This window comes from Pieris brassicae, chromosome 1, assembly GCF_905147105.1.
Source record: "Pieris brassicae chromosome 1, ilPieBrab1.1, whole genome shotgun sequence".
NCBI lineage: Eukaryota > Metazoa > Arthropoda > Insecta > Lepidoptera > Pieridae > Pieris > Pieris brassicae.
This window is the reverse complement of record NC_059665.1, coordinates 6,553,270-6,616,209: the sequence shown is the minus strand read 5'-3', so window position 1 is coordinate 6,616,209 and position 62,940 is coordinate 6,553,270. Positions and strand designations below refer to the sequence as shown.

The following is a 62,940-nucleotide window of genomic DNA, read 5'->3' as shown; positions in this document are numbered from 1 at the left end:
TTACCTCGTAAAGAAAATTATTGTTGTTTAGAGTTGTGTATAAAATTTACTCTTCATCATCTTCTTCTCTTTATCTGTGCCGGTATCGCATCATCTTACTTTCGTCGGCGCATTTAGTGGTTATGGTCATCCTAAAAGGATAGATTTAATATTACACATTAACTAAATGCAAATATTTGCAAAGTCATCTCGAAAATCGTGCTTGACTCGAAAACTTCTATTTGTTCGGATATTGTCTCTATTGAAATTTCCCAAAATATCAAAACACATCGTTACCTCGTTACGAAAATTATTGTTGTTTAGAGTTGTGTATAAAATTTACTCTTCATCATCTTCTTCTCTTTATCTCTGCCGGTATCGCATCATCTTACTTTCGTCGGCGCATTTAGTTGTAATGGTCATCCTAAAAGGATAGATTTAATATTACACATTAACTAAATGCAAATATTTGCAAAGTCATCTCGAAAATCGTGCTTGACTCGAAAACTTCTATTTGTTCGGAAATTGTCTCTATTGAAATTTCCCAAAATATCAAAACACATCGTTACCTCGTTACGAAAATTATTGTTGTTTAGAGTTGTGTATAAAATTTACTCTTCATCAACATCATCTCTTTATCTCTGCCGGTATCGCATCATCTTACTTTCGTCGGCGCATTTAGTTGTTATGGTCATCCTAAAAGGATAGATTTAATATTACACATTAACTAAATGCAAATATTTGCAAAGTCATCTCGAAAATCGTGCTTGACTCGAAAACTTCTATTTGTTCGGATATTGTCTCTATTGAAATTTCCCAAATTATCAAAACACATCGTTACCTCGTTAAGAAAATTATTGTTGTTTAGAGTTGTGTATAAAATTTACTCTTCATCAACATCATCTCTTTATCTCTGCCGGTATCGCATCATCTTACTTTCGTCAGCGCATTTAGTTGTTATGGTCATCCTAAAAGAATAGATTTAATATTACACATTAACTAAATGCAAATATTTGCAAAGTCATCTCGAAAATCGTGCTTGACTCGAAAACTTCTATTTGTTCGGATATTGTCTCTATTGAAATTTCCCAAAATATCAAAACACATCGTTACCTCGTTACGAAAATTATTGTTGTTTAGAGTTGTGTATAAAATTTACTCTTCATCATCTTCTTCTCTTTATCTCTGCCGGTATCGCATCATCTTACTTTCGTCAGCGCATTTAGTTGTTATGGTCATCCTAAAAGGATAGATTTAATATTACACATTAACTAAATGCAAATATTTGCAAAGTCATCTCGAAAATCGTGCTTGACTCGAACACTTCTATTTGTTCGGATATTGTCTCTATTGAAATTTCCCAAAATATCAAAACACATCGTTACCTCGTTAAGAAAATTATTGTTGTTAAGAGTTGTGTATAAAATTTACTCTTCATCAACATCATCTCTTTATCTCTGCCGGTATCGCATCATCTTACTTTCGTCGGCGCATTTAGTTGTTATGGTCACCCTAAAAGGATAGATTTAATATTACACATTAACTAAATGCAAATATTTGCAAAGTCATCTCGAAAATCGTGCTTGTCTCGAAAACTTCTATTTGTTCGGATATTGTCTCTATTGAAATTTCCCAAAATATCAAAACACATCGTTACCTCGTTACGAAAATTATTGTTGTTTAGAGTTGTGTATAAAATTTACTCTTCATCATCTTCTTCCCTTTGTCTCTGCCGGTATCGCATAATCTTAGTTTCATCGGGGCATTAAGTTGTTATGGTCATCCTAAAAGGATAGATTTAATATTACACATTAACTAAATGCAAATATTTGCAAAGGCATCTCGAAAATCGTGCTTGACTCGAAAACTTCTATTTGTTCGGATATTGTCTCTATTGAAATTTCCCAAAATATCAAAACACATCGTTACCTCGTTACGAAAATTATTGTTGTTTAGAGTTGTGTATAAAATTTACTCTTCATCATCTTCTTCCCTTTGTCTCTGCCGGTATCGCATAATCTTAGTTTCATCGGGGCATTAAGTTGTTATGGTCATCCTAAAAGGATAGATTTAATATTACACATTAACTAAATGCAAATATTTGCAAAGTCATCTCGAAAATCGTGCTTGACTCGAAAACTTCTATTTGTTCGGATATTGTCTCTATTGAAATTTCCCAAAATATCAAAACACATCGTTACCTCGTTACGAAAATTATTGTTGTTTAGAGTTGTGTATAAAATTTACTCTTCATCATCTTCTTCTCTTTATCTCTGCCGGTATCGCATCATCTTACTTTCGTCGGCGCATTTAGTTGTAATGGTCATCCTAAAAGGATAGATTTAATATTACACATTAACTAAATGCAAATATTTGCAAAGTCATCTCGAAAATCGTGCTTGACTCGAAAACTTCTATTTGTTCGGAAATTGTCTCTATTGAAATTTCCCAAAATATCAAAACACATCGTTACCTCGTTACGAAAATTATTGTTGTTTAGAGTTGTGTATAAAATTTACTCTTCATCAACATCATCTCTTTATCTCTGCCGGTATCGCATCATCTTACTTTCGTCGGCGCATTTAGTTGTTATGGTCATCCTAAAAGGATAGATTTAATATTACACATTAACTAAATGCAAATATTTGCAAAGTCATCTCGAAAATCGTGCTTGACTCGAAAACTTCTATTTGTTCGGATATTGTCTCTATTGAAATTTCCCAAATTATCAAAACACATCGTTACCTCGTTAAGAAAATTATTGTTGTTTAGAGTTGTGTATAAAATTTACTCTTCATCAACATCATCTCTTTATCTCTGCCGGTATCGCATCATCTTACTTTCGTCAGCGCATTTAGTTGTTATGGTCATCCTAAAAGAATAGATTTAATATTACACATTAACTAAATGCAAATATTTGCAAAGTCATCTCGAAAATCGTGCTTGACTCGAAAACTTCTATTTGTTCGGATATTGTCTCTATTGAAATTTCCCAAAATATCAAAACACATCGTTACCTCGTTACGAAAATTATTGTTGTTTAGAGTTGTGTATAAAATTTACTCTTCATCATCTTCTTCTCTTTATCTCTGCCGGTATCGCATCATCTTACTTTCGTCAGCGCATTTAGTTGTTATGGTCATCCTAAAAGGATAGATTTAATATTACACATTAACTAAATGCAAATATTTGCAAAGTCATCTCGAAAATCGTGCTTGACTCGAACACTTCTATTTGTTCGGATATTGTCTCTATTGAAATTTCCCAAAATATCAAAACACATCGTTACCTCGTTAAGAAAATTATTGTTGTTAAGAGTTGTGTATAAAATTTACTCTTCATCAACATCATCTCTTTATCTCTGCCGGTATCGCATCATCTTACTTTCGTCGGCGCATTTAGTTGTTATGGTCACCCTAAAAGGATAGATTTAATATTACACATTAACTAAATGCAAATATTTGCAAAGTCATCTCGAAAATCGTGCTTGTCTCGAAAACTTCTATTTGTTCGGATATTGTCTCTATTGAAATTTCCCAAAATATCAAAACACATCGTTACCTCGTTACGAAAATTATTGTTGTTTAGAGTTGTGTATAAAATTTACTCTTCATCATCTTCTTCCCTTTGTCTCTGCCGGTATCGCATAATCTTAGTTTCATCGGGGCATTAAGTTGTTATGGTCATCCTAAAAGGATAGATTTAATATTACACATTAACTAAATGCAAATATTTGCAAAGGCATCTCGAAAATCGTGCTTGACTCGAAAACTTCTATTTGTTCGGATATTGTCTCTATTGAAATTTCCCAAAATATCAAAACACATCGTTACCTCGTTAAGAAAATTATTGTTGTTTAGAGTTGTGTATAAAATTTACTCTTCATCAACATCATCTCTTTATCTCTGCCGGTATCGCATCATCTTAGTTTCGTCAGCGCATTTAGTTGTTATGGTCATCCTAAAAGGATAGATTTAATATTTCACATTAACATGAAGTTTGGAGAAATTTGAGGATCTCCCTGCCTGACGCCTCTTCTTATTTTAAACTCTGCTCCTCGGGTTTCTCATTCAATTCTGCTAGTGAATTTCACGTATATTTTCTGAAGTAACTTAATGTATTTTGCGAGTTTTGCTTCGTTTCTTAGCTTCCCAGATTAATACGGGGCTTACAGTGTGGTATGCGTTGCTGATCTCCACATATTTGGCAATAACCTGTTCTAATGTGTAAAGGTGTTCTCTTATCCTGACACCGATTGTTTGTCATTATGTGATAAAAAAATTTAAGAGCTTATACATATATACTAAGTAATAAGTTGACTGTAATTGATCATGAAAATTCCTTTTTATGTCAATTTTTATTTAATAGCATCCTTTCTTCGTCCTTCCATATGTCGTTAAGTTCTACGTTAGAATTTCTCTTCTGTGGATCATAATACTCCTTTCTTATTGCATTGTTTGTTTTTTTAAATTGTTTACTTGGCTCGATCCTTATATCTTTATTAATAGTTCACATGTTTAAAAATTATCTATTGTTAATTAGCTTTCCGATTCCTTCCGTAAATTTTCGCACTTCCTTAGAGTTGTTTCACTAGCTTTTATTTTACGGTAACAATAGTTTACTTCAAGAAATACGTTATAAACTTTTTATATTTTTAAGTTTTATTAGTGAACAATCCTTAACAATAATGCATTCTGGATCGTCTCTTAGAATTAGCTAAGCACGTGAACAATAATACGTGATTAGTTGGCATCCATCTACGACTTCCCTTATTCTTAATATAAAGTCTGCTCAATGGTGCAGTTTTGTTACTGTCCTTCCTCTTCTATACTTATATTCCTAATTTAATAAACAAATTGGCGCTGAAGGAGCACCACTCTCTCTGCCACATCTGAAAAGTTGATTTTATTTCTTGTAATACCAAACTAAAACCTTTTTTTATGTAGCCTATACCAGGGCTTAGGGATCAGGCTTTGCCATGCCATAAAATATGATCACAGTATTTACGAATGTTGCAACCTGTTCTTCGAACCTTTGAGAAACCTAATTTATCCCATAAGATATTTCTGATAGCATAGTTGACCTATATCCAGATATCTTTCGATTGAGAACAATTGAAAGTGAAGATGTTTATTTTTTGGGTTTTTTTTGCTTAGGGCTTAAGAAATTCGTAATATAATTTAAATTCAAGATACTAATATTGTACAACGTTCAATTTATCCTAAAGAAATTAAGAAACGAAAAAGTACTTACAAAGGAAGCGAAACGAAGGACATTGATTGTCCGTTTCTCAGTTTCCAAACGGTTCAGGACCCAATATTGATCCACTTTTCCGCGATAACCATTTCTGTAAAAAGGATAAAGTACACTGAAAATCTCTTCTACTACTTTTACTATGCCATGTGGATATAATTGTTATAACATTGAAGCATACGAATGCCTCAATACAAATTATTTGCCAAGTGTACATTTGGATAAAATTTTATAATTTTGTTTTAAACCTGGCCTTAGAGGGGCCTGCCATAGCGTACCCAAAATTGTATCGCACCTTCTCAGACATTTGGAAATATGTATATTTCAAATGTGAGCATGGGACTGTATATTCTTAACAAAAGAATGATTTAAAAAATGTTCATATATAAGTGTACTTTAATTGAATAGCATAACAATAACATCGACTTTACATACCTTTAGGTGGAAAGGGGATTTTCGATCCCTGTTGCTGTATATGGCTTGTACGAATAAGATTTCCATACTTAGCAGAGGCATGTTTCTACAAATAATAGTTTGTAATAAATCTCTATTCAACAGAATAATAAAAAAATCATAAAATTTTACAGTCAACTATTTCTTAGCTTATTTTTAATGTTGGTTAACATTAAACTGTTTTTGACCGGGCTGTCGATTTATTAGCCACGTTAGTAAATACTTCAAAGTTCTCTCAGCACAGATTTTGTTTGCTCGCAAAGTACAGAGACGAGTAGCTCGGGTTTATTAAAGTCATCTCGAAAATCGTGCTTGACTCGAAAACTTCTATTTGTTCGGATATTGTCTCTATTGAAATTTCCCAAAATATCAAAACACATCGTTACCTCGCTAAGAAATTATTGTTGTTTAGAGTTGTGTTTAAAATTTCAACATCAACTCTTTATCTCTTCCGGTATCGCATCATCTTACTCTCGTCAGCGCATTTAGTGGTTATGGTCATCCTAAATGGATAGATTTAATATTACACATTAATTAAATGCAAATATTTGCATGTTAATATTGACGGCGACAATAATATAAAGAAAAGTATTGATGCCTGATAATGTTACTTTGTGTTTTAATAGAGAAAATAGATAAGTTATTTTACTTTCTATAATAAATAAATTATCAACAAAGAATCTAACGATTGTAAAGTAAATGAAATACACTTCTTATTTAAAACGTTTTGGCTATTAAAAGTCAGTTACAAATAACTAAGCGAGTGTCTGCTATACTATTACACATATTAGAGATGATAACAATTGCGCTTCCATGATTGAAATATTTACCTTACTTTATTTTCCGCTACGCCACATTTGGCCATAACGGTTTTAATAATATCGCTAATGACATTTGGGTCCAACTTCGCCTTTGCTGGTTTGTTGGGAAATGCTGGAGATGGTTTCCCTGACATAGAGTGCGTTGCCAGAACTCTGGAATAAAAAGCAACGGTTACCTATAGGAAAATTATTAAAAAAACTTATCCCTTAATATACCACAGACGATAGGATTAGTTCTTTTTAAAATTCGACCCTTTCCAAATCGCTTTTTTAAGACCTACCTATATAATCATAACTATATAGGTATTTAGATCACTGTTACTTACTGTTAGAGGTCGCAGGTTCGACCAATGGATTTTCTTTCTATGTGCGCATTTAACATTAACCCGAACGGTGAAGGAAAACATCGTGAGGAAACCGGCTTGCCTTAGACACAAAAAGTCGACGGCGTGTGTCAGGCACAGAAAGCTGATCACCTACTTGTCTATTCAATTAACAAATGATCATGAAACAGATACAGAAATCTGAGGCCCAGACCTAAAAAGGTTGTAGCGCCATTGATTATTATTATTATTATATAATCATAATAATATTAGAAATGCGAAAAAAATCCAGGCTTGTGTTATAATTACCTTACGTAATAGCTAAAAAGTACTCACTCGCGAGGAAAAACAGCTGTTAGTAGTTTTCTTGTTGCGTTTTTATATGATTACCACTTAATATTCGCTAGGACATCCTTAGGGACCATGGCATATCCCTCTCCTAATCGAACCTATAACGATACATTGAACATAGATAAATGGAACTTAAAATAATTGGATTTGTCATTTTATGCATCTGGGTGAATTAACAGACATTGACTTTAATTCATTAAAAAATAAAGCTAATTTAAAAAAACTAAAACAATATATATTTAGCATATTCAAGACGCAATAGAAAAATAGTTACTTACCATATTATTTCCACACCTATTCTTTGATTGTGGATTAGTCGAACGGCCGCAGCGTCTGTTTGATTCCTGTTGAAAAGAGATTTTATAATATATCATACATCATCCAGTGGTTGCCTGGAAGAGATCGCTCGTAAGCGATAAGGCCGCCAGTTGCCCTCCTTTTGATTTAATAATGTTCAATTTTTAATATTATAGTGTAACGAAGTGTAAATAAATAAAAATAAATAAATAAATTATACTGTTAAATCCCAATTTTAAGTACTATATATACAAAGCAATAAATGAGTTGGTTGCTTGTATTTCTTGAAACCCAGAAAGTATAAAATCAATATTGGTATAATGGCTACACATAAATCTACCAAACAAAGCTAGTATAAGATATTTACTGGGGTGCTTGTGCGAGATCTTCTCCGTTTCGTCGTGCGTCTCTCCATAGTAGAACGTCGTCCTTTCGATGCAACTACAGTAGATGGCCCAGTCGACATTTTAAGCTCCTCATTGCTTTCCATATTTGGCATCTCAGTTTTAACTGATGTACTGACATTTTGAATCTCAATCAGGGGAGTCCGATGTGATGAAGAGCCAGATTCAACATCTGTTATTACGTCCATATCATTGGGTATGTTGATAGATTGCTCTTCAATGATGTGGCCATCAGCTGAAAATTCTTAATATAAATAAAAATTAACCACAAATAATATCGTACATTGTATTCGGCTATAGACATAAAGAAACGAAAAGATGCTGTACTCACAATTCTCTGAAGGATTGTTGGACGCCCTAAGATTCAATAACGCTTCAGCGGCCAATACTTCCGCTATATCCATTTCTGCAATAAGGATAAAGTACACGTAATAACGTATTATAAATGTTTGTATTAGATTCTACTACTTTTACTAGGCAATGATATAACTATACAAACGTAGCTGCTTACGAAAGCATATTTACCGAGTGTAGGTAGAATGTGGGTAAAATTGTATTGTTTTAAACAATTGATAACCCCGACAAGCAGAGGCGTGCACAAATAAAATGTTTCTGCATATAATTTTACAAACCGTCGTGAATATAAATGTTTGCCTTCTCAAACAGAATAGGAATACATTTATTTTAAATGGGAATTTCAGATTGTATATATTATTTCTAATGTTGTTTTCTTATTACAATTATTGTAATAAATGTTTATGAAGTTATGGAGGAGGCTTTTACCCTAAAATGGCCAATACAAAAAAGAATTGTAACTTAAATTTTTTAAAACTTATACTACCACTAATACTAATATTAAGGAATGTAAACTAACCACTTGTTGTATGGATTAATTAATAAAGCTTTAATAATAATAAATGTTTATAAATATGTACGTTATATAGAACATCAACTTTACATACCACTGGGTGGAAAAGGGATTTAATATTACACATTAACTAAATGCAAATATTTGCAAAGTCATCTCGAAAATCGTGCTTGACTCGAAAACTTCTATTTGTTCGGATATTGTCTCTATTGAAATTTCCCAAAATATCAAACACATCGTTACCTGGTTAAGAAAATTATTGTTGTTTAGAGTTGTGTATAAAATTTACTCTTCATCAACATCATCTCTTTATCTCTGCCGGTATTGCATCATCTTACTCTCGTCAGCGCATTTAGTGGTTATGGTCATCCTAAAAGGATAGATTTAATATTACACATTAATTAAATGCAAATATTTGCATGTTAATATTGACGGCGACAATAATATAAAGAAAAGTATTGATGCCTGATAATGTTACTTTGTGTTTTAATAGAGAAAATAGATAAATTATTTTACTTACTATAATAAATAAATTATCAACAAAGAATCTAACGATTGTAAACTAAATGAAATACACTTCTTATTTAAAACGTTTTGGCTATTAAAAGTCAGTTACAAATAACTAAGCGAGTGTCTGCTATACTATTACACATATTAGAGATGATAACAATTGCGCTTCCATGATTGAAATATTTACCTCACTATATTTTCCGCTACGCCACATTTGGCCATAACGGTTTTAATAATATCGCTAATGACATTTGGGTCCAACTTCGCCTTTGCTGGTTTGTTGGGAAATGCTGGAGATGGTTTCCCTGACATAGAGTGCGTTGCCAGAACTCTGGAATAAAAAGCAACGGTTACCTATAGGAAAATTATTAAAAAAACTTATCTCTTAATATACCGCAGACGATAGGATTAGTTCTTTTTAAAATTCGACCCTTTCCAAATCGCTTTTTTAAGACCTACCTATATAATCATAACTATATAGGTATTTAGATCACTGTTACTTACTGTTAGAGGTCGCAGGTTCGACCAATGGATTTTCTTTCTATGTGCGCATTTAACATTAACCCGAACGGTGAAGGAAAACATCGTGAGGAAACCGGCTTGCCTTAGACACAAAAAGTCTACGGCGTGTGTCAGGCACAGAAGGCTGATCACCTACTTGTCTATTCAATTAACAAATGATCATGAAACAGATACAGAAATCTGAGGCCCAGACCTAAAAAGGTTGTAGCGCCATTGATTATTATTATTATTATATAATCATAATAATATTAGAAATGCGAAAAAAATCCAGGCTTGTGTTATAATTACCTTACGTAATAGCTAAAAAGTACTCACTCGCGAGGAAAAACAGCTGTTAGTAGTTTTCTTGTTGCGTTTTTATATGATTCCCACTTAATATTCGCTAGGACATCCTTAGGGACCATGGCATATCCCTCTCCTAATCGAAGCTATAACGATACATTGAACATAGATAAATGGAACTTAAAACAATTGGATTGGTCATTTTATGCATCTGGGTGAATTAACAGACATTGACTTTAATTCATTAAAAAATAAAGCTAATTTAAAAAAACTAAAACAATATATATTTAGCATATTCAAGACGCAATAGAAAAATAGTTACTTACCATATTATTTCCACACCTATTATTTGATTGTGGATTAGTCGAATGGCCGCAGCGTCTGTTTGATTCCTGTTGAAAAGAGATTTTATAATATATCATACATCATCCAGTGGTTGCCTGGAAGAGATCGCTCGTAAGCGATAAGGCCGCCAGTTGCCCTCCTTTTGATTTAATAATGTTCAATTTTTTTCATATTGTAGTGTAACGAAGTGTAAATAAATAAAAATAAATAAATTATACTGTTAAATCCCAATTTTAAGTACTATATATACAAAGCAATAAATGAGTTGGTTGCTTGTATTTCTTGAAACCCAGAAAGTATAAAATCAATATTGGTATAATGGCTACACATAAATCTACCAAACAAAGGTAGTATAAGATATTTACTGGGGTGCTTGTGCGAGATCTTCTCCGTTTCGTCGTGCGTCTCTCCGTAGTAGAACGTCGTCCTTTCGATGCAACTACAGTAGAAGGCCCAGTCGACATTTCAAGCTCCTCATTGCTTTCCATATTTGGCATCTCAGTTTTAACTGATGTACTGACTTTTTGAATCTCAATCAGGGGAGTCCGATGTGATGACGAGTCAGATTCACCATCTGTTATTACGTCCATATCATTGGGTATGTTGATAGATTGCTCTTCAATGATGTGGCCATCAGCTGAAAATTCTTAATATAAATAAAAACTAACCACAAATAACATCGTACATTGTAGTCGGCTATAGATATAAAGAAACGAAAAGATGCTGTACTCACAATTCTCTGAAGGATTGTTGGACGCCCTAAGATTCAATAACGCTTCAGCGGCCAATACTTCCGCTATATCCATTTCTGCAATAAGGATACAGCACACGTAATAACGTATTATAAATGTTTGTATTAGATTCTACTACTTTTACTAGGCAATGATATAACTATACAAACGTAGCTGCTTACGAAAGCATATTTACCGAGTGTAGGTAGAATGTGGGTAAAATTGTATTGTTTTAAACAATTGATAACCCCGACAAGCAGAGGCGTGCACAAACAAAATGTTTCTGCATATAATTTTACAAACCGTCGTGAATATAAATGTTTGCCTTCTCTAACAGAATAGGAATACATTTATTTTAAATGGGAATTTCAGATTGTATATACTATTTCTAATGTTGTTTTCTTATTACAATTATTGTAATAAATGTTTATGAAGTTATGGAGGAGGCTTTTACCCTAAAATGGCCAATACAAAAAAGAATTGTAACTTAAATTTTTTAAAACTTATACTACCACTAATACTAATATTAAGGAATGTAAACTAACCACTTGTTGTATGGATTAATTAATAAAGCTTTAATAATAATAAATGTTTATAAATATGTACGTTATATAGAACATCAACTTTACATACCACTGGGCGGAAAAGGGATTTAATTTAATTACACATTAACTAAATGCAAATATTTGCAAAGTCATCTCGAAAATTATGCTTGACTCGAAAACTTCTATTTGTTCGGATATTGTCTCTATTAAAATTTCCCAAAATATCAAAACACATCGTTACCTCGTTAAGAAATTATTGTTGTTTAGAGTTGTGTATAAAATTTACTCTTCATCAACATCATCTCTTTATCTCTGCCGGTATCGCATCATCTTAGTTTCGTCAGCGCATTTAGTTGTTATGGTCATCCTAAAAGGATACATTTAATATTACACATTAACTAAATGCAAATATTTGCAAAGTCATCTCGAAAATCGTGCTTGACTCGAAAACTTCTATTTGTTCGGAAATTGTCTCTATTGAAATTTCCCAAAATATCAAAACATATCGTTACCTCGTTAAGAAATTATTGTTGTTTAGAGTTGTGTATAAAATTTACTCTTCATCATCTTCTTCTCTTTGTCTCTGCCGGTATCGCATCATCTTAGTTTCATCGGGGCATTAAGTTGTTATGGTCATCCTAAAAGGATAGATTTAATATTTCACATTAACATGAAGTTTGGAGAAATTTGAGGATCTCCCTGCCTGACGCCTCTTCTTATTTTAAACTCTGCTCCTCGGGTTTCTCATTCAATTCTGCTAGTGAATTTCACGTATATTTTCTGAAGTAACTTCATGTATTTTGCGAGTTTTGCTTTGTTTCTTAGCTTCCCAGATTAATACGGGGCTTACAGTGTGGTATGCGTTGCTGATCTCCACATATTTGGCAATAACCTGTTCTAATGTGTAAAGGTGTTCTCTTATCCTGACACCGATTGTTTGTCATTATGTGATAAAAAAATTAAAGAGCTTATACATATATACTAAGTAATAAGTTGACTGTAATTGATCATGAAAATTCCTTTTTATGTCAATTTTTATTGAATAGCATCCTTTCTTCGTCCTTCCATATGTCGTTAAGTTCTACGTTAGAATTTCTCTTCTGTGGATCATAATACTCCTTTCTTATTGCATTGTTTGTTTTTTTAAATTGTTTACTTGGCTCGATCCTTATATCTTTATTAATAGTTTACATGTTTAAAAATTATCTATTGTTAATTAGCTTTCCGATTCCTTCCGTAAATTTTCGCACTTCCTTAGAGTTGTTTCACTAGCTTTTATTTTACGGTAACAATAGTTTACTTCAAGAAATACGTTATTAACTTTTTATATTTTTAAGTTTTATTAGTGAACAATCCTTAACAATAATGCTTTCTGGAGCGTCTCTCAGAATTAGCTAAGCACGTGAACAATAACACGTGATTAGTTGGCATCCATCTACGACTTCCCTTATTCTTAATATAAAGTCTGCTCAATGGTGCAGTTTTGTTACTGTCCTTCCTCTTCTATACTTATATTCCTAATTTAATAAACAAATTGGCGCTGAAGGAGCACCACTCTCTCTGCCACATCTGAAAAGTTGATTTTATTTCTTGTAATACCAAACTAAAACCTTTTTTTATGTAGCCTATACCAGGGCTTAGGGATCAGGCTTTGCCATGCCATAAAATATGATCACAGTATTTACGAATGTTGCAACCTGTTCTTCGAACCTTTGAGAAACCTAATTTATCCCATAAGATATTTCTGATAGCATAGTTGACCTATATCCAGATATCTTTCGATTGAGAACAATTGAAAGTGAAGATGTTTATTTTTTGGGTTTTTTTTGCTTAGGGCTTAAGAAATTCGTAATATAATTTAAATTCAAGATACTAATATTGTACAACGTTCAATTTAGGCTAAAGAAATTAAGAAACGAAAAAGTACTTACAAAGGAAGCGAAACGAAGGACATTGATTGTCCGTTTCTCAGTTTCCAAACGGTTCAGGACCCAATATTGATCCATTTTTCCGCGATAACCATTTCTGTAAAAAGGATAAAGTACACTGAAAATCTCTTCTACTACTTTTACTATGCCATGTGGATATAATTGTTATAACATTGAAGCATACGAATGCCTCAATACAAATTATTTGCCAAGTGTACATTTGGATAAAATTTTATAATTTTGTTTTAAACCTGGCCTTAGAGGGGCCTGCCATAGCGTACCCAAAATTGTATCGCACCTTCTCAGACATTTGGAAATATGTATATTTCAAATGTGAGCATGGGACTGTATATTCTTAACAAAAGAATGATTTAAAAAATGTTCATATATAAGTGTACTTTAATTGAATAGCATAACAATAACATCGACTTTACATACCTTTAGGTGGAAAGGGGATTTTCGATCCCTGTTGCTGTATATGGCTTGTACGAATAAGATTTCCATACTTAGCAGAGGCATGTTTCTACAAATAATAGTTTGTAATAAATCTCTATTCAACAGAATAATAAAAAAATCATAAAATTTTACAGTCAACTATTTCTTAGCTTATTTTTAATGTTGGTTAACATTAAACTGTTTTTGACCGGGCTGTCGATTTATTAGCCACGTTAGTAAATACTTCAAAGTTCTCTCAGCACAGATTTTGTTTGCTCGCAAAGTACAGAGACGAGTAGCACGGGTTTATTAAAGTCATCTCGAAAATCGTGCTTGACTCGAAAACTTCTATTTGTTCGGATACTGTCTGTATTGAAATTTCCCAAAATATCAAAACACATCGTTACCTCGTTAAGAAATTATTGTTGTTTAGAGTTGTGTTTAAAATTTCAACATCAACTCTTTATCTCTTCCGGTATCGCATCATCTTACTCTCGTCAGCGCATTTAGTGGTTATGGTCATCCTAAATGGATAGATTTAATATTACACATTAATTAAATGCAAATATTTGCATGTTAATATTGACGGCGACAATAATATAAAGAAAAGTATTGATGCCTGATAATGTTACTTTGTGTTTTAATAGAGAAAATAGATAAATTATTTTACTTACTATAATAAATAAATTATCAACAAAGAATCTAACGATTGTAAAGTAAATGAAATACACTTCTTATTTAAAACGTTTTGGCTATTAAAAGTCAGTTACAAATAACTAAGCGAGTGTCTGCTATACTATTACACATATTAGAGATGATAACAATTGCGCTTCCATGATTGAAATATTTACCTCACTATATTTTCCGCTACGCCACATTTGGCCATAACGGTTTTAATAATATCGCTAATGACATTTGGGTCCAACTTCGCCTTTGCTGGTTTGTTGGGAAATGCTGGAGATGGTTTCCCTGACATAGAGTGCGTTGCCAGAACTCTGGAATAAAAAGCAACGGTTACCTATAGGAAAATTATTAAAAAAACTTATCTCTTAATATACCACAGACGATAGGATTAGTTCTTTTTAAAATTCGACCCTTTCCAAATCGCTTTTTTAATACCTACCTATATAATCATAACTATATAGGTATTTAGATCACTGTTACTTACTGTTAGAGGTCGCAGGTTCGACCAATGGATTTTCTTTCTATGTGCACATTTAACATTAGCCCGAACGGTGAAGGAAAACATCGTGAGGAAACCGGCTTGCCTTAGACACAAAAAGTCGACGGCGTGTGTCAGGCACAGAAGGCTGATCACCTACTTGTCTATTCAATTAACAAATGATCATGAAACACATACAGAAATCTGAGGCCCAGACCTAAAAAGGTTGTAGCGCCATTGATTATTATTATTATTATATAATCATAATAATATTAGAAATGCGAAAAAAAACCAGGCTTGTCTTATAATTACCTTACGTAAGAGCTAAAAAGTACTCACTCGCGAGGAAAAACAGCTGTTAGTAGTTTTCTTGTTGCGTTTTTATATGATTCCCACTTAATATTCGCTAGGACATCCTTAGGGACCATGGCATATCCCTCTCCTAATCGAACCTATAACGATACATTGAACATAGATAAATGGAACTTAAAATAATTGGATTTGTCATTTTATGCATCTGGGTGAATAAACATACATTGACTTTAATTCATTAAAAAATAAAGCTAATTTAAAAAAACTAAAACAATATATATTTAGCATATTCAAGACGCAATAGAAAAATAGTTACTTACCATATTATTTCCACACCTATTATTTGATTGTGGATTAGTCGAACGGCCGCAGCGTCTGTTTGATTCCTGTTGAAAAGAGATTTTTATAATATATCATACATCATCCAGTGGTTGCCTGGAAGAGATCGCTCGTAAGCGATAAGGCCGCCAGTTGCCCTCCTTTTGATTTAATAATGTTCAATTTTTTTAATATTGTAGTGTAACGAAGTGTAAATAAATAAAAATAAATAAATAAATTATACTGTTAAATCCCAATTTTAAGTACTATATATACAAAGCAATAAATGAGTTGGTTGCTTGTATTTCTTGAAACCCAGAAAGTATAAAATCAATATTGGTATAATGGCTACACATAAATCTACCAAACAAAGCTAGTATAAGATATTTACTGGGGTGCTTGTGCGAGATCTTCTCCGTTTCGTCGTGCGTCTCTCCGTAGTAGAACGTCGTCCTTTGGATGCAACTACAGTAGAAGGCCCAGTCGACATTTCAAGCTCCTCATTGCTTTCCATATTTGGCATCTCAGTTTTAACTGATGTACTGACATTTTGAATCTCAATCAGGGGAGTCCGATGTGATGACGAGTCAGATTCACCATCTGTTATTACGTCCATATCATTGGGTATGTTGATAGATTGCTCGTCAATGATGTGGCCATCAGCTGAAAATTCTTAATATAAATAAAAACTAACCACAAATAACATCGTACATTGTAGTCGGCTATAGATATAAAGAAACGAAAAGATGCTGTACTCACAATTCTCTGAAAAATTGTTGGACGCCCTAAGATTCAATAACGCTTCAGCGGCCAATACTTCCGCTATATCCATTTCTGCAATAAGGATAAAGTACACGTAATAACGTATTATAAATGTTTGTATTAGATTCTACTACTTTTACTAGGCAATGATATAACTATACAAACGTAGCTGCTTACGAAAGCATATTTACCGAGTGTAGGTAGAATGTGGGTAAAATTGCATTGTTTTAAACAATTGATAATCCCGACAAGCAGAGGCGTGCACAAACAAAATGTTTCTGCATATAATTTTACAAACCGTCGTGAATATAAATGCTTGCCTTCTCAAACAGAATAGGAATACATTTATTTTAAATGGGAATTTCAGATTGTATATACTATTTCTAATGTTGTTTTCTTATTACAATTATTGTAATAAATGATTATGAAGTTATGGAGGAGGCTTTTACCCTAACATGGCCAATACAAAAAAGAATTGTAACTTAAATTTTTTAAAACTTATACTACCACTAATACGAATATTAAGGAATGTAAACTAACCACTTGTTGTATGGATTAATTAATAAAGCTTTAATAATAATAAATGTTTATAAATATATACGTTATATAGAACATCAACTTTACATACCACTGGGCGGAAAAGGGATTTTCGATCCTTGAAGCTTCAACAGGGCTTGTACAGTTGCGATCTCCATAGAAAGCAGAGACATGTTTCTACAAATAAATAAAATATGACGACAAAATATATTTAAAAGAGTTATGTATTGACTCTGAATGCTAAAATAACTAAAAATTAAAACTTTCAAATAGGCATTTGGTAGGCATCCATCGCCTTAGGGCGTACAGTATCCACCATTTGTTCCACTGCAGGTAACAATTGGAAGTATTGTTAGCCCGAAAAGGGATTTTAGTCCAATCAGGTACCTGGGTACTTGTATTGTTTACAATGGTCATCCTATTAGATGTACTCGCATTGTCTCCAACCGGTTTGACAAATTACCTACCAAGAGACGCCTTACAACCTGTTATATCATATATTCTGCTTGAAATTCGCTAAAATTATCAATTTCTAAAACCTTTAGGTATAAAATTTGAACCTTAGAAAAAATTTTGGAACTTCAAGTTACTGGTTATAAAAGGCGTAATTTATTAATAAGTACATAACTAATAATATAAATTCGTTTACAAAAAAATATCTCATCTCTCTTTAATCGGCATTCGTCATCTCATGTCTAAGCGTCGTGGTCAGCAAAGAAGCATCTGGAGCTGACCACCGGTCATTATGTTGTTTAAAAAATTGCGTACTTCAAAATGAACAAATCTTTAAAAAAAGATTAATATTAATGTATCACAAATCATTTAATTTACCCTTTTTAAGTAAAATAATTTACACTTATTTATAAGTTTATTTATGCACAGGGTCGGTAATTTTTTGTAAAAATCAATTTACATTTATAGATTTAATCGGAAAAACGACGCGACGCGAGATTTTTCTTTCATGGGAATTTTAATAATGAAAACAACAACTGTTTACATATAACTTAAATAAGGGAAAAATAATAAATAGGTAGGTTAAGATAATAATTACCACTAACTTTCATTTTAAATTATTCAAAACGCCCTTAAAACTGCAAAGCTTAGCTTAGCATTTATAAATTATGGCGTTAACTAAATGCAGCGGCAATAACAAAATGGCGATTTGAAATGGTGTCGTAATGACAATACCTAATTAAGCTCTGCACATTGGCATATTAGCTATTTGTTTATCAATTATTATTTACTATTTCACAAAATAATTTAAAAATGTAAGATGAAAATTATACTTTTTTTTTAAATTACAATTCAAAAAGTTTTTTATTATAATTAATTTTTAATTAGCTTTATTAATAATTAATTAGCTTTCGCTAAGCTATTAAAAACAGTGTTTGTAGTTATGGCAATGTCTGAAAACTAACTGTGTGTATTTTGACTTGAAGCTTTTCATAAAACACTTATAGTTATTTACAATTCTTAAATTATTCAAAATATTCATTTTATAAACAGCAATTATTTTGACTATCCTAAACTACCAAATATGTTCTCAATTATTTTGTATAATGGTTTTCTTAAATAATGTTAGTTTGACATTATTTAAATTAAGAAAAACATACAATAAACAAAATAATATTTTATATTTTACTTACATTAGCAAGTTGTGTTAGAAAAACGTATCACCAAATTTACTTTTAGAATCTAGAACTATCAACTTCAAGAAACCGGAAGACACTGACCGAATTTGCAAATGGAACAAAGTTAGCCAGGTTTAGGGTTGGTGCATTTAAAACAAATCTTATAGCTTTTCCCTATCTCGCTTTCATCGTGTAAAAAAGAGCGAGACAACAAACAGTTGGTACCACCAGATCATAATTTCTTTGAACATCCTTACAGCATAGTAGTCCTTGTATGTATGTACCTACTAATGATATAATTTTATGTTTGGTTTATTTAATTTATATTATTATTCAACCAGTTAATTTAATGGTTCCAGGCATATTCATTGTCCTACTTTTAATGAAACGTTCTACATAGTTCTTATGTACATTTGTTGTAACCAAAAGTTATTAACTGATATACCTTTTTATTTTAAGTAAGTTTGTCTTAAATAAAAGTTAAATTGTAATTATTAGACAACATCCCACCCAGTTTTCCCTTACATTTATTGAAACTCTGACAATAATTGAAACTGCTAACATTTATAATCGCTGACAATAATATTATGTGACAAGACTTATAATTTCGATTTAGAATTGTTATAAGGATAATTTTCATTTCACAGCCAAAAAACTAACTTCCGTTTTGTAAATGATGTTTTTGAATATATGTTACATCTATTTGATAATACTTTATTGTAGTTCAAAGAAGATTGTCTTTTGAACTTGTCCAATTCAATATATACGTAACTTTAAAGGTATGGTTGACAGTGGGGACTTACCGACAAGAATGGCGTTTTTGCCACACAGGAGACATTCATTTTTACATAATATAGTCAAACTTAGGGGTTAGTCTCGACTGTGAAGCTAAAGTTTGTCAGAGTAAGTAAAGATTATTGAACTAACAAAAGAATAATACCATTGTTAGTTTAGCGTCCACTCGTGTTTTCAAATATATTTTTCTATAATCCATGATACCAACGCACGCGACCTGAAAATATATATGTACAATATATTTTATTTTATGTTTACACGTGAATAAAGATATAAAATAGGAAATTATGTTTTAAATCCTTAATTGCCTCAACAGACTCACTCAGATACATTTCAGCATCGGTTTTGGTGGCATGTAGGTGATTAATGATTATCCTTATATAAACTTTAATAAATAACTGTTACTAGAGAAGTTAAAGCAATCAATAATAATATGAACCAATACGTTTCAAAAGTTTGCATCATAAATGAATTGAAAAGTATATTTTGGTAGTAAATTCACTCGGGTCGTGTCCCATGTACCTGGATTTAGGGGTGGTGAGGGTGTGAGGGAATAAAAGTGGACGAGAGGGATGTGAAACCTTGTTTGTTATAACCGCGGTAATAAGTTTACTACAAGTTATCAATAAGGTTATGTATTTGTTAAGCTTTTAAAAATTTTATAAGCTTTTAATAATTTTATAATATGATACTACCTATGGTTTGATTTGTATTATTTTATACATCATTTAATCGAATTTAATACAGATGCTTCATCCTACTAATGTTGAAAGAAAACTTTATTAAATTGAACTAATTTTATAATTAAATAGTGACGTTTTACGTTCCGTAATAATTTTTTAACTCCTATTACTCTTTTAATCAAAAAATACACGAGGCTGTCCCAATTTTCTATCTATAATAAGCAAAAATTTATAAATTATAATAAAATAAACTAACACGTGTTTCATACAAATGTAATAATTGAACTTTTTCCATATTCTGATGTCAATCAACTTAAAATCTACACGACAAAATCTTTCACGAATTATTCCTCGCTGATGATCATAAAAAATCCTAATAAACCATGAATAATCTAATTTTACGCATCGCTTTCTATTCACTCATATCATTATCATAACATAACATTAATTTTATTTTTCTAGGCCTCATCTATTAATTTTTAATCTAGACCAGTTTGCTTACAGTTTCGAATGCTTCATTACATCACTTGTCTCACAACAATCAAATTAAAAAAGGAGAAATTAGTAATAATTAGTACTTACAGTTTATTATCGATATTATGAAAAAAGCTTTCTTTTAAAAGAAAACACCTTCTAACCGGATTGAAGCTATGTTTTATTATTATAAACTTATAATTATTTTATTCATACACTAAATATTTTTATACTAAGCCGTGATCATTAATCGCACTTCGAAATAGTACCCACATGAATTTTCGCTTAAGTTCCTCAGTTTATTTTCATCTACCTTCATTGAACGTACAAAATCATATCTGGTTATTAAACGAATTATATATTTCTTTAGTAATAACATTAAAGAAAATATAATAATAAATTGGCAATAATTTATTAAATATTTAAATTAATATTTATTATAAAGATACATCATCACACCGCCTTTTGTTTCTTATTTTTAATCTTTTTGTTTCTGTGGGTGGGAAACCGGATGAGCACACGCATCCACTGTATAGATTTTTTTCTTACTTTAGTTCAATTCTACGACGACGTAATTAGTTACCGAATTAGTAATTTATTAATAGGACTTCTTGAAACTTTCAACCATGGAACAGGGATTATGGGTTTTAGTAGAGTGGGTGGATGATGATTCACAAGACACAAAAGATTTTTCAAGTTATAGCGTGGTAAATGTGGCTTTGATAGACAGCAATGAGATAAGTGAGGGGAAGATTGTTCTAGTTAGAGATGGTGTTAAGGGAAAACCGAGGAGAGGACAAGTACATAAGACTTCAGGTTAGTTAACCTTTGTAAAATATAAACCTACTATTACTACTACATGCTAATCGTAAAAAAACGTCCGTTATTGTCTACCGCTATCGTAACACCAAGTAACGGTGCAATAATTACTTTGTTTTTGCTGTATTTCTTATTATTTTTTTTTTATTTTAGAAGTGAAAAGCTATTTAGAAGAATTGTTGGGTGTTTTTTTGGGACGAGACAAAAGGTTACAACATCTGGTACCACTTGGTACGGACACGAACGAAATAGAAAAGCCAGAGGAAATGGTATACGTAATATTACTAATATATTATAATATTCTTGTATACTACTGTCTGGACATTTCATGGTTTAATCTAAAAATTATTGTTTATGTATACTAAAAAGTTATTTCTTTGTCTTGCACCCTGCATGTGTAATTGTTTATATATAATTATGATATTTAAATCCTAATCATCTTATTTTTCTTATGAAAAAAATAACAAACTTAGTTATTTTTATTACTTCTATACCTACTCAGCAGTATTGGCCTAGTGGCTTCAGTGTGCAACTATCATTCCTGAGGTCGTATGTTCGACCCAGCCAATGGACTTTCTGTCTATACGCACAGACATTTTATCCGCTCGCACGAACGGATAAAATTGTCCGCATGTGTTGGACCAAAGAAAGGCGACTGAGTATGTCGGGCACAGAAGGTTGATCACCTACATACGTAGAAAAATAAAAAAATGATCACGAAAAATCTTAGGACTAGATCAAAAATGTTGCAGCGCCACTGATTTTTTTATTGATATATAATTATGTATTATTATTACATTTTTTCCTTATGTTGCTGTGTAGAAAGACGGTTTCCTTGAATTTCGGTTGATTAAATTGGCATGGATCAAACCAAAAATAAAAGGCGCGTACTTTTTTAAAGATGCAACGCTCATAGAAAGTTATCACCAAATCATTATATTTATGTACATACATGAATAATTAATACCCATCTAAATACATATATTTTCAGATCCTACCTCTAATCAGTGAAAGTGACTTCATGCAAGATGATTATACGGACAACAGTGACAGGGAGGTCCGTATGTACTAACAATTGTTTTGAATACTTTATCGGATAACGCTTTGGGTCATTGGAATGGTGCTATATTTAACCGTGTTCATGCGAACAAAAAAGCACTGTTAACGTAGTAAAATTACATGTTTTATTTAGTTCTGTTTTCGTTTTGATCCCGTAAAAACATCTTATATTATATATTCCTTATCTAAGTATCTTATCAGCCGTACTTATAAAATTCTACAGTTAATTTTATAAGTAAGGCCACCATTATTACCTATACCATTTAGTTATTTTTTTTAAAGTATTCCTACAGCTACTCATTAAACAATATTCAAACAATTACATTATACACAAAATCCAAAAACGGAATACACATTCAAACATAAAGCACAGTTTTATCTATTTATACAAAAAATATAGCAAAGTACAAATTCATACTAAATTCTAGATTCATTGATCATTATAATAAATATTTAATATAAAGGTAGCCAATTTTTCCAAAAGCCATTTTTAATAAAAGATACCAGAGTTGTTAAAATATTTTTAAGCATTCTTTAGTCACATTAAATATATATATTTGCTGGTAATTTGTGTTATAATCTAAAGTTATACTAAGTCATAAGTCATGGCTGAGTTGCGTGAATAGTTTTTATTAGACCGAGGAATCTGGAATAGTTGGGAATATGTTCTAAAAAAGAAGCAACCAATCGAAAATCTTTATATGAAAATGCTTTACCTTACTATGTTAACGACGTTATCATTATTCGAGATGCACCGTTCTGTAAATATCATTATTATCCTAGGAATAGTTTGAAAGACGAGTTCGAGTAGAGTAAAATAAAATTTGTTTATTATCAGATAAGCTAACCGATTTCAAGTAGGTATGTACAAAAGTATGAAACACCTAAAAGTTATCCGTCATTAAAAATATTATGTTAATAGAACTCGTTAGACGAATTAATAATTGCGTTTATGTCAATAGTAATGAAGTTTTATTATTTTATTAATTGAGTTTTATATACTAAATAAAATAGTACAATTTTGAACCAAGTAAAGTATCAGTAATATACTTCAATAAGCTAAGCTTCATTTGTTTTTTTTTATATTTTTCCAGATCTCATCCATTGAGTATTTCTTCGGCAACAGTGCTAGTGATTCTGACGCTGAGGTATATAAATTATAATTTTGTAAGTAAACTTAGATTTTCATGGCCTTAAAACCCTAGAAGACGTGTAAGATCACTTATTTATATCATTGTTTACGGCGAATTGTAATCACAAACGGTACAAAAAATCGATTGGCAAAATAGAACAATATTTTTTTTTTTAATACAAACAGTATAACCGTGAAACGGAACACTAATATAATTCAACACTAATTTAATAAAACATTGGGCTATTAGCTACATTTACAGTTAAAGCCTGAAAATATATTTTTACCTGTCATTGATGATGACTCTTAAAACTATTTTATTATACACCTGAAACTGTCAAAATGCCCAAGTTTCGGTAGAAATATGTAGAACACCATAGCTAATATTGCGGTAATATTAAGTGCTGTAAATTCATTAAAGCTGACACGAGGCTGTAAATAGGGTTCTTCGTTTATTTTATATAGTTAATATATAACTCTAATAATAATATTTCAGTCAAAATATTGCTATTGTTTTAGGCCGCACCCCAAAACGACCAAAGTGGTAATGCCGTGCAAGAAACAAATGACAATCATTCTAATAACACACCAACCAATCCAGAGGTCCGTATTTCATAAATATGCCTTGAAAAGTTTTAGAACTTAGTCGGAAAATTGCTAGAGCTATCCGTATGATTTAACTACAGTGTTTGTAAAGAAACAACTGCTCACGTTATTAAGGAAAACATTGTGAGGAGACAGACATGACTTTGACCTTGATCTTGCGTAGAAAGCTTAAATTACCGACTTCTTTTTTAACATGCTATATGACGCCCAGTTTCAAACAAAGCCACTGAGTTTTATAGTATTTTCTCAATCTCCAAATAGATATTGAGTCAGAAAAACGACATAAAATATAATTTACGATTAATAACAATTTCACGTTATACACATTCAGTTTTTGAAATCTTTCAAAGATAAATGTCGATATTCAAACATAATATCTTTTAAAATATTTTTTAAACTAAGTTGTGAATAATATTTTCTTTAAGGCAACGCCTCAAACTGAGACAAGTCGCCAAGCATCACAAGAAGGAAATAGAACCGATAATAGTAATACAGAAACTAATGTAGAGGTTTGTAACTATATATACTTTTGTACATTGTATATTACGTATATATAAGTGAACTAATTGAAAAATCTAAATATAAGTTCACATAGTTAATCGTACATTTTATTACTAGGAATAGAAGTAACTGTCATATATCACGGCTAATTCTGTGTGTAAATAAATGTGTTTTAACAAACAGGAATTGTACGCTCTCTTCTTGAAGGATTCTAAGTATTATTGGTTAGGAAATACTTCAGTGGATAGCTGGTTCCATATACTGGTAGTACCCGGTAAAACTACCTTAAATAAAGCTCAGTTGTGGAACGACGGACGTGGAGGTAATACGGGAGGAATTTCGTATTCTTCCTCGACGTCCGATGATGAAACTCAGCTGCAGGTATTTATCCGAACAACATGGACCACACTTTGATAAATGCGGTAGAATATACAAAGAGACCGTTGGCAAATCTACGCAACGCTAAAAGATCAAGCCGAGAGGAAAGTGACTGGTCATCGACGTTTCGAATCGCTCTTAGCTGAATACAGTCAAGTAGAAGGAGCTGGTACTAGGGTTATCGCCCAGAGGTCGATATCGAGTATCGCTTGCCGCGGGGAACCGCGCCGCGGGGGGCGTTACCAAATATAAAACTTAATGCGACAATTTAAAAACAAATAAAATGTGGAATTAATAAATCTCTGTTTCACCAACGTTATAATATTTCCGCGAAAAGAGTGGTAATTCGTTATACGTTCTAGTCATTCGTCAAAATGTGCCGTAGTAATGAGCGGCTACTATGTCATCTAATTAGATTAATTATTTTATTTTTTAACTATTTACACTACATAACAATGCTTAAACCGTCAAAAAGAAAAAAAATAGCTTTCATTTGATATATATATATATATATATTTATAATAATGAACTTAGTATCCTCCTTACACTTTTTTATATTTCTTGAAAAAAAAGGAATTTTTCTTTACGACTTTGTTCCCCGTGACAATCTGTGTCTGCTTGGGGTTCAATAAGTTTCATTCTCATTTCCTGCTGATTTTTTGTTTAAATACAATTTTGGATATACATTATATTGGAAAATAATAACATGAAATTTAAAAGCTTAGTTAAGAAATTAATACATATTATTTTAGACTACATAGATTTTTTTTTTCAATCAAAATCTACTTCATGATACTCGTAATTTGTTATAATAAACAGAAAGCGACATCGATTCCAAGTAAAGGGAAATAAATAAATAGAAAATATTTTGATAAAACAAGCTTTTAATGTTAATTGTTACTTTTAGACTTCATCCCCAAACATTCAAAGTTGCCAAATATCACAAGGAAGGAATACAAACGACAATAGTAACATTGTAACGAATATAGAGGTTTGTATCTTTATGAAATGATAACTGGAAAACTGAATAAGTAAATATTACAGCTTTTGTGTGGTTTATAAATTATAAGTAGCTACTTTACCTAAGCTATTTAGCGTATATATACGCACGTACATGTTTTTGTAGAAATCAAAGGAACCAACGAAACTAACAAATGAAATTTAATCTTGTTCTTTGTGCTATAAGAAGATCTTAAGATCATCATATATTCATATAATGTTTAGCTACGTAGCTGAGGATTTTAGCTTCTTAGGAGTTTTTCATTATTTACATTTTTTATTTTTAGACGTTACCAAACGACCAAAATGGCCAAACGGCACAAGAAAGAATAAGAATCGCCAACAACACTCAGCCTGATATAGAGATATCAATAGAGGTTCGTACCTACATATAGCAGTGTTGATATAGGTGTTATACGTACTAGATTTACTGACAATAAATAATATGTTATTTTATACTATGAATATTTGGACAAATTGTAAAAATATCCTGTTAAACTAATTGTAGTTGAATCATATCATTATAGACTTTTTGAATATAAATGGTAGGATTAAACTAAATTTAGTAATTTGGCTTAGGATACATTTGGATCGGAGTACATAACTATGTATTTCCAAGACCATAAATATGTATATATATATATGACCAAAATTATAAATTTAAATCAAACAAAAATTTACAGTGTAACAAAAAAAGGGAATATTAAAATATGAAAAGAGGAAAATGTAAGAAATATATATAATACATGTTTCTGAGATTAAAATTTTCTTTTAGGTTACATCACAAAGCCACGAAAATCGTAATCTATCGCTAGAAGGAATCGACGAATTGTCGATGTCGAATAGTAATACTGCAAGGAATCAACCGGTTAGTTCATTAACATACTGTAAGTGTTTTAAATTTAACTGGAAAACCCTGAAAATGTTTGTAAGTTAGTTTGATTTCCACTAATTACATATTTACGATATCAGTTAGTTACATGTTGCAGTGAAATACAATGTAAAATGGAGTTCTTTTGTTTTTAATAGTTATTTAGAATCACAATCAAAATAAGATATTTTCTTAGATTCCACAGTCTTGTTTGTTATGAAGTCGAAACTTTTGTTGATATTACATCGTAAAAACCATAAAGATATTGCACGGTATAAAAGATTAATGGGTGCGTGTGTGTATGTCTTGAGCGTGAAATAGTTGACCGGGGGAACGGAGTTTAAAATGATTATAATTTTTTCTTTCCACTAAGAAAGATTTTTTTAAATAATTTACTTCGCCGTCCACTGACAACGACGTCGACTAGGCGGAGCGGAAAGCGAGAAATGAAGAACTCTCCGTTCATTTTCTGCCTAGTTCTCGCTCCATCCAGCTAGGTTGTACGTCCTTTTGCGAGCGGGGAGCTGAGCACCAGTATTGGGCAGCCCTCCGTAGCATCAAGACGTTTTTGTGAATTTTACTATATCAGATCACTATTTCTAGTGAAGATGATTATATTAATATGGTAAATAAAATCTTACTATTGTATCACTCTAAAAAGAAGCATATCCGGCGCAAGACAAGATTTTGATCAATTATCACATTCGAGAAAGGCCCGCAAAAGGAGATCTATTACGAATGTACAACCATTTGCAAGACGACTCCGTTCAAAACTAGTTTTCAAGAGCATACGCAGCGGTCTCCGCTTTACTTGCTTGCTCCGCTCTGCTTTACTCTTTAGCAGCGGAAGTAATTGTATGAAATATAATAAAACTAGTTCAGCGACTTTCGTAGGGAGTCTGTGGGATACTCGCTCAACTCGCTAACATCGTATGTGACTCTTTCAACTCGCTCACTCCGCTCCGCTCGTTTCCCCTTTTGTGGAAGCACATGTATGAAAATAATCCTTACGAGTATATCGAAGTCCATAATGAGTCCGTTCCGCTCCCAGAGAAAGGCGGCCATGAGGATGATGAAAAGTTAACCTATGAGTGGCGACTGGCCGGCCCAAAATTTAGTAATTGTCCGGCTGAGCTACACTTGTCAAAAAAGTAGTGGAGTTGTCAAGGCCCTTTAGGCCAAAACCGAGATTATTAAAAGAAATAGGAACTGTAATATTAATTTCTAGCAAAGCAATTATTGAAAGAAGCTTCTTAGTTTATTTTTTTAGGTTACATCTCTAAACGACCAATCTGGCCAAGCATCGCAAGAAAGATACAGTAACATGGAAACTAATACAGAGGTTCGTATCTGAATAATAATTTTGAAGGTTTTAAATTAACAGTCGTGCGTTGGAATCACTTGTCTTTCCATGTGCGTATTGAATACTCGTACAATGAAGAAAAACATCGCGAAGAAACCGAGAAAGCTGAAACCTACTTGCGTATTTAGTTAAATAATATCACGAAAAAGATAAAAATATCTTAGGCCAAGAGCGTTCCACCACTGGTTATTTTTTCCTTAAACCATTATGTATTTATTTATCTATTCATGCCTATTTCCCGAAGGAGTAAGCAGAGATCATGGATCTCCGCTTGCTACGGCATGAGATACCTCTAACACCTTGCTCGTGATATGTGGATGAACGTCAATTTCATGACATTCACCGTGCTCGTCGGTTAATAACTTAATTTTTATACTAGGAATATTTTTATTTTATTATCATAAATTATTCAATAACGTATTATTAAGATATTTCTTGAAATATTACTTATATTAATTTTATGTTGCTCATTGAAAGAAACTTAGAATATTTTCTAGGCTTATCACCATAACGACCTAAGAATGAGCAACACTCGTCCTAAAACTTATATAGAGGTTCGTATTCATATACTATTCTAACATTTTTCATTAAACTCCTCATAAAGTTTAATATTTATCTACTTAATATAAGGAAGTGTAGAAGTACTAGTGTGATTATAAATATAAGTATCGTTTGATCAAATCATTAATTGAAATCGATTTAGATTTTTCTAAACGTTCAAATGTTAATATAACAATCAAATATAAGAAGAAAATTACGGCGACCGTTTCATTGTATAGTCCTCAGTCAAATAAAGCTATTAACGAACCGATTGTTCGGTATTAAATTGAATTTGAGTAAAACTAGGACTCTGACGGGCCTAAAAACGATTGTCTTCGTTTCAGTTTGCACCCGAAATTCACAAACATGGTTACGTATTACAAAGAGGAATTTTACATCGTATAAATCTGTATACTAATTTAAGGGTTTGTATGCTATATTTTTAATTATGTTATTTTGATTAGCGGAATTACGATTTTATCACGCAATAGTAAGTTTTGCAAAATCTTCTTTCTGTAGAAGTTGTGTAGGGAGATTTCTTTACAACTCCGTATAATGTCACATATGCACTAAATTGCATTTTAAAAGTACATCTACTAAAAATCGGTTTAAATTGAGGAGAATTTCATTTATTGCAAATAATTTTTGCCCATTTTCCTTTGATTTAAGAATTCATTGCAACGATTATAAGCAATATAGATCTACTGTTAGATATGTAGGTTAGGCCCTAAGCGACTAATTTATAAAACAAAACTGTTTTTTTTAGTATAATCCAAAAGGTAAATTAATTTGTGATAAACTACTTCAAACTGATTTGACTATGAATATGGGAAATTCTTACCAACTTACCCATAATTCGCCACTTCAAGAGCAAAGCATTACCCAGTCGGGTACAGTTGGTACTGCATCTGCAGGAACTATTACTGAAATGGTACGTACGTAGAAAGAAAAGAAAACTTTGAAAGATGTAAATGTGAAAAACGTATTTTTGAGCGTAATCCTTGAGATTGATTTGCTCCAGTACAAACAATTTGTATGACTCAACACTTAGCGATTAAAAAGAGTGGCGGAAAGTTTCTTGCCCGTTCTATGCCCTTGACTTGTGAACTGGTAGAAAATGTAAATTAAAATTAATTTAACTTCTTTTCCGACGTTCATAAGTGTACCTACTTGTTTACCTATATGAATAAAGTTATTTTGAGTTTGAGTTTGAGGAAAGCGGACACACCCATGTACTGCGTGATACAGTATAGATAACGGCGAACATCTGGAACAAATGTCCTTGCCTGCGCAGAAGCGATTTTTAGGTATCACTTGGGCGCGAGAGTGACGTGTCGATCGCGATTGGTAAATTAGTAGACGTTTGTGTCCCGCGCTGTGTACGATACGCAAACTTTCCCAACTCCCTTGGGAGTTCCCCCTTCCCCCCCCCCCCTCAAGAAGTTTGCCGGTATCTGTAACGACTATAGTTAATTTAATAAACTATATATAGTGCGCTCTCGAAATAATAATAATCCAGTGGTGTCACAAGCCTGTATGGGTCTTGGTCTGATTGCAGATTGCATCTGTTTTTTGATAAATTATTTCATAGAATAGTAGGTGTTCAGCCATCTCTCTCTGACACATGTTAACGACTTTTAGATTTGAGACATGCCGGTTTACTCTCAATCTTTTCCTTGACCGTACGAACGAGTGTTAAATGCGCACATGGACATTCATAAGTCCATTAGTGCACAACCGGGAATCGAACTTACGACCTCAGGGAGGAGTCACATGCTGAAGCCACTAGACCAACACTACTTTCACTCTCCAGAAACCTCTATTCGTCTAAGTATGTATAGTATATACACTATTCCTTACTTGTTACCCTTCTTATTAAAATCTTAATCTGTTTACACAGAGGCGGGATTTAGTTTCTTAGAAAACATGAAAATAAAGTGTTATTGAGAGTAATGAGTGTTTTACATGGCTGTAAGAGTTTTAAAGTAAAGTCACTAATCATTAATTTAAAAAATATATATAATTCGATTTTTTTTTAAGGTGCCTCTATAATGTGGCACAGTAGATCATCAGTTTTAACAACAATAATTATAAATATCTTAACTATTGTATTATATAGACATGATTATATTTGCATCCCTATTTGAATACGGCAGATGTGTTTTTTTAAATAATTAATCAATATGTTATATGAATGTAACACTTGATTTATTTATTAAAAATATTGATTCACATCAGTTACTTGACAAAAGTCGGTTACAGATTAGTAGAATCGACGATGACGTTTAATTTCATATCGCCATCTTGCCTAAAGAAGTTTTGGCGGGTTCTTGAAACCATAAAAGGTTTATTTACGTTTTTGTTATTTTATTTTTTATGACATACGATAGGCTTAGTTCGCTTTAAGTCTCATCCTGAACCTTACCCTAAATGGTTACCCCATCTGATATATATTATTTGCTTGTCTGAAATTGATATTGAAACGGAAGCAATTCTTTAATAGTAATTAATGTATATATAAATCGACAGACTAATTAAATGTACACTTTCTCGGCGTACCATTATGCTTAATTATGATATGTATATATATATATATATTGTAGATACCTATCGGAAGAGGTAACGCAACGATACCAGCTCCACTCTTAGATGTAATTGATTGGACGTCGTACTCAATTGCCACTCGGATGTTACTACAAGCTGTATTTCCGAGGTAAATTTATTTCGAAGATGTCTGATGACTGATTAACATATTTACGTGTCTTATTTAATTTCAATTATCTATTTCAGAGTACTAATAAATAACTCAATAGCGATGGCCGATAGGTCTGCAAAAAAGTGTTTCGATCCCGTGATTGTGAACGACATAGCGAACATGGTTTCTGACAGATGCGGAGTGCCAAAGAGAGTAGTGAGGTACCCAACTAATATTCAAATAACGCACTAGGACCTAGATAAGGAATTGTTTACCCGAGCGTTCGGATGCAAATATAGTACGCTTAAAATATAATTCAGCGCTATCTAAATTAATCATAAGTTCCTTTTTACATATCATTTCACATTTATATATATAATAATAAACAATATGATCATTCTCGTAACCAACTTATACGTAACCTTATTCACTCATGTCACAAGCAATAAATAAATGTAACAGAATGATTTAATTTATTTAGAGTATGTAGATGTAAATTTTTTTTTTTTAAATAGTCATATTTTCATTTGTATCCTAGATAAAAATTCTTCCTTATAATAATGATTTAGTTTAGAGGATGATGGAAATGGGTAGGTAAAAAGTATAGGTATAGTAGAACTACTAAATCAAATTTAAATTATACCAACAGCCTTGCCCTATTTTAAATGCGTCTTTCTGTCAAATTGAATTCAAGATTCATATGAAACAAACAAAAATATAGATAGTTAAAACAGTGTAATAGGACTGACTGAGATTATATGAATAATATGTAGAAAATAAATAAAAGTCAAGACAAAATGTATCCCTTTTTGGGAGTTTGATAACTATAATAAATAATATGTTTCAGGAGATTTATAACAACCAATTGTGTTGACGAAATCAAACTTTATCGCAATCGTCAAATTTTTAAAAGGCTACGTCAACAGAACCATGAAATCGATCCGCCGTCTCCAGCCTCATCAAATGAAGATTCTAACACTAGTGAGTAGAGTATCACCTGAGTAATACCTCTTCTATAAATAAGGATGACAAATAAATTTACATGCAAATCACACTGTAGTCTTATTTTCTAACCCGTTGCTTATGAATTTATATTCAAGTTATTTTTTAAAATAAAATTCCATTCCGTATAAATAACAAAATTCACTTATATTAGATATATAAGTGTAGGTATAATGATTCTTTTTAGTTTTGATCTATAGTATTACTGAATGGCTGGCTGGCTTGGTCAAAATGACAGTTCGTGTCGACAAATTTTCATACAAATGTAGTTTTCGACTTTCTACATAACCTACTGTCAAGGCATCTTAACTAAGCCCCCAGGTAAAGATATAAAATGCTTCATTAAATCAAGCATTTTATATTTTATATAGTCTATAGATGATATATTTTATTTAGTAATTGCTGTATTAAAATTGATGCTATCTAGACATATTCGTGTTACAAATGATTTCTGATTGCCAATCTGCTTTAAAGTAGATTTGATCTGTTTCTTACAAAAACATCTGTAAAACCTATATGTGACCTAAACTTTCGTACGTTTCTTTAAAATATCGTGTTTTCATTTGGTGTAATGTTTTGTATGCAACAATAAAATCATGATTGCATCATTTTCAATAAACAAGTATTCTTTTGAATTTTACTTATTAAACCCCGCCTCTGTGTTAACCAATCATAACAGATTAAGATTTTAATTATTCGGCGTGAAGTGATGCAATAGTTTCATATTATTATACTCGCGTTTCGTGCGGTGAGTTAGACTCCCAGACCCCATCACCCCCTCAAAAGTATGAACAGAGATTACCAACACGTTGACGCTGTGGAGAAACCCCTACCCCCACTTTGGGTTCGTCGGATCATTGTGTTGTCACAATTGCCCTCCACATTGTGCCGCGTACTTGTCATCCTGAGTTGACTCCGGTCCTAACGCGCCTTTTACGGTACCTGTAATCGCTTGGCACTGTCTCGAAGTGCTGGAAGACCGATCCCTAAAAAAGGCGATCGCGAGGTATCTAGAGAGCCACCAGCTGATTAGCGATTCTCAGCATGGCTATGTCGTGGTGGTTCAGCTGGTGACCTTCTTGTATACCTCACCCATAGATGGGCAGAAGCAATTGAGTCCAAGGTGGAGTGCTAGCGATTAGTTTGCATATAGTGAAAGCCTTCGATCGAGTGTGGCATAAAGCACTTCCCCGACCCGCTGTCTTATATAAATGATATGTTGCAACTTAGCAACATTCAGCATTCTTTACACGGGGATACTATTTACACTGGTCGGGTAGTTGTCGATAACTACCGAAAAACAAACTTGTGTCTGCAGTCGAAACTCTGCTACGTGGAATCTCGGACTGAGGTACTAAATCTAGTCCACTTTAACCTTAAAAATCACCCTTCGTCGCTACTCCTCTTTTCGAAGACACTCTTCTTAAAGCCGCAGCCAGCATCGGAATACTTAGCATCGACATATCAGTTTTGCGGTCATTTGGAGGAAAAGGCTAAAGTAGCCTCCAAAAAAGCTTGGTGTGTTCAGCAAGGCTAGTATTTCACTCCGGGCCACCATTCTCTTGCACTGTATAAAGCGCAAATTCGGCCCCATATGGAGTACTGTTCTTACCTCTGGGCGAGAGCTCCCTAGTACCACCTCCTTCCCCTTGACCATATTCAACGAAGTGCGAATCTCTTTTCAAGCTGCTTGATCCCGTCGTTCGGTCGGCGTTGCATAAAGATGTGGGGTCACTCTGCATCTTCTACCGCATTTCCCATGAAGAGTGTTCAGAAGAGTTGTTCGGATTAATACTTACAGCTGGTAAGCCTACTGCCCGTTTGCCCCCTGTTCTGTAAAAAAAATGTTGTTTGTTAAGGTATAAAATCTGAACAAATACAAACACTAATGAATGGAATAGATAATATTACATATTAAATAAACAATACATGATTGTAAACAGTGTTATGGCTCCAGCGTGCGACTCTTATCCCTGATGGTCGTAGGTTCGATCTCCGGCTGTGTACCAGTGGACTTTCTGTCTATGTTGGCATCTTACAGTCGCTGGTACGATGAATGAATACATCGTGGAAAAACCGATACGTCTCGAATCAAACCATCGACCACATATTTTCGATATAACGCTGATATATAAAATAAAGGTTATGAGATAACAGATACAATCTGAGGCTAAAAGATTATCGAAGAATTAGTATATCAAAATGTATTTGACGTTTTAGTTCCAGGGCGGCACTTAAGAGGGCGTCACATGAAGGATAGCTCTAAATTTTATCGAAAACTACTAAATGCCATGGGTTATATATACATTCTATGGTTAACATGACAGCATGTGTTTAACTCTAACCAATATTCAACATATATTTTTTAGCATTTCAATTTAAGATAAATAAGACTTAAATAAATGTAAAAAAAGAAATATACGAATTGAAAATGAGTGACTTTCAAGAACAAGAAATTGTGTCAGCCGAACACGACCATTTAGTGAGTGCAATAATAAAATTGGACAAAACGCAACATATAACAGAGCCCACTCGTAATGAACCCACAAATCTCAGTTCAGAATTTAACTTAATTAAAAGCTCAAATAAATTAGATTTGAGTAAAGTTGTTAGTGCTCTGAAGGACAGTGCGCATCATACAACCATAACAAAAAAATTAAAAAGTCTCGACCAAGGTCAGGTTTTACCTAAACCTTTAGAAAAACCACAGGCTGAACGAATTAAAAGGTCAACAGGGTATGATGCTACCAAAGAAAAAGTGGCTAAATGGGATCCAGTTGTAGCAAGGAACAGAACAGTGGATTTTGTTTCCTTCCCACTACATTCAGTCTCTAAACGAGAACATCCTACAAAAGTAATCTTGTCTAATTTAAAATCTAAATCTCCTTTAGAAAAAGAGCTAGATGAGATTGACCCCCCAGCAGAAGTTGAAGAGGAAAGTAAAGAGGAACAAAGCTTTCCTATGACTTATGAAGAGATGTTAGAACACAGAAAAGAAATGGCAAAGTTGAGAGCTCAGCAATCATATAAAGCAGCAAAAGCTAAGAGACAGAGTAAAATTAAAAGTAAAAAATATCACAGGTATGTTATTACATGAGACTGGTATATTAAAGTAGTAATATAATTGGTACACATTCACATATCTGCATTGGTCCTAGCTATGCAGTGGCCCTCTATCTGTACAACATAAATTAATCTGTGTAAATTTTCTATAACTTTAAATATATAATAATTATTTACAGAATCCTTAAAAAGGAGAGACTGAAACAACAGCTTAAAGAGTTTGAAGAATTACAGGAGAAAAATCCTGAGGAAGCTTTAAAAAAGTTGGAGGAGTTAGAAAAAGGAAGAGCTCTTGAGCGTCATACTTTAAGGCATAAAAATACAGGAAAGTGGGCTAAAAATAAGCTAGTCAGAGCAAAGTATGATAAGGAGGTATATAGAATAATTGTAAATTTCATTTTATTTTATATTTTCATAATAAATACTTAATTTTAACTTGTTTATTAGGTAAGACAACAATTAGCTGAGCAATTAGCAGTGAGCAGGGGACTTACACATAAAACACAACATAGTGAAAGTACTGATGATGAAGCTGATGAAAATGAGATGCTACCAGATATGACATTAGCTCAGGATCCTTTAAATCCGTGGATGATGAAAGGACTTAACAAAAGCAATGTTGATACTGATTTTGATTTTGGCTACAAAAAATTTATAAAGGAAAAAGTGCTGAAGCATACTGCTGCTACTGAAGAGGACAGTGATTCTGAAGAGAATGATGAAACAGTTTGTGATTTATCTTCACTTAAGAAAAAAAATTATATGTTGGGTTCAGTAAGAAACCATGTTCATGAACAAAGTAGTCATTCTAAAATCGAGCATGAGTCTAAGCTATCTAGCCCTTTAGGTATCTCCAAGAAGAAACCAATGGAAAAAAACAATGCTAAGGTTACTTTTATGAAACAAGACAGGAATATTAAAAAGCCTATAGCAACATCCAAGTGGACAGTAGATATAATCAAGCCAAATGATAGTACTGAATCAGGTGAAATTAAGGTTGCAGAGGTTTTTGATACATTTGAAACTAAAGTAGCAAAACAAGTAGAAATAAAAATTAATAAATTAAGGAAGAACATTAAGCGGTTAGAGAGATCATCTAAAACACCAAAAGTCGTCAAAAAAAAGGGAGGGAAAGGGAAGAATATTAGTAATATGGAATCTCTAATGTTTAAAAATAAAAATCCTAAGCCTATAATTGATGAAGAGTTAATAGAGACAAATCTTAAGGCACCTGAAGATATACCTGAAATGACCAAGACTTACACAAAAATTATTAAATATCCATCTGCCCTAGCTGCCCATTCTAACAATAATTCTAATATTGATCCTAGTCAATTTATTGAAGTAAAACCCAAGTATCTCAACACTGCAATTCCAAGTTGTGAAAACATCTTAGATGAATTAGATGATGATGAACAAATTGTTCCAAAAATTGATATAGAAGAAGTTTTTGAAGAAGATGATGTTGTAGCAAGTTTCAGACAAGAAAAACAAAATGAAATTGATAATGATATTCCTAAAGAAATTGACTTGCAGTTACCAGGGTGGGGAAGCTGGGGTGGAATAGGAGTAAAAGCTCCTAAGCGAAAAAGGAACAGGTTTATTTCAAAGAATATACCTAAGATGCCAAGACGTGATGAAAATAAAGGGGACATTATAATAAATGAATTAAAATTGCCTAAATTAAAAGCTCATAAGGTATCTGAATTACCATTTCCATTTACAAAAGTAAGCGATTTTGAGGCCTCAGTTAGGGCTCCACTTGGTAATACCTTTATTCCTGAAATAGCTCACAAAAAACTAATTCGACCAAATGTCATTACTAAAGCTGGAACAATAATAGAACCCATGGATGAAGAACAGCTTTTGATTAAACGTAACCAAAGTTTTAAGAATGAAAAGATTTTAAAGCTGCTTAGTAAACAATAAACAAGAAATTTATTTATTAAAAATGTTTTTATTTAATATATTAGCTAAGCTCCAACCCTAACAGGTGGTGAGACTAAGATTACTCCATCACCTCTTACAAACAACATTGGTATATTTCTTTTAGTACTTCTATAAACTTCTTCATATGTTTCTTCATCAATCTCTACTGTTGTAATAGTTTCTTCTGCATCTCCAAGGACCATATTTAAATGTTGATCATAAGCCTAAAACAATAGATGTAACTGATATACTTTTCCATTTAATGCGTTATCTCCGGTAACACAATTTCAAAAAAAGTTTAATTATTTATTTTCATCTCATTTTTTATGTATCTGTGTTCTTTTTTGGCAAAACCTGTCAGCACTGTGCCACACAGCCACCTGTACTTCATAATACTCCTATCCAAAAGACCAATTTAAACAAGAACCATTACATATTTAAGGCAATTAGTGCAATAGGCCTAGATTGTTTATTTGTTTACACACCTTATGTTTGCAATAAACCTGTCCAACCTGTTTATATTTGTTCTAATATGTTCTAAGACTTCTAATATATGTTTTGTATAATAAATATTGTTTTAAAATGTTATATATATAATATGTCTGAGAAACACCATGTACCTTTGGGCTTAAGGTATGCTGGTTTTCTCACAATGTTTTCCTGAATCATACAAGCGCATTTAATTACATACCGAAAAAAAAACATAGGAAGCATTTGCATCTCTCAGCCAATCTGTCATAACTCCTCTTATATATTTTATTTGCATACATGTGACTCTATAACATAATTAACTACAAGATAAAGATTTAGAAATACATTGGCATATATTGATTACCAGGTTTCTGCTCTCTTTAGGATGCAATTCAGTGTCAACAAAAAATTTGCGATAAATCTGACTCCCGGACTCAAACCTGAATTATATTTTCATAGACTAAGTAGGCTTTCTAAGAAACGGAACCGTCAAATAATGCTACTTTACCCGTGAATTTAGGTACCTTTATTATTCCTGTTGGTATTTGCGTTTATGACGTTTGCTTTGTATATGTAAAAAAAAATCTTACGTGCAATCTTCCCCGTAATTCGCGTTCATTGCGCATTTTGACATAAATCCTTTCGTCCAAACTAAGCCTTATCAAGTCCAGAGGTTCTTTAACGGTCATAACCGCCACCTGAAAGAGTTTTCAATATTTTATAGCAAATTCAAAATTTGTCAAACATCTCAATCTACTCGCAGTAAATTAAAATAAAGTCGGGTTATAAAAATATAATACAAACGTTTTCTCCATCATCAGCCATTTCAAAGTCCTAATTATGATATAAGCTTTACTATTGTTTAATGTTCGATTTAAGAGAGTACTTAGTTAAACAATAATTTATTTAAAAACTTCGAAACCTATTGCTTATTTTTACGCTTCTAACAAAATTACAGATTAGAGGATAAGAAGACCATTATGTATGTCACAGATATATTGATATAAGAGTGACAGCTTCAAATTATAAATTTAAATCCGGTCTTAACGCCAAAAACAATTCAATAAAAAAATGACATTAACAATCAATCCATACACAAAATCTGCAACCTTTGATACGCAGATACAACCTAAGTATCATCCTCGAAATGGGAAAAGGCGAAATGGAAAAAATAAATTCTTCAGCGAAAAAGAAGCTTTAAGTGGGCAAACTATTTGAAATGAACACTGCAGGTCTGCCAAGCGGGTATTTCTTATAATATGTACATAGATATTTTTAAATTATAAAAAAAAACTTTAAAATTCATAACTCGAAAAGTCAGAGTCCTAAAGCCTTTTTGTTTTTTTTTTCATTTTGACATGGTTTCTAATGATCAGCCTTGAAGGCAGATACGAGCAAATCATGTATTATTCCTGTTTTTTTTACATTTTTAAGTGTGTTATTGACAACCCACGGTGGCAAAAGAGGTTATTAATATTCCTTATCGTATAATTATCGCTATTAAAAAAGTCGGCAAATCATATAGATATTTTGCTCCCCAGCTCCCTAAATAAAACATACTAAATCATATATATATTCACAATTTGAGTGACCACAGATATTAGTTTGTGTGGGATATCAATGGAGTTTAGTTCAAAATTTTGTCTTTTGAGGTTTATCTGTCAATTGTCAAACTGTAAGCGATAACACCAAGCGTGTTTTAGAAAATAATTAACTATTAATTTAACAATAATAATTTACTGCGTGTAAAAACAAATTTTAAATTTTCCAGTTTTCGTGTATTCGATTGTTTAATATTGTGTGAAATGATAATTGTTTACGAACTTTGATCGTAATGGTGCGAAGTGGGTGAGTGTTTTACTTTACGTTGTAGTTAAACTTAGTTCTTACATGGTTTTGTTTAAAAGAAACCTTAACATATTTTATTATTTTTCAGTCGTGACCGTGATCGCCGTAGGTCTCACAGTCGATCTGTGACTCCAGAAAGGAAAAGACGGCGTTCTCGGTCCAGAAGCCGTGATAGGCCATCTAAAACATCAAAACGGAAGCGCAGCCGCAGCAGGGAGAGAGATACAAAACGCGATCGAAGTAGAGATCGCGATAGGGAGAGAGATAGAGACAGAGACAGAAAAAGGTATTATTTGTACTTAAGTTATATTTAATATTTATAACCTCAATACTAACACCTCAGGGATATTACGAAATCTAATATTTTCTCATAATCATATAATAATATAAAACAGAACTAGAATTCTCTGGCCTTGGCACTATAAAATACTTTTGAACACTTGTTCCTTACTTGCATAGTCTGGTGTCAGCTAGGGATTTCTTAAAGTTATTTGTCTTATTTATAGAGATAAAAGGGAAGAAAAGAGTAATGGCTCTAGTAGTAAATCTAGAAAGAAATCACCAGATAGAGAAAAGGAGAGTGAGAGATTAAAATCAAAAGAGGAATCCTTAAAAGCTGAATCTGAATATGACATTGGATCTGCTGATAAGGTAAAACATATAATTTTATTATTTTGTTTTTTGTGTATCGGAACACATTCTTAACATTAATGGAAACTATGTATAATATATTTATTCTAATGTGATTTAAAGTATAAACAAATAATAGTGTGAAGATGATTAATAATTTTATTACTAACTACTCACATTGTTAATGTATATATTGTGATTTAGGAACTTGGATACCTTTTTTATCTTGTAGATTTATTGTATTTAATTAATTTTAATCCAGAAAATGGTCATGAATAACAAGAGATTTTAAATAAAATGCCATATTGTCTTTTCAATCTTGTATTAATGTTGAAAACACATATAATTCTACGTTTTCCTAATGTTATTTTTTTGGAATTAGATTTTTACATTTAATGATACAGTACCTATCTAAATGACCTTTACAAGTTAATAACTAAGTTTAGTTTTTTAAAACTATAATATAATTTGGCAAATTATAATAAAGTATATAACTATAACCATTACTTAATGCTTTTTTATAATGAACTATCTTTAACATCCTTATAGTAAGAATATTATTAATAGGAAGAAGAACAGAATAGACTAGAGGCAGAAATGCAAAAGCGTCGCGAGCGTATAGAAAGGTGGCGTGCTGAACGAAAGAGGAAGGAATTAGAGTCTGCCAAGAAAGAAGTTCAAAAGGGCAGTTTAGTCACCAATATTCAGACACCAACTGTCAAAAAATGGTCTTTAGAAGATGACTCTGGTGATGAAGGTATTTAATTTCGTAATTTGTTTAGTTTTCATATTACAGCTTATCTTATATTATATTGTATATTTGCACATAACATAAATTCTTGTGTTGATAAACTGTTTATTTACTAACAAGAATGATCTTATTTTCCTTTGTATTCACAGGTGAAGAAGACAAAGAGGCCAAAGAGAAGCAATTGGCAGAAGAAAAGAGAGAAGAAGACGAAATTGATACTCTAGATGCATATATGCAAGAAGTTCAACAAGTATGTCTGGGACTCATCAGTAACAAAATTATTCATAACTGAATTAAAAAAAGTTTTTCATACCTAATGATTTTAAATCAAATATTACAGGAAGTTCGTAAAGTGAATCAAATAGACCATGCTCGTGGAATCATAAATCTGCCATCATCTGATTCTAGTGTAGTTATCCTAACTGGGACCGCCAAGAAACAAGTGACAGAACAGAAAAACAAAGGTTTGTGGGATATAAATCTTATATAAGTGTTTATTTCAGAATAATTCTTAATTTAATGCTGAGTGTCTCGCACTGCTGTAATAACTTATAACATGGGCTTAAACCTGTAGAGATACCATCATTCTACGGCTACAGTCACTGTGATGACGTCATCATAAGTGTTTGCGGCTGTTAAGGATATATACAACATCTCTGGGGCCACTGTGGTCTTCAGGCCAATTGGTAGTAAAAAGGTTAAGGTTAAGGACTACTTTTAGTTTGGTGGAACTGTTTGCCATCCTTCCATCACAACCCCAATCAATGTGAAAAACTCCAATGGGACAGACATTACTATGGAATATGCAAATGCATTATAAAATAGTATTTAAACTCTTTGTTTATAGACTTGGTGGTACTTACTTCGACTTATAAAAGTAGTGAAATTATAAATATGAGATAAATTCTGTTTGAATGTCTCTTTGTATAAACTCAAAATATTATGGGGTAAAAAGATTCACTCTATATAAGTGTGCAACAGCTAGTTATGTAATCGGGTTTGGCATCGAGCCAATAGAATAATATTTGCTTGTGTTTAAATTTTTATAATTATGTTGTTTTCAGGAGAGTTAATAGAACAGAACCAGGATGGTTTGGAATATTCATCTGAAGAGGAAACTGAGGATATAAAAGATGCAGCCGCGAATCTTGCGTCCAAGCAACGTAAGGAGTTAGCTAAAGTGGACCATTCCAGCCTTCAGTACATGTCATTTAGGAAAGCATTTTATACTGAAGTAAGCATTTTTTATTTATAATTTCAGTTTAACATTATTGGGTGTTTGGGTAAGTGACCCATTTGAAGGATTTGAACCTAAACCAAAAGCTTCACTGTCAAATTAAGCAATTTATTTAGCGCTTTACTAATTGGTTATTGTTTATGTGTAGGTTTAACTTTTATAAATTGTGAATACTCCAAATATTTTACAGAAGGAAAAGTCTAATAATTTTTTGTGCCGATCATCTTCAATACAATAACTAAAGAAATTTAGATAGTATTTTTTATTATCATCACAAATTAAAGTACATATTCCAGGCTCTTCACTTTGAATCAGGCATTTAAAATTCGTCAATACTCATTTTTAAATAAAAAAAATGATTTCCAGATTAGTGAATTGGCTCGAATGACTTCAGAAGAAGTAGAAGCATACAGAACAGAATTAGAAGGCATCCGAGTGAAGGGCAAGGGATGCCCCAAGCCTATTAAGACCTGGGCTCACTGTGGTATTAGTAAGAAGGAAATGGATATTTTGAAAAAACTTGCATTTGAAAAACCAACCCCAATTCAGGCACAGGCCATACCAGCTATTATGTCCGGAAGGTAGGACAAAAAATATTTCATTCATATTTGTATATAAGCTCTGCCTTGTTTTTGTATAAGAACAATAAATGTACTAACAAGACGGCAACATTTCTATTTGTAGGTGTTGATCATTTTTACCTACTCTATACATTACTATTAAGACATCCCTTAAAATTTCTATAGTGATTAAGTATTTAGGCCAGTTCTGTATTTGCAAACGACCTACAATAGGACGTCAACTATTACATTTCAGTAATGGCATAAAAATTTATTTGCTGGTTGCATATCTTTTCAGAGACTTAATTGGTATAGCTAAAACTGGTTCAGGCAAAACCCTAGCTTTTATATTGCCAATGTTCCGACATGTTTTGGACCAACCGCCCTTGGAAGACACAGATGGCCCAATTACCCTTATAATGTCCCCCACAAGAGAACTTTGCATGCAGATTGGCAAAGATATAAGGAAATTTGCAAAATCTTTGAACCTACGAGTCGTTTGCGTTTATGGCGGCACGGGAATTTCTGAACAGGTATGACATTTGTTGTTAAGAAAAAAAATCTGATTCTTCTTAACAAGGCAAAGCTTCATTAAGAAAGCCCAATATACATAATTTTGTTTTAGTATGGAATTTATCAGGTTGCCTTATTATATCAAAGGTTTGACTTATTAGATTAAAGGTTTATATTAAATGTCCCTTCGATTTACAATGACTACTCAATATGAATAAAAAACACTTTGCAAGCATTTTGTAAAAAAAAACAAAAAAGAAAGAGTGGCGGAGTCTATTGCTTGATGTGTTCGTTCAGTAGTTACCTTCACTGTGCAACGTATCCTACTTTGGAATTCCTTATCAGTTGATATCAGACGAGCTCAGTCTCTAAATTCATTTAAAAATCTTTTTTGATCATTTTTATTCTGCCTCGTATTTAACTACTAGTTATATTAATTGTAAGTCAAATATCCTTTGGCAGAGCTTTTACATGTCTGTTTACACATATTATGTTTTATATTTTTTCTTTGGATTTAATTTTAGTTATACTTGCATGTTATTTCGAGTTTTTTTTTTTAAATAATTATGCACTTATACTTTAACCTCTGTAGGTGCTTCTTTTTTTATCCTCCCATATTAGGGTTGCCTGGAAGAACTCGCTTGTTAGCGAAAAGGCCGCCTGTTGCCTAATAACTTATGTAACCTACTTACTTTTTGTTTTTTGTTTGTATAATTATGTATATTATGGTAACAAAATATAAGTAAATATTAAAACTTTAGATGGCAATTCTGTCGCATAGCGTCTTGTGCAGTTAACGTAGAATTTTTATTTATTTATATTATCATTAGCACATATACAGTGTGAATGCAGATATACAAATACATGAACTTATCATATACTGTTACATCATCATCTATTGGGGCTTAGTAATAATTAATTTACAAAGTAGTTGTTCACTTCTTACATCTGTACTTTGTGCGTGCGACTTTTTCTATTAGTGAAATTTGTTTGGCAGACTTTGACCTAATACTTGTAAAAATGCTAAATAATGTATTATTATGTTGTGTGTAGATAGCGGAATTGAAACGTGGCGCTGAAATAATAGTGTGCACTCCAGGGCGTATGATCGACATGTTGGCTGCCAACTCGGGACGCGTCACAAACCTACGAAGAGTCACGTACATCGTGTTAGATGAGGCGGATCGGATGTTTGATATGGGATTTGAACCGCAGGTAACTAAGACTTCAAAAGTTAACACCTTTTATAACAACTCCGCTTTGATATCCATAACTATTAAATTACAAAATGATATTGTATTAGCACTTTATTTTTTTATTGTAACCACGTAACTACATTGGGTTTATCTATGGACATTATTAGTAGTACACAATAAAGTCCATTTAACTTATGAAGATATTGTAATCGTTTGTTGTATGTATGCAACCTACCTATTAAACTTTTGAAATTGTTATGGAAATACCGGGAAAAGCATAACTATCCTGTATTCCGAGTTTTGGAATTTTAACAGGATGCTATTGTATTGTGTATATATATATATATGTAACCAGTGGTTTATCTGTTTGTAATATTTTTAGGTTATGAAGATAATAGACAATATCCGTCCGGACAGACAAACAGTGATGTTCAGCGCGACTTTCCCCCGACAAATGGAGGCTCTCGCTAGACGGATATTGCAGAAACCTATTGAAGTTCAGGTACATCAGTCATATCATCATGAACCTTAAACCGACAAAATTTTATTTTGTATTAATATTGTTACGTTATAATAGTTCTTATTTTTTTAATATATAATGTAACTATTAACTGAAATAAACCAAGACATTATTCTTTGAATCTCATGACACTGACAAACTTATTTGCCAGACAATATATTTCAATTTAATCTGCGTATGCGCATAAATATAGGCATATATAATGGTTTAATAAAATAAAATATTTTAAGGAAAAAGTTACCTTTTTGACATGCAATTTTATAATCTAATGTATTATGTAATAAATAGGTCGGTGGTCGCAGTGTAGTGTGCAAAGAAGTAGAACAGCACGTGGCAATATTGGAAGAAGATGCGAAATTCTTTAAACTTCTAGAATTATTGGGACTGTACAGCCATTTGGGAAGTATCATCGTGTTCGTGGATAAACAGGAGAATGCTGACAGTCTACTTAAGGATCTTATGAAGGCGTCCTATTCTTGTATGAGCTTGCATGGAGGTATGTTGGAGTAAAGAGGAATTAAGTGGTAGTAGGTCTAATTTAACTGTGTATTCTTTCTTTTTTCTTATAGTATTCTTTTTTAAGTTCGTACATTTTAACGCCAGTTGTGGTTCAATAATAATCTAATAATTAATTGTGATGAAAGAAAAATGCTAAGAAATACGTGCACGCTTGAATAGGAGCAACAAACAATACAAAGAGATCCATTATTATTTATTCTCAACTAATCAATGGCTTAAAAAAATCTCTTCAGTGTTGCCATTCGCCAGAAATTGACCCAGATATAGCTTAAGATTGCAGGGGTTTCATCGTAGAGAATTTACGATAGAGATAGAGTATAGTCAAGTATTCGTAGCCTTTATTAGAGTACTATAATTTATGTTACAATAAACTTACGTTATTATATTTAACACACACGACACGACCTCCGAAGAAGTGAAGGTCTCCTCTAAATTCTTCCACTTGTCTCTGCTATTTTCCAATCTTTCCCCGCTATCACTTTTACTTCATGTGCCCAGGTTTCTAGTGGGCTTCATCACCTTTCTCTGCCATTCCAATTAAGGACTACTATCACATACGCGGGCAGTGTGATCGTGACCCATTTCCATTTTAATTTTGAATGCTGCTGTAAGGCTATATTCGGCTTTTTCCATACTAGGTTTATACTTCTCTTTGTTTCATCCACAAGTCCTTTATTATTAAACAATAATGTAGTGCGGGACATATTCTAGGGGCGAGGCATTCACAAAGACATGAAGTTTTTTTTGTTAGTCATAATTTTAGTTTTGGATGTGGTCATTTCTAATCACTTGCGCAATCCAAATCTTCAAGCGTATCATGTAGATGCAGCATTGTTGGAGAAAATAACTATATTGTCGGTGAATCTCAAGTTGTTTAGAGACCGTTTATTTCTATTCCTTTTTCCTCCTTTCTTCTTTTGTGGAACCATGACAATTGATCGCCTCGTCATACGCCTCTGTATATTTTTATTTCCAGAAATAAATAAATAGGCCCAGCCCTATTCCGATTAACAAGGAGTCGTATATGTCAAAAATCATCCACTTTTTCGAAACATTATTTGTATAGTTACACATATTTTATTCGAATTCTTGTTCATGCTTCGATTAAGTACCGAATACTCTCGCGGAGCGCTTTTAAAAAGCGTTGTCCATACAAAATGTAACATATTACGTTTCTATTACGATTCGATATTAGATCTCGTGCTAAAGGTTCTGCTCGTATATTCATAACGCTCTGTTACAGGTATTGATCAATTCGACAGGGATTCCACGATCGTCGACTTCAAGAATGGCAAAGTGAAGCTCCTCGTGGCGACGAGTGTAGCGGCCCGGGGCTTGGACGTTAAGCAATTGGTTCTGGTTGTTAACTACGACTGTCCTAATCACTATGAGGATTATGTTCATAGGTAATGTTTTTAACCGACTACTAAAAGGCAAATTATTTATGCTTATATGTTGGTGATATTTGTGTTATCTTTTTTAGGATTGTGTGGTAAATTTTATAATTAAGTTTGTCTTGAAATTTCTCGAGAACTAAATTCATATCGAGATGATTCTTTCTCTGCGGGAGGTACTGGATAATAGTGCGCTCACGCAGGTTATGCTTCTGCGTGTATACAGGTTCTGACTCCGTTACATAACTTTTACCGTCCGGACCATAGATAGACCTTTGAAGTTTTTTATTAAACCATTGTAACATGATTTAGATGTGGTCGAACTGGTCGAGCTGGTAACAAAGGTTACGCGTGGACCTTCCTTACGCCGGAACAAGGGCGATACGCTGGGGATGTATTGCGGGCTTTCGAACTCGCTGGAACCAACCCAACCCCGGACTTGAGGAACCTTTGGGAGAAATATAAAGAGGCACAAGAAAAGGATGGAAAGAAAGTTCATACCGGCGGAGGGTTTAGTGGAAAAGGTAATCGTTTATAGATAATTATGTTTTAGATATTGGTATTGCTAAGTTAAAATAAAGAAGACTCGATAATAATTATCTGAAGTTAAAGCTAATTTTGTCCAGACTGCATTCCACAAAATCTACCAAAATAATTTTGATACACAAAATGCGAACAATGATCTTTTTATTAATATCTGTATTATATCTTGCTTAAAGCAAGCAAAGCTATGTATCAAGTCTGCAGTTTATATTTTTATATAAAAAGTATTGTGTATTTATGAAATTGTATCATCTACGTAACAATTTTTTAGTACTTTTCTTAAATTACAGGTTTCAAATTTGATGAGTCCGAGGCACAAGCGGCGACAGAAAGAAAGAAATATCAGAAAGCAGCACTCGGTCTTCAAGATTCTGATGATGAGGATGTTGAAGGAGACCTCGATCAGCAGATTGAGACTATGTTAGCTGCTAAGAAGATTGTTAAGGAAATAAAGGTAAGGTTTCCGTTTAATATATTGTCAAAACAATTGAATTTAAAAGTCAAAACCGTTAACGACATCGTTTAGAACAACATACTGGTGAAATTGATCAAAATCAAAGGTCCCAGCGGAAAAAAATATTAAGAACAGGTCACCGGCCGTTACGACTATCGGTTTTTACTACCAATGAGTAGTCCCTTCGTCGTCGTTATAATCGGTTTGGACTGTATATGCACTTAGTGTTACAGTAAACTTATTATTATAGCGCAATTTTCGTCTTTCAATTAACGCGGTATTTAGCCCCTATAACTCTGAGATTTCTCAAGTTATCTTTCTGTAGTGTGACATTTGTAATGATTTGTCATGTCCGTAAAGTCCTGTTTCAGTTTTTAAACTAAATAACTTTATTTAGTTCGTGTTCCTAGTTTTTGAATTGTTCAAAAACGGTTTTACGAGAATACAACGAGATTTCCTATAACGCGGTCCGTGTCTACCGCTTAATAGTACCGCGGTTAGTACAGTTAGTACTTTATTTATAATAATATTTTGAGTTATTACAAATTTCAAAAACTTAAATTTACAAAACATACTTCTAAGTTGTAATATTTTTGAAACCAATATAACAAAAATCGATTGGCTTGACTCATTAAAGAACATGTTTAATATTATTTGTCAAAAAATAAAAAAAATCCTTTGTCTTTTACAGCCGGGTGTTGCGGGTGCAACGCCACCTGCCGGTGGTCCAGCCACCGCGGATGGCAAGCTGGAGTTGGCTAAACGTCTGGCTTCAAGGATAAACATCGCTAAGGGCCTTGGCGTAGAGCAAAAGGGCGCTACTCAACAGGCGGCAGAAGCCATTTTGAAAGGATCACCGTCTACGCATACACTTATTACCGTAAGTTTTCTTTACAAATGTCTATTGTCAAAACTTAACATAAAGTTTTTTATGAAATTTTTAACCCACTACAAAATCCCGAACCCTATTCTCATTACGACATGATTTTTTTTAGTTTCAAAATAATCTATATAATTAATATATCGAACGATATATGTGACTTTTTCTAGTTTTTTTCCGGTTTTCCTTGCTATGAATACACTAACACTAATCAGAAAATATGTCTAAGCTGATTAGGAGTGTTCCTAATAAGTAATGAGAATAAAAAACAAATAGTTTGAATTCAATATTACACTTCTAGGGAAGTACTTCTTTATTTCTACCTATAACTAGCCCAAATGAGGTAATTATATATGAAGAAACTAATTTATATAAAATTGTATTTAAGGGTTAATAATATGAGAACAGACATAGGGACTTTCTATGTCTATTTATTGCCACTAACTTTAATAAAAATACTTTTATTATTAAAGTTCTTATCGTGTTCTTTTCTCGCTTTGCTTTCGGGAGTGCCTGGCCCTTTGTTTATCAAACATTTATTTATTTATACTTTGTTACCATAATATACATAATCATACAAACAAAAAGTAAGTAGGTTACATAAGTTATTAAGCCACATGCGGCCTTTTCGCTAACAGGCGATTTCTTCCAGGCAACCCTAATATGGGAGAATAAATAAAGAAACTCCTACAGAGGGTAAAGTACAAGAAAAAGTAACTCAAAATAACACAAATTAAATCCAAAGAAAACATGTAAATAATATAATTTAGTGTATGTTATAAAAAAATTATGTGTTAAAACAAAAGTAATAAATGCTATATTGTAATATTTTAGGCAAAAACAGTGGCGGAACAGTTAGCGGCGAAGTTAAATACGCGTTTGAACTACCAACCTCGCGATGAAGCGAATGCAGAGCCCGCGGAAGAGGTATTCCGGAAATACGAAACGGAGTTAGAAATTAATGACTTCCCACAACAGGCCAGGTGGAGGGTTACTAGTAAGGTGTGTTCAAGTTTTTTTTCTATGGTATCCCATATTTAATACGTTGGAAACGTACGTACGTGTAAAATATAATACGTAGTGCACGTATACGGAAGGCGATAGGATTTTAATATATCTAAATTTTTAATTATCACCGACCGAGTGTATCCAGAATCCGGATGCCGGATACAAATTTTAGATATAGGTGACTTATGGACGGACAATTTAAATTTAAAAATCATATGTTTTACGGGAATTATACTTGAGCTGAGACGCTGAGGTCCACATTATAATTGATACCTGAAGTCACTATCTCGCCATGAACACTGTCAAACATGTCTAACTTCATACACTTTGTTTGACAGCTCTTGAAACGACATGAAGGTTTGATTCGTTGTAGAATACGGGTCTTAGTCTGAATCCGTCATTTTGTGATGGTTAAATTAAAAAAAAAACAATGGCGCTACAACCTTTTTAGGTCTGGGCCTCAGATTCTGTATCTGTTTCATAATCGAATAGGCAAGTAGGTGATCAGCCTTCTGTGCTTGACGCACGCCGTCGACTTTTTGGGTCTAAGGCAAGGCAAGCCGGTTTCCTCACGATGTTTTCCTTCACCGTTCGAGATAATGTTAAATGCGCACAAAGAAAGAAAATCCATTGGCTTGTACACAGCCGGAGATCGAACCTACGACCTCAGGTATGAGAGTCGCATGCTGAAGCCTCTAGGCCAACACTGCTCTGTGATAGTTAAAACCTGATTAGAAATAAAAATACCTACGTGAATGTCGCAAAAATATCTATATTCGCGCTCGGCGCTCGTAATTAATTAGCTTCGCTGATTAGTGAAGATTGAATAAATAAAAAAACAGAAATAAACTCATTTTAATAAACTATATTTTTAATTAAGACGTCAATAACAAACAGTAATTAAGTCCTGTAATAAAATCAACGGCCATAAATGATAACTTTTAACCCGCTACGCAAATAGTTTGTCCATAACCCGTCTCAAATGCGCCTATATATACAGAGTTGCACATTTTAACCCTCAGTTGCAATCTAATCATGTTTCTTAAACTAGCCTTGATCGGTGCCTTTGTTTACTTCTGTGTTAAGCTATTAAACAGGCAAAAGTGCTACACTACTCATTATTATTAGTAACGGAGGTAAATATATCAAAACTAACATTCGTACTAATTTTTGACCATCTATAAATCATGCGCTCCCATTCTCTCAGCTTAAGTTTAATAGATTTATTGACTTTTCGCCGGAGAATAGCGTATTTGTACTACATTTGTTAGTACAGTAGAATCTCTAATGAAATGATACTCGAATGAAAGGGGAATGCAGAAAAATCGAGTTAACGAGTTTCCTACTTAACAAGAACTTCGATGTACATATGATTTTACCGCTGAAATTTCGACTAACAGAGGCGATATCTAAGTGTATTTTTCTAGTCTATGCTATGAATGTCATTCATTAAGTTCAGGATCATTATCATTATCATGTCTTCAGTAAACGAGACAAAAAAATAGATTAGAAGCCCCGAACCCGAACTTTCATTTTGGATTTTATTGTTTTTATTTCGAGGAATTAATTATTATTTCCAAGTAATCGCGTCTTTAGGGGTCCAGCGGAATGACAATTTTTTTCAACTTAGTGAGGATTTCGAGTTATAGAGATTTCAGTGTAAAATATGATTTAAAAGAAGAAAAAAAATGCCTGTATAACTTTTTATCTTCTATACATAAAATAAACAAAATATCTAGCTTGTCCTTGTCAGTTATCTAATAAATGAGCGTTAAACAAATCATTTAAAACAGTGTTAATAATCTAATCGCTAAGCATGAACCCTGGCTTTTCCATATGTGCAATGATTATCATTTGTTTGTTTTATTAACCAAATTTCTTGCTTTTCAAATCCAAAAATCGGTGACGTGTTTTACGATATTGAAAACGTTTTCTTCAATATTTATACCGCGTGATCCCAAGATTGAAACAACCGCGCTGTTAAATAAAATTTGATCTAGCTATTGCTATTGGAAGTTACAAACTTCTCAGTGATAATTTTCTTTATACTCATACGTCTCATTGATAGTAAAATCATTTAAACCACTTTACTAACTAAACATAATTTTATAATAATTATTTATTAATACGTTTAAGTTAAATCGGTGTTCGCTGTCTTAAGGTTTTTAAATTAAATTATCGCTAGAAGTTAAATGGCAATTTTTTCAAAAACATTTTTTTATTGCAGGAGGCGTTGGCGCTTATAAGCGAATATTCAGAGGCGGGTATAACAGTGCGAGGGACCTATGTACCCACGGGTAAAGCACCACCAGAGGGCGAAAGAAAATTATACCTTGCTATAGAAAGCTCTCAGGAGTTAGCCGTAGCTAAAGCGAAATCTGAAATAACTCGACTTATTAAGGAAGAACTGCTCAAACTACAGACGTCCGCGCACCATATGGTTAATAAAGCTAGATATAAGGTTCTATAATGATTTAATAAATTTGACTTGTACTATGGCATGTTTTTTTGATATTTTAGATTTAGTTACTTATGTCATGTTATTTATATGTTAAAAAACATCGTTTATATTCTTATTAACAATAATATGGTCGTTCTGAGCAGTGTTAGCCTAGTGGCATTTAACATTTACTCAAACGGTGACCAGGAGGCTCGCCTACTGGTCTATTAGATAGCCAAATGATTATGAAACATACAGAAGTCTGAGACCAGTCCAGAAGTCCAGTCCTAAAAAGGTTGCTGCGCTACTGATTTATTTTTTATTATTGTATAGTTGTTATGAATTAAAAGCACACTACATAATTGTTTATTCCTTAGCATTAACACATATAAAAATACATTTCCCCAAAGTTAAACAGTGAAGTATCATGTTCCCTTCCCTTCCCTTTGTGTCGCAAAATCGTAGAAATTTCTTTTCATTCTTTGCACCACCGGAAATTTAACAGCATTTACCTTACAGAAGGTGACTAAGTACTTTAAGGTATTGTTTAGGTATATTTATAGATTTTTAAGGTATCAATAATTTGCACACACACCGCTGCCGCAATGACCAGAGCCTTCGTCTCCGAAACTACAGAACGCCACCTATGTCAAAACAGTTATAAAACTCATACGGATATGAGACTTGGACTTCCATCAAAGAGGAGAAATTATTAGTAGCTGAAAGAGGATTGAGGAGCTGATAGGTGAAGGTAAAGCCCAAAAACTCCGGAACTAGTCATCATGAGAGACTAAGAAAATCGGAGTTTTAAAAAAGCGTAATAATTTTACTCCTACTTAATTATTTGAGCAAAGCGGAATTCGCCCGTAAAATAGGTGGTCTATGTTAAATAAAAAGGACGGAGAGGCGCTGTATAAACGTCGAATTCTTTACTTAAATAGTGGTAGTGAAAGAACTTTATAATTAAGACTTATGACCACTATAACAAATAATAGGGTCACCATGGCATACATGATAGGAAAAATTGCTAGTATATTGCAAATATTTGCTAAGTTGTATTAGGTACATAGCAATGCTTACACACAACCATTTCCATTTTATTGTGAGAACGCAAGGGTACACAACTAACTAGGTAAAGTAACAATTATTAAACAAAATATTTCTTTATTATAAATGTATTAAAGCGATGTACTGATAGGGCCTATAACGTATTTTATATCCATCATTATCTAGCTGGATGCCGAAAATCATCAAAGAAGTCGATTAGGTTTTTTAACTACAATGGCAGTCATAAAAAATGTTATAAAAACTACTTATGTCAATCGCCCAAGTCTGTACTATATAGTACTTTAATATACTCGCAGGTCATATGCCCTGTTTAATATTTATAATTATATGCCTCTTTATAAAGCATTATGGTATACTTTACCATTTTCCTCCTTGGAATATTGTTTTAGATTTATATATGAATAAATATTTAGTAACAGTTAGTAATATTCTGCTATATTTTGTAATAACCTCACCTATCAGTTTTCGTATATTGTTACATAAATATTGCATATTATTTAGTGGGTAAATAAAATATAAAAGCGTATTAAGACACGGGTTGTTACTTGTAACTGGCAGGTAATAACGGTTTATTGTTGAAGAATCTGTTACGTTGTTTGTAATAATTTACGAAGACACACGCACGCTCATTTGCTTATTTTACTGTTAGGAGTACAAATATCTAGTGGAATATAATTTTTATTAAAATTTCGGGGCTAAAAGAATAAACCTTATTCAATTTAGTTTTTGACAACTGGCTTTTGCCCCTTTCAGTCATTTTATATTCTCTTAACTAACTCCTCGTAAAAACTTGTGGTGAATCTGTTATTCTTTCTTATGAAAAATGTTACACATTAAAAGATAAATTACAATCGATATTTTATATATTGCTAGACACAGCGCAAGTAACTTAAAATATATCATAAATTAAGGCAAACATCGTGAGGAAACCGCCGTGCATGCCTTACACAAAAAAAGTCAACAGCGTGTGTCAGGTACAGAAGAGTGATAACCTGCTTGTTTATTAAGAAAAATACATGATCACGAAACAGATACAGAATTCTAAGGTCCATCACCAGAAGCTTAAGTCATAAGTCTTAAGTCATTTATACATATAGGTAATATAATGTACACTTATGAATGTAACGAATTATACATTAACGAAAAGAATTATACATTGAATGCTTCTAATTTTACATTTACTGCCAGTTCTCAAATCAAGGGTGTAGAACGGAAGAGAAGAACTGGCAATAAACTCTCCGTCACTCTTTTTTATCGACAAGTTCTGTTTGTATTACACAACGTTTGTAAGGAGCTGCAACCATAACACCGTGTTCCACATGATATCAGCAGGAGGCATGGTGAAATAGGAGCACTCACTTACATTCTCGTGGGAACAACACGCAAATACAAAGTCAAAAATAACTAACATCACCGCATACACGAATTCAAGTACGACCAGTCACCACAATTAGCACCCGTTCAAGAGTATGACGCATGGCCAGCCATCGGCCCCCTCGCCATATTTTAGGGAGAGAGACAACCCAACGCATGGACGCCGCCACAAGCAATGACATTTAAGCGAGCATGACAATCCTTGAAATGTGAACTTGGCTACATAAAAAAAATAAAATAATTCTAATTATACCGAATCAATTAGTAATGGTATGGCTAATAGTAGGATAATGGTTTTTTTAACGAAATTTACTATCGATTTAAGTTAGCATAGAAGTGTGCTGCCACAGCCAGATTTGGAATGCTGGCGTTGACGCTAATGACGTTCAGTTACGCGGTTATTTGGAAGGAAAAGTTAAACTAGCCTCCAGAAACTTGGAGTACTCTTCTCACCCCTGGGCGGCTTTGCAGTAATAGCTCTTTCTACTTGACCGTAATCAGCGAAGAGTTATTCCATAATATGTCGAACACCAGTCACTTTCATAGTGGCTTGATCCTTTGACGACGTTGCGTAGAGATGTTCGGATTAATACCTGGTGCTTAGTTTCATCAGCAACGTCGAGGCAAAATACGAAAATCCACCCGTATCACCTCGACGACCGTCGTTTCACAACTGAGTTTTATTTAGGCAGCAGTAACCAAGTGGAACCAGCTAGGTCGGTACCACTTAACATAAGATGATCATCTGTTCTGTTCTATAGAAAAAAGATTTCTTTAGCTTTGAGTTAGAGAAATGGTGAACGGATTCAACATTTACTAGACGTTTTAACAGTCATTAGTGAATGCAAGTTAGCCATTTTTTCATTAGGTGTTTAATAAATTATTTTATCGTAAATGCATTACGGTATCATTTCAATTTTAATTAAAGACACACATGCTTCATGTTGGTGGCGTAAATATGATTGATTTACTTTACTAAACTTCTTAAAGATAAAGGTTGTACACGTGAGGTCATCGTGATTAATAACATAATCTTCACTGTATAGATAGTGATTATGGACAAAATAGTTATGTAATGCTAATATGTGTTACGTTTTATAATAAAATAATCTTTGAAAATTAGGTTTAACACTAGGCTTCACACATTGAACACGAATGTTTCAATATAATATTGAAAAGTTTAAATACTATAATATAATAATACCGGGACGTATATCTTTTAAACGACCGCAATATGTAATAGAGAAATAATTCATAAATCCTATCATCGCCCATTCTCTATGTTCTATTCTTATATACAATAACATAATATTTCGCAATAACTTAGTCATATCAGTGCGCGATTTAGAAGACAGTTATAATTAATTGGCAATAGATTGACATTCGCTTATCAAACATTTCCAATGCATTCTGTTGTGTCTATTGCATAAATATTTACTACTTGGAGAGCGGAGAATTCCACGATAAGAGGAGAAAAGGCACGTGTTCAAAGATAGCATTCATCAATAACACTTTAAAAATAGTTCTAGTAGTCTCGTGCGTGATAAAGGTTATCAATTGTGGGAAGATTCCACTGCAAACAAGGCTAAATAATAATAAACGATGTTATAATAACAATATGCAAGTTTTTGTTATGTTTTGTATAAAAAGCGAAAGACTATATCTCCTCAGATACAAAATTCAATCTGAGTCGATTTTTAATAATTGTGCAATAATACTTCAGTATTTTATGGTAATAAATTAAAAAAAATTATGTGAAACAGATTTTAATATTACGAAATTATTAATGACGTTATTAGCTCAATTAAATTTAACAAGAGTTTGTAATGAAGTAGTGACATGATCATCATTATAACGATTAATTTGTAATTTTGAGTTTTTTCTAGTGAGTGTTTTTGACTGCTCACATATAAATTTCCACATAGGAAATATATTATGTTTACTTGCTCCAGTTCACCTTTGACTTACTGTTATGATCACGGGTTTTCTTATCGTGTTGTTAATGTGCACTAACCGTGCACTGATACAGTAAATATATATATTTTTTCAAAATATTTGTCCTTCTTATTACGTTTCTTATGCCGCTGGTTTTGTTCTGCTCAGACCTTTAGAGGCCCTAACACCATCTACGTTAAGACCTCGAATATTATCCACTGAAATGGTATTAGTATTAAAGTTAAGAAGATTTCATTCAAAAATAGAATATTTTCCTTAGAATTGATTAATACATTTTAAACACTGGAGATAAAGAAGAATTGCTATGATTTCGCTGATATAAGGTCAAAAGTGTGCTTGACAACATTATTTCTGTTACCGTTACATATTACATTAATCGTAACCGATGATATGATATAACATCAAGTTCACTCATTTGCGTGTTGCTAGGCGAGATAATAATACTTAAAAAATTACTTCGGAGACGTGAAACATAGTAATAGTAATAAAATAGTATAAATGTTAGTTCAATAAAATTAGTACTAAAAAAATCCTTTATTCGAGTACTAAATTAGATTACATTAAGTCCATGTCATTATGTTTAACACATACACGTTATTAGTACACGACTTCCGACGGAGTGAAGGCCTTTAAATTCTTCACAATTTGCCAGTCCTTCCCCGCTATCCCCTTTGTTCCATCTTTCCGTTTCTAATGGGCGTCCTCTCTTTTTTCTTCCCAATGGATCATTCCAATTGAGGGTCTTTTTGACTAATCAGTCGTCAATCGTGAATCATTTCATTTGAATAATAAAAAAGAAGTATACATGTTGTTAGTACACTACACTATTATAAATAAAAAAAAATCCATGAAAGATAAATAAGGTATACAAATATTCGTTCTACTGATTCACAGACTAAATTTTATAACAAAGGTTAGATATTCATTGAAATATTGAAAACCCCTAAATGGGCGGAATGAAGGTTGAAGTTGTATGAGAATTCGACAGTTTTAATGTTAAAATTTGATAATATAATTGATAATTAAATAAATATTGGTTTCTGATTTTTTTAACAATAAAAAAATACGTTTTATATGTTGAATTGCTGTATTTTTTACTACATATGACATCTTGTTTATCTATATTTTTAAAATCCACATTGGAACATATTACGTAGGCATTTGAATCTTAATTCGACATCAAATTTGCAAATAAAGCATTACGTCAATTGTTTTCTTACAGTCATTCGGCTTAATTTGATCAGACAGAGGTCATTTGTTGTTAGCTTGTTGTTATACTTCCACCAATAATCATTAAAAGCATTTATTATTTATTCAAGAATATTAATAGTAAATAAACCAAGTCAGGTAAAAAAAAAGATTTTTCATGATTAATTAAAAAAATTCATATATCTTATATTCACTGACTGATGCCACTTTGATACAGAAAAACGCCAAGTCGAGCTAATCGAAAGGGCCGAACATTGCATTTGCTCAAGACAGAAGTTTTACTGCATCAATAAATTCTAAATATGTAGTTTTTATTATTTAACCGTGAAAATACGAAAAAAGTAGACAGTTGTAGCTTGAGAACTTATTTAAAGAAATATACTAATAAATGATTCTATTATCTTTACTTTTTTAAAGCAGTTTCGAATTATATCACTGAATTGGGGTTATCTTGAATAAGCAAACTAATGATGCTAGGAATACCGTTCTTCGACTGGGAAGGCCTTGATAAAACCTACCATAACTCACAATTCTTCGCCGCCTATTCGCCTGATTGATTTCTTCTAATAACTCAATTTTATCCTCTGTAACCCACCATCTCGATGCACCGAAGCCAATTTTGAAGGCTTTCAGCGGGCGACATTTATCCCTGATATTGTAGGTTCTTTCTCTATTCATTCAACAATTGCGTAACACTTGATCATACGGTGAAGGAAAGATCGTGAGGAAACCAACATGCTTTAAACCCAAAAATCCGACGGCGTATATCAGGCGCAGGCGCAGGCTGATCACCTACTTGCCTATTACAAAAGAAAAGAACACGAATCATATGCAGAAGTATGAGGCCCAGATCTAGAACGTTGTAGCGCCAGTTTTTTTACAGGATTTCGAAGGAATGAAACAGTAATGTTTTTTTTTAAATAAAATTATGTAACAGATAGCACTATTATTTTACTTTACTTAAATATGAAATGAACAAAAACAATTGTTGTTACTTTTTTACGTATTATTTTTATTTAGAAAGTTCTTGTTTGAGACAAGGCATGTAGCTACTCACTAGACTAGCTAAATGCGTACGAACAAAAAACAATTTGATTGGGAATCGAGTTGAATAGTTTCGAATTCAGAGCTGAGTTTAGCGCTGAGTCTGAACTGAATAAGACCTTCGTGTAGAAATAGTTTTACTGAGCCAAAGGTGGTCCAAATATTTTAGATATGGCTAATTTCTATATAGAAAATTCAATATATATTTCGTGTTAACGAGTAGGAATGTTTGTGATAATATTTTCAAGATTAATATATAATACGAATAATCTTATTTGTACAAAATTATCAGCATTTAAGGTGTGCACACCATCACATGATAATAACTTAATAAATGTATTAGGGAGCACAAAAATCGTGGTTTTTTAAGCCTGTGATTATCTTATTTATACAGTTTAACTATAAGTTTTTACTCGATTACTTTTTATTTATCTATTATAATGCAGTAAAACTGGATAATGAATGAATGTTGTTTACAGTAATAAGGATTTATTTTGGATACTTTATATATGAAGACCTGTAGTCGGTAGACCGATGCGTTATTATTTTTCTTAAGAGAAAAGTGTTAAGACAATGTTACATCTGCATGGCACACATTGCCGGTTTTTATGCCTAAAGAGATGCATTTCTTCACACGCGAGTGTTTATTTTAAGAACAAAAACAAATTCTGGTAAGACTCATACTTCGCCTTTGGAAAAATTGCGGAATCGTACAATTTCCTTGTCACTTATCTTTATCCAATATCATTGTAACATCAGAGCATAGCACGTGGAGCATTTACCAGATAAGGGCCGAAACACTCCCTCTTCAGGACGTCAACACACTGTTTTTAAGTGACTCATTGACGTTTGTCGAAGAAAATTGATAATTTTGCGGTGCTGGCGCACATAACTGTGTTCACAGAAGTTCCAACGGTAGGTTTTCTATAACGATTAAACAACTGATTAGGTGTCAACTTGCAATTGATACAAGTATACTTTTACCTTTTTTAACTAACACTATTTTTTTAAAATATCTTTCCTGTTATCATTATTGTCATGCTTACTAGATTTTATAACTATTAAATATAATTAATATATTTGAACAAGTTTTCAAAATCATTTTTGTTGTGTTTGGGTATTAAGAACCGATTCGAACTTCATACTATGTACATGTGGAACCAGTTGCCAACTGAGGTATTCCCGCACCATCGGAACTTAGGGCCGTTCAAGAAAAGAGTGTACCAATTGTTGAAAGACCGGCAACGCACTTGCGAGCCTTCTGGCAATGTGAGTTTCTATGGTCGGCACACTAAACACTATCACCTAACATCAGGTGTTCCTCCTGCCAGTTTGTCCCCTATTACAATAAAAAAAAATTAAGCGCTTTGGTCATCCAATTAGTAATCTTGCTTCTTTAGATCACATATTGTATAACCAACCAAAACAATATACAATCGACGAAAGGTTTTGTGTTAATGAATCAGTCAGAACCGTTTAGGAAGGTACACAAAGTACAGGCGTTATAAAGTCAGTGAACTTGGATGAATTATCAAAATCGCAAATTAATCGCATAATCAGACATCAGATTTAATACTGCGAATTTCTGTTCGAGGTTTCATTTATGTATTATTAACTAATAAAAATAAATGCTGAATTTTTAAACTCATTTTGGGTCTTCAATATGGTTAAAACAATAGGAATATTATCTAAAACTATTTATTTGTGTAATATATAATAGTGGCGCTGTACGCTTTTGATCTTGGCCTATAACCTTGGTTTCCCTTGATCATTAGACTATACAAGCAAGGGGATCTACCTTCTGTGCTTGACACACGGTGAAAACTCGGGTTTCACCTAAAAGAGTCGGTTTTCTCACGATGTCTTCCTTCACCATATGAGCGCAAGTGAGTGTTCAAATACAAGATTCTCCATAGATTATACTACTGTGCTACTCTATGGTTTAAGTTATTTAATAAGGATGACTGCTTTGAAAATTAAAGGAAGCAATTAATATTAATCACCTTATTTGTTTAATTTTTATTTGCAGTATACAATGTACAAGGTTAATCATCACCATATTTTATATAAGCATAGTCTGTCGTCCAATTGACCAATCCCAATCAAACGAAACGCGCCATCATTTTATTTGGTTTATCTTTTTTGTTGGTTTGGTTTGGTTGGGTATCTTTTTCTCTACTATAGACAAAAACTTTAGCAAATTGATACGATTGTATCGAAAAAAAACCATTGTATAATTAATAAACTGATCATTTATTGAACAGTGAACTGATTTATGACGTATGCTAATGAGTCTTAAGTAATTAATGTATTATCTTCATGAGGAACTTTCCATGGACGCTGTATTTTTCTTTAATGTAAACATTCTTATCGAATAAGGAATACGATGTAAAACTAAACATGATTAAAATTTGCGTTTATAAACAAATAAAAAAAAATATTATAATAAAGTCGATATCAGCGAGTGTTATAAAATTAGGGGAAAAAGTTGTTCTGTAATGTTGGTCTTGTGGCTTCAGTGTGCTACTCTCATCCCTGAGGGCGTAGGTTCGATCCTCGGCTGTGCAACAATGGACTTTCTGTCGATGTGCCCATTTAACACTCGCTCGTCCAGCAAAGGAAAGCAACATGAGGAAAACGTGCGTGTATCAGCGCTTAGCACAGATACAGAAATCTGAGGCCAAGATCCCAGGAGTTCACTGTCACAAAAGCATCACTGTTTTTTTATACAGTTGTTTTGTATTTCAAATTTTTAGGGTTTTGCTTGTTCTATAGAGTGAGAGTAGCGATGCAACTGCTCATTCATTTAACGATGTGAGACAAACATTTTTTTTTATCTAGGTAATAATATTTTAGTAAGCAATTAGGCAAGTATAGTGATTTACTATTTAAAGTTATATTATTTAAAACTGCGTGTAATTACATAAGGCCCGTTCTATCGCTGCAACGTATTGTAAAAAAATGCTGTACGTATAAAGCCAACGGTTTTATACATACTCCATTTTTTTTAAATTAACAATCATAACTTGTGTTGAGCTCTTATGAAAACATCATCACTACTATAAGAATATATATTCCTCATTAAATGACTAATAATTATTGTACTAATCATATAAGTAATTGGTTTATTCACAGTTCACATTTGTCAACTAATTCTATATCAACATTTCGACCACGTCATTCAATTGTGATGCAAGAGGAAGAATTTATTCGTAAGCTGATAAGGGGAATATAAACAAAATAATACGTTAAATATATAGGCAGTTATGAAAATATTTTTGATGAGTAACGTAATTTTATTGCATCGAAAATGAATGTTAACTCTTTAATTTATTTCGCATTGTTCGTAGATTCGATTTCGGGAAAAAGTATAATAAATTACTTTAGTTTTTAAAATAATTATTTAATGATCTACATATTATTAAAATAACGGTTTTGCAAAAACGAGTCTTGAAACGTTCAAACACACCGCATAAGCGGTTTTTAAAACCTTAGTGATACCTTGGTTAATAGACAGATGTCACTATACTTAGAGCTTTTTAAAAGCTCTCAAGTTCTAAGTTATGGTGGCAGAGAGGGCGCCACCTGACGAATCAAGTTTCCAAATAAAAATATCATAGTCAAATTTAAAATCATTTATTCATATA

The 62,940-nt window shown here is 32.6% G+C and overlaps 4 protein-coding genes and 4 long non-coding RNA genes across 11 annotated transcripts; 3 read left to right on the top strand and 5 right to left on the bottom strand.

The window, feature by feature from the left end:
• Positions 1-3,828: 3,828 nt before the first annotated feature.
• LOC123709817 lies at positions 3,829-16,296 on the bottom strand. The gene is made up of 7 exons (XR_006753763.1): positions 16,231-16,296; positions 15,842-15,907; positions 15,549-15,661; positions 14,899-15,042; positions 14,455-14,571; positions 11,926-12,051; positions 3,829-3,939 (listed from the first exon to the last, which is right to left on the bottom strand). It is a non-coding gene; the product is annotated as an uncharacterized LOC123709817 (long non-coding RNA).
• On the bottom strand, positions 7,221-8,038 carry LOC123709823. Its single transcript, XR_006753765.1, has 3 exons — positions 7,845-8,038; positions 7,459-7,524; positions 7,221-7,278 (listed from the first exon to the last, which is right to left on the bottom strand). It is a non-coding gene; the product is annotated as an uncharacterized LOC123709823 (long non-coding RNA).
• On the bottom strand, positions 9,055-10,191 carry LOC123709818. The gene is made up of 3 exons (XR_006753764.1): positions 10,097-10,191; positions 9,447-9,590; positions 9,055-9,119 (listed from the first exon to the last, which is right to left on the bottom strand). It is a non-coding gene; the product is annotated as an uncharacterized LOC123709818 (long non-coding RNA).
• On the bottom strand, positions 12,897-14,137 carry LOC123716282. Its single transcript, XR_006754551.1, has 3 exons — positions 14,051-14,137; positions 13,616-13,709; positions 12,897-13,253 (listed from the first exon to the last, which is right to left on the bottom strand). It is a non-coding gene; the product is annotated as an uncharacterized LOC123716282 (long non-coding RNA).
• Positions 16,297-21,226: 4,930 nt separating the features above from the next.
• LOC123710108 lies at positions 21,227-32,736 on the top strand. Of its 4 annotated transcripts, XM_045661813.1 has the most exons (16): positions 21,227-21,537; positions 21,694-21,809; positions 22,532-22,597; positions 23,694-23,747; positions 24,251-24,334; positions 24,763-24,846; positions 26,124-26,207; positions 26,503-26,592; positions 26,991-27,083; positions 28,357-28,428; positions 28,947-29,003; positions 29,334-29,414; positions 29,756-29,920; positions 31,593-31,702; positions 31,780-31,905; positions 32,532-32,736. In XM_045661813.1, the coding sequence occupies exons 1-16, from the start codon at positions 21,348-21,350 to the stop codon at positions 32,671-32,673; spliced, it is 1,614 nt and encodes a 537-aa protein (XP_045517769.1). In that variant the 5' UTR covers positions 21,227-21,347; the 3' UTR covers positions 32,674-32,736. The 4 variants fall into 4 exon arrangements, with proteins under 4 accessions (XP_045517769.1, XP_045517777.1, XP_045517787.1 ...); XM_045661821.1 differs by lacking the exon at positions 29,756-29,920; XM_045661831.1 differs by lacking the exons at positions 29,334-29,414; positions 29,756-29,920.
• A 2,272-nt stretch (positions 32,737-35,008) lies between these two features.
• On the top strand, positions 35,009-37,701 carry LOC123711495 (U3 small nucleolar RNA-associated protein 14 homolog A). The gene is made up of 3 exons (XM_045664115.1): positions 35,009-35,767; positions 35,929-36,121; positions 36,197-37,701. Exons 1-3 carry the CDS (start codon positions 35,118-35,120, stop codon positions 37,676-37,678), a joined length of 2,325 nt encoding a protein of 774 aa, XP_045520071.1. The 5' UTR covers positions 35,009-35,117; the 3' UTR covers positions 37,679-37,701.
• Positions 37,660-39,131, bottom strand: LOC123711501 (U6 snRNA-associated Sm-like protein LSm3). Its single transcript, XM_045664125.1, has 3 exons — positions 38,954-39,131; positions 38,740-38,847; positions 37,660-37,902 (listed from the first exon to the last, which is right to left on the bottom strand). Exons 1-3 carry the CDS (start codon positions 38,972-38,974, stop codon positions 37,723-37,725), a joined length of 309 nt encoding a protein of 102 aa, XP_045520081.1. The 5' UTR covers positions 38,975-39,131; the 3' UTR covers positions 37,660-37,722.
• Positions 39,132-39,826: 695 nt separating this feature from the next.
• LOC123709023 (probable ATP-dependent RNA helicase DDX46) lies at positions 39,827-52,701 on the top strand. Its single transcript, XM_045660106.1, has 18 exons — positions 39,827-39,997; positions 40,086-40,283; positions 40,504-40,648; positions 41,195-41,384; positions 41,528-41,628; positions 41,719-41,842; positions 42,443-42,612; positions 42,982-43,196; positions 43,474-43,708; positions 44,742-44,903; positions 45,267-45,386; positions 45,693-45,900; positions 47,167-47,329; positions 47,630-47,841; positions 48,151-48,314; positions 49,006-49,194; positions 50,029-50,196; positions 52,430-52,701. Exons 1-18 carry the CDS (start codon positions 39,984-39,986, stop codon positions 52,670-52,672), a joined length of 3,021 nt encoding a protein of 1,006 aa, XP_045516062.1. The 5' UTR covers positions 39,827-39,983; the 3' UTR covers positions 52,673-52,701.
• Positions 52,702-62,940: the final 10,239 nt, after the last annotated feature.

Coding starts and splice junctions, on each gene's coding strand:
- LOC123710108 (XM_045661813.1), top strand. CDS start 21,348: ATGGAACAGGGATTATGGGTTTTAGTAGAGTGGGTGGATGATGATTCA. Junction 26,208..26,502: donor ACATTGTAACGAATATAGAG/GTTTGTATCTTT, acceptor TTTTATTTTTAG/ACGTTACCAAACGACCAAAA. Junction 27,084..28,356: donor ATACTGCAAGGAATCAACCG/GTTAGTTCATTA, acceptor TTATTTTTTTAG/GTTACATCTCTAAACGACCA.
- LOC123711495 (XM_045664115.1), top strand. CDS start 35,118: ATGAGTGACTTTCAAGAACAAGAAATTGTGTCAGCCGAACACGACCAT. Junction 35,768..35,928: donor AAAAGTAAAAAATATCACAG/GTATGTTATTAC, acceptor AATTATTTACAG/AATCCTTAAAAAGGAGAGAC. Junction 36,122..36,196: donor GAGCAAAGTATGATAAGGAG/GTATATAGAATA, acceptor CTTGTTTATTAG/GTAAGACAACAATTAGCTGA.
- LOC123711501 (XM_045664125.1), bottom strand. CDS start 38,974: ATGGCTGATGATGGAGAAAAC. Junction 38,848..38,953: donor TGGCTGATGATGGAGAAAAC/GTTTGTATTATA, acceptor AAACTCTTTCAG/GTGGCGGTTATGACCGTTAA. Junction 37,903..38,739: donor AATTACGGGGAAGATTGCAC/GTAAGATTTTTT, acceptor CTATTGTTTTAG/GCTTATGATCAACATTTAAA.
- LOC123709023 (XM_045660106.1), top strand. Junction 40,649..41,194: donor ACATTGGATCTGCTGATAAG/GTAAAACATATA, acceptor TATTATTAATAG/GAAGAAGAACAGAATAGACT. Junction 48,315..49,005: donor AGATTGTTAAGGAAATAAAG/GTAAGGTTTCCG, acceptor TGTCTTTTACAG/CCGGGTGTTGCGGGTGCAAC.